Source organism: Cimex lectularius, unplaced genomic scaffold (genome assembly GCF_000648675.2).
Source record: "Cimex lectularius strain Harlan isolate CLEC.00 unplaced genomic scaffold, Clec_2.1 scaffold66, whole genome shotgun sequence".
Taxonomy (NCBI): Eukaryota; Metazoa; Arthropoda; class Insecta; order Hemiptera; family Cimicidae; genus Cimex; species Cimex lectularius.
In genome coordinates, this window is record NW_019392701.1 from 123,363 (window position 1) to 195,451 (window position 72,089).

The window sequence follows — 72,089 nt, forward strand, 5'->3', positions numbered from 1 at the left end:
GTCTCGGCAAAGGAATAATTGGATTCATGGGTAAATGTACAGGTGGTCTAATTCGGTGGGGGCCAATTTCGCTCAGCCGGACTGAGCCTGGGGAGAGGGGCTCGGATTTAATAGGAACCGACGCAAATTCTTCCGGACAGATTTCGATTAAACTGGCCTCCTGCCTTTTATACTTAAACCCCCGGCGAGTTATTTTCCCCGGGCACTTTTTCTTTTCTCGCCGCTTTCCAAAAAGTTATATAAAAATGGGGGACGGCGATGATAATCTTCTAAATTACCTATTTCCGGTTTATTCCTAATTTGGCACATTCGGATTGTTTTCCATGTTATTTTAAATATTAAGTTCCCTATGGGGGTTGCACCATCTTGCCTTAATATGACTATGAAGATCTTTTTCGCACCTGGCCTTATCAGTCGTTTGTTTATAACAAGGTGGAGACGACGCACTTCTGCATACCAGAAAATGGTGTTCATTTATGAAGTTCACATTGTAGAAATATGTCCCAAGCTTATGGATCAGGATTCTTCCCCACTTGCTACTTCCGACGGGCTGATAAGCATCGATACGCCTGACCAACGCCGGACGGCGAGAAAAGTGATGAACCCACACCTTCGACTTAGAATGTCCCGACGATAGAATTGGGCGTTCCATCACGCCCGAGTGGAAGGGACTGGATTTCGATTCAAGTGGAAGCTAACCACCCTCAGGGAATTCCAATAGTACGGTAAAGGTTTCTGATGAATATACCCACCTGAACGACAGCATCAAATCCTAGGTAGCTTCTAGGAGTCTCACCACCGGACAACTACGAATCGAAACGTAATAGCAACTTATAGGCTTGGATATTGCTTGCGCCCGTAGTTCAGTCTGTAATCCACTGTCTTTTCAGTGACGATCTGGTTTATTGACGTACCCGTGAGAATGACCGGTGTTCGTTCACCGACGATATCTTCCGCCTAGCTGTGCTTATGGTTCGCCAAGCTCTCTAGGGTGCAACGATATTTTGCGCATGGAATCCCCCCTTGTAGCCAAGGGTTGGGAGTGGATGGTCAGAACTAATGAATGGCGCAAAATTGAGAAAGAGTTCCTCCTTTTGAGCACCGAGTTTCCCTAAGGAACAAAGGGAAGTATGTCTGTGAATCTCACTTTTCAAGTTGCCCCGCATATCTCCTGTTTGTTACCCTTATTCATCGAACTTATTCAGGGAAGAGGCATTTATCTGTTTATCTCTATTCTGAGATGGGGTTCTGTGTTGTGTTTGTCATCCCGAGTATAGATTCAGGGCCTATAAATGTTCTTGCAGATCCTTTTCTGGCCAGTTTTTTCGTTACTCAAAATTCTTTTGCGTTCTTGCACTCTAGATATCATCAGTTTGTTTGATTAGATTACAGAAGGAGCCGGCCTCATTACGACCTGCGCACCGAGACCAATATTGGTGATTGTGCAACTCCATGGATGTCTAGAGCTCCTCATTAAGCTTAAGATTTCTTACCAGATCCCAATCTCTTTCAAGGACTACCGTGTGTATTATGAGTATTGTTCAGACCCGGACTTTTCCTCTCGACCTACATAAGCCTTCGCACCAACATAGGACATGTACTGCTGTCTCTTTTCCTTCTGGGTCTGAACAGGCTTTTTTCCGCCAGTCCGAGTTTATATATATATATGCCATCGGAGTGTGCTGTCCAACTATAATTCTAGTTCTAACATATCTTAGATTTAATAGTCTGCCGTTAGTTTCTGCGATGGTCTTTGACTAACTTTTTGCCTCTGTCCTGGGTTTCATTCCCATTGAATGAAGGACTTATTTTAATTCATTGTCTGATGGATCCACCTTTGTGGCAGTTTGGTATGACAGGTATAGGTCAATAGGTGTCCTCATCGAACTCATTGGCAAATTTATCGGCCTTTATTTCGATCCTCTGTCCTGTACTCAGACAAGGGTAATATTCTTGTTTTCCCCAATGCCTGACAGGGCCCTAATGCAATTCCAAACGACTCTAGGCTCCACTACAGATGAGGTAATGGCCCTCAGTGCCGCCTAGCTGTCCGAGTAGGTGGCTATTCTGTTAAAACAGCCTTTTAATCGCCTTGGCACAGTGCTCAATGGCTGCAGTACAGTACTTGAAAGACAGTGGCATATTTTCCAAGGTTTACACAAATTTTAGTTTTTGGTTTATTCCCATAAATACCTGCTCCAAACCATGCTCGTGTTTGAAGTTATCTGTATGCCAGATATAACGGGCATTTACTGGGATCCCTTTCTGCCAATCTGCTCTAGCAGGTATTTTAATTTGAAATTTCTTGTCAAATCTGAATTTAGGGGTCATGGCATCAACAAGCATCCCCAGAAGCTTCCCCCATCAGGTTGTTTACCTTCCTCTAGGTTTTGGGAATTTTGGATGCGTTCATTTGCTATTTTAGATGTGAACTTTTTAGATCTTAATGAGTTCGATTGCTCATATATACAGAAAATACTTGATCCGGCTCTTTCATTTGTTTTGGTACCATTGAATACCATATCATCGTATCCGATTTCCTCCTGACTTCTTCTTCTCCTTTGTAGTCAGTCGAGACGTTACTGGAGGTTGCAAAGAATATTTCTGATGTTATTTATTGTTGTAGACCCGTATGTTTATTCCTCATCCAATTTATTTAGTTTTGTGTCTGAATAAGCTTTTCCTAGCTTCTTGTATTTCTCGGTTGACGGAGTTGTTTCATTGCTCCTATGATAAACAGATTTTCCAATCTTTAAATGCTGCCTAATGTTTGGGATATTTTGGATCTTTTACTCCTGTATATAGCCAATAGGCCATTTTCAATTTTGGACCACAACATTTACTTAAGATCCTTCTTGTGGTCGTTAGTCATATTTTACTTTTTATGATGTGTTGCAGGTGAAGATTCTAGGTTAATTTCTTATCAAAGATTATTCCTATCTATTTCTCATGTTTTAATTGCAGCACCTAATTTTAGAATCATTGGAATGATTTAGAATCATATGTTTTCTGGTGTTGTTTTTGAGGAGTGCTCGAGTGCTCTTTGGGTGAGCTGTTTTAATCCGTATGTTTTTTAGTTGATCCTAATTAACCAAAGTAATGATTCCAACTGATTTATAATTTTTATGTAAAGTGGTTGAAATGAAAAATCACTTAGGCTATCGTAACCTCGGTTCCCCGGGACACCAATCCATCATCTGGATTATTCAAGTATCCCTCTTGGCATATATTCAAATTTCGTATATTATGGTTCGATTCTTTTTGAATGAGCTATTGAGGGGTATTGCATAAGAGGTCGTCTTACAACCTCATTCGATAATGATTTGCAGAAGGCAGCCACTCCTTCAGAAAAGTGGAGGTTCTCATGCTGTTTGGAGTCAATGCAAACTGCTTTTAGGGCCTTACTAAAGAGTTTCGGTACGTTTAATGTAATTTTTTGTTCGTTACCACTGACGCATTTTCATCATTTTGCCACCATCGCTCCAAGTTTCTGTCTCACGTGTGGGTGATTTTTATGAATTGTGGTGAATCAAATCAGAATCGTGATTAGGTGTTTCTTGTAATAACTGTCAATTCAGGCCAGCCTTAAATCTTTGCCCGTGAAAGTGGTGTATTTGGTTTGAAGTCGGTTCCGGCTGCGTTCGACGTACCATGAGCGCTGCTCTTAAGTTAGAGCTTTAACAATCAAGTCACGTGAGACTTTTGCGCGCCGGCACGCCTGAATCGAAGATCCTCGGGAATAACGTCTGTTAATTTCATAGAAGTCAATTTAAATCTGTATCACGGATTGCGAACCGTTTGCGGATCGTCGCTTGATTATATTTTCTTTGTGATAAGCCTTAAGGTGTTGGGAACTTTGACTTAAGCTTGCGTTCTATCAAGTTAATTTAATTAGTTTAGTTCGACGCTGCGTCAAGCCTTTCAAGACTTGCCGAAGAAATTGTTCGAGCCTCGCTAAAAAGATTGATACTTGAGACGTCTTTGTCATTCGGCTTTCAAAAGGGGTTCGGCGGAGGGCTGATGGAAGTTGGCCAACTTTCCACTCTCGGGGGGGTGTATGTAACACTGGATCAGGTGACTGCACAAGTGATGCCGAAAAGGGTGGTTGACCCTTCCCGGGCTTGCGCACACTAACAAAGTACGGTAGGCTTAGCGGAGAATGTGTCGATCCAAGAAGGGAAATTGACTGACGACTAACCAATTATCTCTTCTACAAATTAACTCCAGCTTCCGAACCGGGGCGGGAATTCAACTCGGATGGGTAACTCGAGCCCGTGTAGCACTACTCGATTTCATTTTATAAACAAACGATTTGACATGGGCTGGAATTATCATCACGGGTTAAAATTTTAAAAATCAAGGTTCAAGTTGAATTCTTGGACTTGAAAATATGGGTTTACCAAGGGGTTAACCCGGATCGTCACCTATAAACACAGATGCTTCTACGGAAACTTTCAACCCCAGAACCTCAAGTTTTCTACGGTGTCACCATTCAAAACCATTTTAATAAAATACATATATAAATCTTACATATACAGGTATACATAAATTGATCAATATTAAATTGTCTCAACTGTATTTAGACAACTTACGTCCCACAGCGCCTTTCGTTTAGCACTTACTTGATTATTCAACGATCGATGTCAAAATGGAATTGAATTTATACGTGGACCTCGACTTAGTTAAGTTGTTTATAACTTGGACAATTTTTTGTGAGTTTGGTAAATAAAAAATTTGTTGTTTTTTTTCCACGGAATTTCCTTCCTCGTAAAGCAGATACGCTAAAGTCTAATTAACATTTGATAGTTTTTTAATAGCGCATCATCTCAAAAATAATTTATGGGCGATAACATTTCTAATCATGTTTCAAGAATTTTCTGCCTGTGAGACTCCGTTTCTCACGACGAGACGGGCTCATCGAAGTTTCTGTCTAGCGACATTTACCTGCAGTTCGTGAAGTTACATGCTTTTCTTTGAAAACTAAGTGGATATCCTAAAATACTAACCCTTCATTTGTACCTCAGGTTGTCTACTACAGTTCAGATATAAAACATATAATACATATACACGTTAATAAAAACATGGAAGTCTAGTCACATTCACTCCGCTAGAGTACTCAACATGCCTCACGGCGGGATAAACAATCCCTCCCTTTCACGCTAATAAATTACATTTACAACAGTAAATTAACATAAATACAGCACCTGATACAAATATAGAAGTCTGGTCACATTTCCTCCCCCAGAGTATTCGATATTCCTCGGTGCAGTGTTGAACCCTTCCATTCTCGTAAATAACTTACTCTCCAGGCGGCACACACTCACCCCAGAGTACTCGTCGATATTCCTCGTGGCGGGGATAACAAAAAACCTTCATAAGAGCTACAGTTGCCTATTTGGGTAGACTGTGCGAATACTAGCCTCGCATTGCTTACAAAAATTACACCACTGATATGAAACATTTATACGCAGGCGCCGAGGCTCAGTAAACCAAGAGTTATGTTCGTAAACATTTATGGTTATACTGGCCCGTCTTAGTATGGTGACAAACAAACAAAAAGTCAAACAATCAAGTTGAGTCAGCCACAACTCTGTGGATGAGTTTATTTACAAGAAGATTTACTCCAAACGATGATCGCCAATGCCAACCAGCTCCCACATCATTCAGCGTCTTCCAGTTTTTTTCTTTCCGCGCCGGGGAAACAGTGTTGTTTTATTATATACATTGTAATGATAGTTTTGTGTCTTTAGGGTGTGTTGAGAGTGAATGTATTTATTAGCGTAAATGTGTAGTGTGAGAGGGTCGATGAGGAATATCTACCTACCACCCTGACTGAGAGAATGGTGTGTAAATAGGAAAGAATGTATTTAAAAGTGAATGAGAGTGTGATGATTTTAGATTTAGGAACTGATTGGTTGGGTGCTGAAATGACCTAGCTGTTGAAAGGAACCCAACCTAGGCTGGACGGATAAAAACGAGGTCTGACCCGTACTGCCAACACACGTGGTCGGTGATTCTTAAGACCCGTCAATAGTTCATTGTAAATTGCAAATGCTATCATTAGAAGTTTTAAATAAATAAAAATACTTTGTACATAGTTATTTATTATTTACAGGACTGATGGACTCATGCTTCATTGAGTCAGTTATTGGGTCCGTCTTCACTCGCGGGTTTGTTGTACTACCGAAACGCGTTTTGGTAGTCCAGCAGAACCGCGAGTGAAGACGGACTCAATGCCGGTTCAGCATGAGTTCAATCGGGCCAACACCCATCATCAAGAAACGGTGCAGTCACGGCAAAGAATGGAAAGTAGGGAACCTAATCGCAGATTTTCCTTTTGATACTAAAGTACATATAATATATATAGTAATAGGCCCAGATGCTTAACTGTATTTGTCCACCTTACTTTTTGGGTTTTCCTAACAATTGCGTCTTTGGTGAAAAAAGCTTCAGTCTTGTTCTCATTAATTTTATTTTCTACTTTTGACAAAATTTTGTGCTTTTTTTTATTAATTTTTGGCGATTGCTCCCCGCCTCGAAGATGTCGAAGCAAGGCCATAGTCATCAGCCAGGGAACACTTGTTTATTTGTGAGATTAATGTAAATAAAAAACAAAGTGAGCCTAGAATAGATCCTTGTGGAGCCCCTTCTGATTGGGGAGGGTGGCGATGTTCTGCGTGTGAGATTGCAGGAAGTGCAAGCAGTCAGGATCATCGGAGCAGATGGAAAAGTAGCCAAAATAAAAATTGGACATGTAAAATGATAGAAGATGCTTTTTTCCCTACTACTCAAAAAATCAATGATTATAAACAAAATAACCAAAATTTAATATAAACCCCGGTAAATGTCAGATAAACTTTAAAGTAAATCAGGTATTCATTCGTTTCTGTTCATTGAAGAAAATAATTGTTAAATAAGTTTTTGGAAGTAATTAATTAAGAAAATTAAAAAAGGAAAAAAGAAATATTTTACTCTATTAGACTTTCACCCCGACTAGGATCAGCACATCAGGGAAGATCACCAACCCGTTATGCAGCTGGGTCGCTAGTATCCCCTGTAAACCACATAAACCGCATGCCCAAGAGAACAATCGCGCAAATAAATACATTCACACTTATGTACATTGCACTCATATGATTAGTCAGTGGAATACTCGATATTCCTCCATGTAGATGTGGTACTACACTGCCGGAGGATTAGTGGTGACGCTATATTTCACCCACACTAATAAATACCATACACAAACAAAACACATAAAACAGATCTATATACAATAAATAACACGTCTTCTAAAAAGCGAAAAAAGAAGACCCAAAGACATTGTTAAATACGGCGGCATTCTTATGCGCTCTCTGTACGGAGCCAAGGCATGACATGAATGGGACACATTATCGTTATTATCTGAATAATTTCTAATAACCAGATTAATTATGATAAATTAATTTTTTATGCAAAGACGTCACTTATCTACAAATTATGTGTAATTTCAGGAAACATCTTGAGTTACGTTTATATCGCTTGTATAAACGTTTATCTCGAATAAAAACAAAATTATATCGCCCCTATCGTCGCTATGGTAAATTCCATGACCTCCATTCGTCGAACAAATAGTTAAAATTTCCATAATCAGAATTGAAATTTGATTTAGCCAGTCATACATTTTTTGGTCAAATTGATATTGTTTATGTTGTTGTTCGAAAGGGTCGTTCCATTATCCATTACTGCTTGATGATAGAAAAATGAACATCGGTAAATAATTGTTTTAAAATACATTTTTGTTTATAGACAGATTGATTTGTTGTTTCTTCAACCGAGCAATCAAAAGATAAAATCGGTTGTGATAACTGGTAAAAGCTGGTGGCGGAGCTTTCGCTGAGGTTAGAGTCACGATCTCGCGGAAACCTGCAGAACTCTACACTCGGTGGAAACATCCACAACTTTTATGAAAGGGCGGTAGATCTAAGCGCCCTTTTCTTAAATTTGTACTCGTTCTGAATCAATTAGACTTCGCGGATTATCGGAATACATTTTTTTCATGATTGAACAGACGATACTGCACGGTCCAAAAGAACCTTTTTGATGATGATGAAACGAGACTAGGAAGTCAGGGTTTATGTTCCCCAAACACTGCAGCTTTCTGGCTTATTTTACTTTCCTAGTTCCTTAGTTCTCCTAGTACCTCTGTAAGGCGTATTAGGTTGCTGCTACAATTCGTATTCCTGGGTTTTCTTTGCAATCCAGGTTATGTCTCCATTGAGCTGTTCGCGTTTGACGATGTGGGTAGCTGTTTCGTCCTCCTCATTGCATATGCTACCCCTCATTGAATATACCCATGTTATGTAGATGCTTGGTAGTCCTTTCAATCCTCCGAGTTCTGCCCTCATGTATTCATCAGTGAGTTTGCCAGCCTTGGTGAGGGAATTTTTTTAATATAAGTTTACTGTAGAATCTCTTGAGTTTATCCACTTCTCATTTGTCTTTTTTCCATCTATTCTGTGATAGAGGATTTTTCTTTGTTTTTGTTATCCCAAGTAAAGGTTCAAGTCCTTGGAAATCCTCCTCTGGCCAGCGAGTCTGCTTTTCGTAACCCGAAATTCCCTTGGGTTCTGGTTCCCATGATATCATCAGGTTGTTGTGTTTTCCCAGATTTGGGGATTTTGGATGCCTTGTTTTACATGCTAAAGCTTTTGTTGTCGCTTCTTTTTCAGTCGGAATTTGTTGGCGTAGGACGATTTCTTGCATCAGTTGGGTCGGGTGCGCCATGATGACATCATAACTGCAGCTGTCCTTGATCAACGTGTTGTACGGAATCTTTGTGTGAACCTTCGTTCCGAACATACCAAGGAGCATTGGTTATTAACCGAAGGATAAGTTTTGAATGGTTTGCACTTTTTTAATTTGCGAAACAGAGAACATGGTATGGAGAGATGGTATGGAGAAAATATTGGAATTAGCCCCCCTCTACAATACGATAATGAGGACAGGACAGAAAATTATTATTAACATCATCAAAGAGAGTCCTCCAACAGGGTTTAAAAAATGATTGGACGTACCTGAAAAAGAAAGTAGGGCTGTTCATAATGTCACACTGAAAAGGCATTCGACAAAGTGTGGCACCGTTTTAATAAAGTTGAAGCCTCGTCTTGGTGACACTGTAAAGCATCGTAAAATCTTACCTTACGAATGGAGAAGCCTCTCATAATATTTCGAAATCAAATCGGACGTACTTCAAGGCAGTGTACTACGTCCGTTTACTCTTGCCATCATGTCAGGTTGCCAAACAGCTATCAAAGCACTAAGTTCAAACATCATTAGCTCAAAGATGGTGCTGAATAGCAAAACAAAGTCAGACCGCTGGATCCCAGGACATGTAGGAGTAGAAGGCAACGGGAAAGCGGACCCTCTTGCAAGAAAAGGAGCTACTGTACCCCGCTATTAGGGTCTGAACCCTTCTGTGGCATTGAGATCCACACTATCAATGAGTACTTTAGACAAAAGGAGCAAATGAAAATAAGGAAGCAGTGGAATCATAGGACATAAACAATTCAACAACCTTCTAGCAAATTTTGGAAGGAAATGAACAACAGAATGCATCAAAGAAAGTAGAAAAAATTATGAATCCTAACAAGATTGTTAACAGGACACTTTAGACTGAATGGTCATTTGCAGAGGATAGGTATAAATACCAACACACCTACTAACAAACTATGGCACCACATTTGTCCGAGGAGAAAGTGTTTTGGGATTTACCAGCTGTAGAAGATATTCAACCACTCAGAACCCATGGGAATAAACATCATCATCTTCCAGCCACCCCTCTTCCCATTGAAACCGGGCCTACTAATCAAGTTCCTTGAGGAACTATGACTCATCGGTGTCCTATAAGCACAGAACGGGGTAAACAATAGCTCTTAAAGGGCGCAGAATACTACACACCTCGAATGATACATGTACATCTATGTCTTCGTGGAGTTGTTGTGGACAGGAGTGTAGAGTTCTGATCTGTGTGCAATTATTGGCTCCAAGTGTAACATAAGCATTAGTAGGAGGAGCAAGTTAAAAATGGCTTTGAATGTTGAATGTTGTCAAGATTTATTTCTTAATTGTTTTACAATCGTCTTAAAAACATTCGTGTCGTTAACTTAATCATTAATAATGCAAAATTAATTGTTTCCTTAACGAGTCGAAATTTGACTTTTGTTATGTGGGTGGTTTCTGATTTTCTTTATTTCTAAAGGACGCTTGTCACACCAATCCAGTCGATCCTTGCAAAAATAACTTAATTGTGAAAAATTGTTTGTTTGAATTCAATTTTCAAACGTTGCTCATTTATCTCCTTAGTACAACGGCCCGGCCCGAATACTATTTTTGTTTACGAAGAAAAGCACATTCTCTAATCGTGTCGTTAAAACGCATTTTATCGCACCGTGTATATCGCTCAGATTCTGACATATCCTCGATTATTTTTCGTCTCATCAATATTTGTTGTAAAATGAAACTTTTATATTCAAATAAATTACATTCTGACTGGGGGGGGGTCATTGAAAGGAAAACCGTCCTGCATTTGTGAAGAAGACCCTTGATTCCCTCTCAAATCGGAAGTTTTGATTGAACTGCATATTTCCCATGTGTGAACCGATAAATACAATCTACAACCTACAAGAACAAATGTCTATCAACGGCAGTGATAAACTGGATCATTACTTTAAGGTTCATGGACTGAGGACAAAACTGGCAGTAAGACCAAAAAACACCGTGGCTGGCTGATTAATCATGGCTGATGAACCACAGCTCAACAAAACAGGCTACCAAAACGTACGCAAAACAAGGCAGCATACAAAGTCTTTGTTGGCCAATAAAAACAAGCACCCTAAAAGAAGATAAAACACTTCTTAAATATCCACACGCAAGCTCTTTTGGACATTAAAAGAGCATTTTATAACACTCCTTTTGAAACAATGATCTCATTACTGGGACAGCGAGGAATTGATAAAACCTGCTTCAGATGGAAAGAAGCAAAGCTAAAGCAGGAAAATGGGAGAGGAGGTCCGCAAGGAGGAATACTCTCACCTCTGTTGTGGACGACTTCATAAACAAATTAAATAAAAGCAGAATCTATCCCAAGAATAAGGAGATGGCATTATTATACTAGTAAGGGGAAAATTACTCTCAACATTACAACAGTTCATCCAAAGAACTCTCATCATGAAAGAGCATTGGTGCTCACAATGAGGCCTTCAAATAAGCCCTTCAAAACCCACACAGAAAAATAAACAACAGAGATAGAAAGCTCATGTTTCTAAAACGAGGTTAAATAAGGGATAATCTCCCATAAGAAATTAACCTGCAGCGCTTAACAAAACAAAAAATATCAGTAATGAGAAGGACTCTAGGCAAATCTTGGCGGCTAAAACGGAAAATGGCCTATTGAATATTTACAACAGTAGTAAGACCACAGTTCAACAAAAAACAAGCAGAGCATGGACGGTCTTTCTTTAACAGTTGTTACCAGCCTGACTCGGCAATTTTACCCTGAATAAGTGCAGCTGTATGAGGCCAGCGTTGCGCCTTTGTTTACCAGAGCTGGACGTTTTATCTTCAATGCTGACCAAAGACGCTCAAGCTATGCACAGTATACTTCCGCCGTAAGGGCTTGGTTGCGTGGTAACAGTTCCCAATAAATTATTCCTCGAATTCGAACCAATCAAGGTGCAACTCTAAACGTCGACGGCGGCGTTTCATTCTTTTTGCAGACGCCCTTCAGTGATTAACATTTTTGTAAATTGCCTACTTCTCATCCCCAGTGAGTCGACGTTGTGCAAGCATTGAATCAAGTCTGGCATGCTGTGTAAATTGAAAGGCATCCTCCCATTACCCGCTACCTAATCCTAAAGTCCTACCTTGGGGGACATGCGTTCTTCCCAACATCCATACTGTCCGAGCAGGAATCCCCTAAGGCACTGTTCTTGTTTTAATCCTTATATAATAAATACTGCTCACACCCAAATACTTCCTTGTTCACATTTGCAGATAACACTGAAATCCTGTCTGCTCACAATTATCCTTGCCGTTCGTTCCATATAGTCTCACCTTTCTTGAGCCTTGGCTGAAGAAGTGGAGGACAAATATAAATGAAAATGCCAGAATATTAACTTCAAATAACGGCGACCAATCCTTCTCCTCAACCGCGTTTCTCTACCCACGACTATTCAAGTCTTTACATCTACAAACGCCTCACGTGGAAACCCCATACAAGACTTAAGCAACAAATAACAATAAAAGACTAATTTGCGACACACTACTTAAACCGACATGGACTTACTATAACCAGAACATCCAACTCCTATCGTACCCAATCGTTCCAGCCCGAAACCCTCCGTTGTATTGCAAATGTTTCTATGTGACCAATCGTACCGTTTACTATGACCTCAACCTCCCTTATGTATCGCACGACAAAAAATCCCTCACTTACTGGTCAACCAGTAAAAACGACCTCTGATCTCATCCTGAGAGAAGCGAGTAACAACAAAAAGCTTTGGTTTACTTTACGTTTATCAGAGTGAAAACGAAAAAGGAATTCCTGACAGATTAATCAAGAATATAAGTAATATGAAATCTATTATGCTGTCTTATCACAGTGTAAATGTTATTCAATAGCCTCTAGATATCTCTAGTTATACGTCAGTTAACAAGAAATAATTTTCACGCTTCACAGGTCGAACAAGATTTCGGATTAGTCGATTTCGTATCCTTGTCCACCATTACCTAAGTACCGATATCGGACTTACAAAGTGTCTACATCGCAAAAATCCGCTTGCAAGTTATATTTCACACAAGGGTATTTTATTTATCGCAATAAATTTGCGAGGAGAAAACCACTATATTTGACTAATTTGTACAAATAATCGATGTTTTTCAAGGAAGCGATTCACAGAATAAGGTCAGGCAAATCACGCCTCGGATAGATATAGGACATTTGACGGGAAATAGGAATTCGATAAATTTGGAAGTGGTGTTATCATTTTCGAAACATAATCTAGCAAAACGTTAAATTCTAAAAAACAAATTAAAACTGTCAAGGGTCGGTTTCGCTCTCTCCCCTTCGACCTCTAAAAAAACACCACTAAAGTACTTCTCGTACGTCGCTTATCTCTCTCTCACTCAGCCACTCACTTATTCTCTCTCTCTCACTCTCTCCCTCTCTCTCTCTCTCGCTCTCGCTCTCGCTCTATCTCCCACCCACTCATTCAATTTCTATTCCTCTGTCGCTCACTTACTCACCCTATCTCACTTACTCAGTCACTCGCGCTTTTTCTCACCCACTCACCCAATTTCTCTTTCTCCCTTTCTTTCTCTATCTCCCTCGCTCTCTCTCATTCATTCACTCACTCATTTTATCTCTTTCTCATTCATTCACTCACTTTCTAACTTATTCATATATACATATAAACTGATGACTATTTGAAATGGAGTCAATAAAGGTTTACAAAATTATTATTTTCATAATCTTATAAAAAAAGTTATTTTTTACTTTTTGCAGTTTTTTTGTTTAGTTAATTATTTTTTTATTGTAGAATACAACAGTGTAGAAATAGTATTTTATAAAGTACCGTCTTCTCCTGATAGAAAATTTATTTTTGTCTTCCAAGAACACCGAAATCGATTCATAAAATTATAAATAAAATCAAATAATATTTATAAATTTTTGTGGTAGTCCTTAATATGTATGTGTACAGAAAATGTACCTATCGTGTTAATAAATAACGGTTGGCGATGATTAGACAGGTTCAATATTTAATGAGATAAAGATACATATCACCCTATTTCGTGCGATTATGTTCTGTAGCGTTAGAAATAAAGCATATTATGTTGAGATAATATGGGTACGCTGATAATGAACTTGCTTTCAGATATCGGGTGCCTGGACATATGGTACCGAGAAGATGGACATGAACCTAACCATAGTCTTGTTAATCTCATAGACGTATATGAGAACTTTTTCGAAGAAAATGACCGTTTTAAATTAAGGAATCTATTTATAGTAATTATTATTTACAACTGATTCCGAATCCTCATTGCGCTTCAAACCTAATGAACAGCCGAAGGTCGAGGGTTCGAATCCCGCTCGTGACACTGACTTTTTCATTTCAACCAATACCTTACATACAAAGAATAATTAATTGAAAGAAGTAATTTGGTCAATCAGGCCACTAAATATAATGGAGCTAATGAACTTATTTTTGAAATGATTTAAATCTTTTTCCCGGTACTTGTAGTAAATATTGCCCAAATTTTTGTTTTCCGGTTTTACCGGGCAGATTACAAGATTAATCCCAATTCGATTTTGCCGTTTAGCCGAAAAGGAGGCAGATATTTTGTATAAATGCCTAATTAATGAACCTTTCCGAATTGCTTACTTGGATTTTTTGAAGGGAGCGACTCCAACTTGGCAAGACTCGTGAACCTACTGAATGGATCTTCACGTACAGGTGTGTGTGGTTTATACCACTTTACCTGAGTGACCGATCTATTGAACGTGTACATATGACTATTTTGTTATTTCATTTGTTATTTGACCTAATTGTAAAACAAGTTCTTGTCTAGTTTTTGTTTTCTTTAGTAGATTTCGTTTTTTCTGATGTTCGGTGTGTGTGTCACTCTCTCTTTCTTTTCTTTTTCTCTTTCACACACTGCCCCTCATTCGCTCTCTCTCCCTCTCACTCGTTCAATTTCTTTCTGTCACTCTCTCGTTCTCACTCGCTACTCACTCACTCCCTCTATCTCTCATTCACTCTCTGTCTCTCTCGCTCACTAACTCACTAACTCATTCACTCAATTTTTCTTTCTCACTTTTTCTCTCCCTCACTCCACGTCACTTGCTCACTCACTCACTTACTCGATCTCTCATTCACTCTTTCTCCTCTCAATCACTCCCCCTCTCTTTCATTCATTCACTTACCCTCTCTATCTCTCACTCACTTTCTCTCTCACTCACTTACTCAATTTCTGTCTCTCACTCACTTTCTCTCTCTCTCACTCACTTACTCAATTTCTGTCTCTCACTCTCTCGCACTCACTCGTTCACTCACTCATCCACTTACTGTATCTCTCATTCACTCTCTCTCTCTCCCCCTCTCCCTGTCCATCATTCACTCCCTCTCACTCACTCACTTTCTCTCTCTTCCTCCATCCCTTCCTCTCTAAATAATGTTTCATTCGTTTCCTTTAATATTATATCCTCGAACAGCAGAAAACTGACAGCAATAAAACATAATTTTTTTAAATCTTTATGTAACATTATATTACTTAACAATGTTTCGCCTACTTAAAAGGCAGAACTATTACTTAAATAATCTTGTTAATATTTTCCATTATATGAAATATTTATATGCATTTTTGTTTTTATTTAATTTTAAATTTTTTTGTTGTAATATGCTTTTTAATTATATTTTCTGTTCCTAGTAACACAAAACTAGTTCCAATAAGCAATATACTCTAAAATTCTTATAATTTCAAACATAGTTTTAAAAAACACGTTTTATGGGTAATAAAATTGAATAAATTTTTACAGTATGTAGCCAGTTGGACTTAATGATTCAAAAATTCGATTCACTACTAAAAAATACATGACAGTTAGCACTGGAAATACGTAATTGATATCGCTGAATTACTTAGGAAGATAAAAGGCCTGAAGGAACATGGTCGTGAGGGTGGTGGTCATGCGGTGGGGGGGGGGGCGCTACTCAGCAGCGGACGGGCCGAAATCTAGCGTGCTTTTCAGTAAGCGACCGTCCCTTGATCGACGTCCACCGTGTCTCGGTTCCGACCGCCTCGTCCTTAGCACTTTCTGAACCGTTATGTCCGTATTCGAAGGGAAGCCGGATCGATAGTTTTTTCCTCCCGTTGAACAGCAACGACTGAGGTACGCGGATCGACTTAGAGAAATCAATGCTCCGCACCGGGCTCAACGGCTCGAACCCTTTGATCAGTTTTCGCCACGGAAAGAGTGCCTCGGGACGCCCGTGTGTGTTGCCGTCGTACGAGAAGGGAAAGGATTTTACGACAAAGAGGACAGTTTTAGAGTCTGTGATACTCATCCGACGAGATGGCCCTCAACGCCGCCGCTCCCAAGGAGAAAAGAAAGTGAGTTTTTTTTATCTCAGTTTTGAATTTTAATTTCTTTGTTTTTCCCCTCTCCTCCCACCCCGTCCTTCGCCTTTCCAATAGTGAATAGAGTCTGGCAGCCGTCCGTTTTCGGAGAATCCGACTCCCCTAACTAGGTCATTGCTCCGCTCCGTATGTTTAACCGATTTAGACTCACAAATCGCAGTTTCGGAACGATTCAGAGGATGCGTCCGTTGACGGAGCGAGGCCGGACGGACCCGCGACGCGAGTCCGAGATGAGGGAGATTCGAAGTCGAAGAAATCCTGCGGCGGAACGGGTTTCTACGTAGAAAGTCTTTTGCCACGAAGCTTTTTTTTAAAAACCGGATGCTCGCCGATTTACGCAGTCGGCCGAGTTCATCGTCGTCCCGTTGCGTCATCCCAGGCCCTTCCGGGGCGCCAAAAGAGCGAGGATGTTTTGGAGAAGTCCCGACCGGGATGGAGGAATGAGGATACTTTGGAGAAGTCCCGACCGGGATGGGTAAAACGAGGATCGCCACGGCCCGTTTCCACTTCATTCCCTCTGTCCTTCCGAGTTATTCGAAAGTTGCTGACACGTCGAGTCCGACCTCAGGATTTCTAAATTCACGACGGACTGGCATCGCCGCTCTGTCTTCATTTCCACGTGCAAAGCTGTTTTCCATTTATATTAAATCTACCGATTTTTTAAACATTTTTCTCTGTGTTCTCTAAAATGTACTGATTAAATAATTATAAAATACAAAATTTTGAGTAAATGTGCCTCAGGCGTGAAAACGCTACTCACATCAGTATAATAATTCGTTGCCATTATTTCCAGAATGCGAAAAAACTGCCCATGTCGTGACCGAAAAGTTTAGAATTTATTTAACTTTATATCTGTAATTAATTTAAATTTATTTGCGTTAGAAATTTTATAGTTAGTTATTTTGAGTTTGATGGCGGTTCGCTTAGATCGGCTCCTTTGCAGTTTAATGAAGCTGGAGAGAGAGTGGGAGAGTGCATTAGCGTGGAGAGTGAGTGAGTGAAACAGAGTGATAGTGAGTGAGTGAGAGTGAAAGTCAGTAAGTAAGTAAATGAGTGCGTGAGAGAGGTAAGTGAGTGAGAGTGAAAGTCAGTAAGAAGTGAATGAATGAGTGAGTGAGAGTGAAAGTCAGTAAGTAAGTAAATGAGTGCGTGAGAGAGGTAAGTGAGTGAGAGTGAAAGTCAGTAAGAAGTGAATGAATGAGTGAGTGAGAGAGATATTGAGTGCGTGAGAGTAAGTGATCGTTCAGACCGATCCAGTCAAACCCCAAGTTATTATTAACCCAAAGTTAGTCAGGTATTATTATTAGTGACGTAAGGTGAAAGAGTGAATAAGTGATTAAATGAGAGAGTGAGTGAGAATAGTAGTAAGTGATTGTATGAGAGTGAGTGATCGGTCAGACCGGTCCTATCAAACCCCAAGATATTAAAAATTCAAAGTTAGTAAGGTATTATTTAGTGAGGTGTGGTGAAACGGTGAATAAGTAATTAAATGAGAAGTTAATGAGTGTGAGTAGTAGTGAGTGAATGAGATATAGTGAGTGATCGGTAAGAAATTATAAACTTATAAATTAGTAAATATGTTACAATTTATGTATCCCTTGACTAAAAAATCTGCTAGATTCGTGGCAAACGATCTTAAACAATTTATTTAGATTAATTTCGAGACTGTTCATATGTAGTAAATATGATCTTGTTCTATAAGAAAAATAGGACAATAAAGGAAACAATTTTCACGGCGAATCCGCCACACTCGGGACTAATTGATTTTTACGACTTTGACTAATAATTGCCAAAATGACGTCGGCAAATCGATTTTATATTCGAGGTTTTGGTCGAATGGGTCGCTTGTTCTTTAAACGGACAATTTGATAAGATCCGATGAAAAGAAAAAATCGTTCGTAAACAGATCCATTTCATCACGGGTTTCCCGTGACCTATGGATAACTTTTGAAACAATCGATCGCAGTTTTGTTCCAGTCCGGCACAAGCCACTTCCTCCTAAGGAAATAAAATTAATTCTTTGCTTTATGATTTAAATGATTTAAATAACGCAACACTCGTGAAATAAGTTTGGAGGAAGATTATTCTTACTTTATTAAAATGGCATATGAAGGTTTGAGCTTGGGCTCAACCGAGGGGTAGTTAACTCATAAATCTCGAGGCGTACAAAAAACCTTAGAATAGCAGGTATCCCTTGAGAACAATTTTAAAATTTTCATAGCAGAAAAAAGCTAGTTTTAAACCATCATATTTTCTAACCCATCCAGTTCCTAGAAATTTTATATTTTATTTCTTCGCTATACTCGTAGTTCTCCATTTGATCGCAACCCACATAAGTCCAATAGCTGCTTCTGTTTTCTTTGTTTCGACTCGAGGCGTAATGAAATTAGTTTGCACTTGTTATAATGTGTTCGTTATGTCATAAAAACCTAAAATCTTTAAAAGGTTTTTGTTCTTTAAAGACGATTGAGGGTGAAAAATTGAAACGCGTGTGGTTATCTCGTCCTCGGTTCTGATTTGGTTTCAACAGCTCTTCTCGTGCTTGACTAGTGTCTACAATCTTCCATTTACGTCAACCCTGGGCGTTGACCTTCAGACGAACTAAAAGGGTCCAGGTACTCTAGAAGACCCGATGTGGACGACGCCTTTTCAAAAGGGTAGTCAACACTTCAAACACGTCAGGTTAACAACTATCAATTAATTATTTATTAATATTTAATTAAGAGACAACAATCATTCGGATATGAACCTAGAATGTATTCCTTTTGCTTCTTAAATTTCTCCAAATCCTGTGTGAAACTGGTAGTGGAGCAGTAAACAAAAATAACGATAATAAATTACGAGTTTTGAATTTAGGGACATTTACCTTATCTACACAAATCTCTCGTGTTCAAAAAATTAGTAATATAAGAAAGTAGTTAAGGACTTGAGATCAGGTTATTTAATAATTCGTAAAGAAACTTAGTTCTTCTTACCTCTAGAATATAAATGTTCAGAACAGAATGTTATGAGATCGCAGTTGCGTGCATTTGACATGGCGCAAACTTTCCATCGAGTCTGGCACCTGGGCCTTCTGTTGACACAAAAAGGTACAGGGGCAGGAAGATTTGTTCCCTAAATTAAAGCCTTGAAGGACAAGAACAGATAAATAAGTAACATTCAAACAGGAGTCCGTCCAGTTAGCATGCTCCCTCTCTTCTCAAAAATATTCGAAAAGATCCTCGTAAATCGACTCGATCCTTGAGCTTAATTCTTTTAACCTACTCCCAAACCACCTTCACAGCCCAGCAGTATCGTCATTCTTAGAGCATAAAGAATACTGTATAGGAGGCCTTCCTTGGACGAGTGTCTCCTACACAAACTAAAGCGCTTCTTTCCAAACAGCTTATACCTAATTCTTCCACGTTCGTCAAGGGCCGGACTGCTCCGATTACAGTCCGGTGGGAGCGGGAGTGCCACAGGGCATTGTGCTCGGACCAATCCTTCTTTTCATCGAGACATCCCAACCAAACCCTCTACCCTCCTTGCATCCTTTGAAGATGACACATTCGTGCTTTTCTCTGATCCCGATTCTGCAAATACCTCGGAATAGCTCTAGGCACACGTCCAAGAATTGCCGAATGGACCAAAGTTTAGAGGTTAACTTTGAAAACAAATACTCCCGTATTACAGTTACCCTCGGAAGCAAAACCCTTCACACAATATTTCTGATTCCTTTCTCTAAAACCGACTGCGTTCGTTGCCTTAGTTTCTACCTTGACTTAGGTTTAACCTGGAACCGACACATACATATAAAAAGGCAGGAATGGCACAGACGCTTCGGGCTACTCTATAAACTAACTGAAAACCGATTTGGACATGTGAACTGGAACTGGGCTGGGCACCACCGCTAGGCCTACTAATCCAAACAATACAGTCCTTCCAATCCAAAATCCGAGGTCAACGCTCACAATGTTTCCAACACTTAAACTTCCAATGACCTCCAAAAAAACCTAATCCCCAACAAATTTTCCACAATCCATGAACAACTATCTTCACATGCTAATGTATTAGCTCTACAACCCAGTAAGGCGACTGAAGAGGAGATGGCCTGGGACCTCTTTACGAATAGATTCAGATACCTGGGAGAGCAACAATGGTTACCACCTTAAATAACTCTTTAAAAACTGGTACTAAAAATGGGGCTATCAGCAAATCTGTCTAGAAGAGGCAGAAACAGAACGGACAAGCAACTGCCTCGTAATAGCTATGAAAAGGCTATGGTACCTGGGAAGCCGTTCTGGAACCACAAAGAATACCATATCCCTGATAATTCTCTTCTTTATAAAAGAAAAAGAAATTTTCCACCAGATAGTCACAATAGACGATTGGTTAAGTGCTAAATGGAGTAATCCCGAGGAGTCCAAATAAGGAAGAGGAAAACCCAATACACGTCAGCATACAGACAAATTTGTGTTTCGAGTTATAGTTATTGATATCGAATTAGTTTTCAGGCGTCTGTGCGTTTTTTCTTGAAAATGTCCTAACGCACCGATTCAAGGATTCATTGTTCATTCGTTTTCCATTCGTTCGAGAAACATGAGGTCTTTCTCAGAAAGGAAAATCCGCCCGAGCTCGGGTCATACTGAAATCTGGAAATACCCATTATTGCTGTCGGAATGTCAAATGGCTTGATAGAAACGATCAGATGTTTTCAATTATTTCGAACCAATAATCCAAAGTCGGTCATAATTAGTTTTGATGCAGTTTTATTGGTGGGTCTGTACCGTAAGTGACCGTCGTCCCAGTTATGTTATGTCTTTTATTTCTACTATTGGTTTGGTAAGAAAACGTTTTTCTGCTTTTATAATTTGCTTTTATGCTTCTAAAACAGATGAGTGTGTTGTAGCATAAACAACCTTTTCCATTGAACAGTCGATTGAACCAGTTACCAATTGAAATATCGACTATTTAAAATCGTTTATTATAATGACGAATGTTTTTTATCATTTACAACTGAGAAAACTGGCGTTTCAGTTCATGTTCAACCTTCCTAGGTCATTAATCATCCAGAATAATAAAAAAAAGCGGAAATGAGGTTCAAATAATAGATTAGTAATTTGATTTAACGCCATGTGAAATATTAAAAACCGTTCTGTAAGCCAATTACGACTAGTGTTTTTGTCTTAAATATTTATAACAATTTCAAATAATTATTCTTTTTAACTATGGTCTTCGTTGAGATGAAAAAGTTAGTATTACGAGCGGGATTCGAACCCAAGACCTTCGGCCCCATACGCCGCTGCTCTAACCATTTGAGCTATTGTGATTTCAGTTCAAGTGGTTAGAGCAGCGGCGTATTGAGCCGTGACACTAATTTTTTCATCTCAACCAAGATCTTAGTAAAAAAAAAAATAACTAATTGAAATAATTAGTATGGTCAATTATGAACTCTAAACATATATGGATTTATAATGCTCGATAGCAGTCTGGCATGGAAAGAAAGGTAGTAGGTCACACGTAATTAAAGTTTGTCCTGCCTTGGCTACATTATCGAGCGAATAGAAACGCCATCCGATATGAGAAATGTGTAGGAGCATGGCAGCTTTGGGATTCCTGTTCCGATTTTTGTTGGAGTTCTGTATTTACATGCCTATGGTGTTAATTTTGCATGTGTCGGGTGAGAGGGCTGATGGCGGAATATTGGCATAAGCAGGATCAGAGACGTGTCTTACCAAGGTGATGACTAGGTGATTCCCATGCCTTTCCCTCTGTTTCATTCTAACTACAATATCCACAGTAATTAATCATAGATATCATACTGTTAAATGTAAGTACAACTTACTTACAAAACAAACTTTTTTTTATTGCTTTCAGTACAAAAATTTATACATTTAACAATTTGTTGGTAGCGATCAATAAAAGATCTGCAAGAACTTGTCATACCACGGGGATGGGGATGGGAGAGTTGCCGGCCAGCGCTGGAACAGTTGAAGATAGGACATGTGGGTTAGTGCAGTGGAGGAGAGCGTGGTTTTGAATTTGTGGAATCGTGCTTGTATCATGTCCGTCACGATGGGATGGATGTCTAGGTCTTGGTGTATGGTTTGATTAGTGACATAGAAGAGAGAGAGCGTTGAGGATAAGACGAAGGACTTTTGATGAAAGGATTGGATTCTTTGGATGCTGGATGGCTTGACTGAACCCCACAGCTCGACTCCGTACGTCCAAATCGGTCTAATTAGTGTCTTGTGTATTGTTAGTTTCTTATGTGTATACATTGTAGATTTTGGTTCACGTATGCGACTGAGTTGTCCTTATCTTCCGTTCAGTTCGCGTCTTTTTTGTTTTATGTGTGTTCCATGTAAGTCTGCTGTCCAAGTAGAACCCAAGGCAGCGGCTTAGGTTGGATGGAAGGATTCCGTTACCGTAAATGTGCACTGGTGGGCAGGTAATTCTTCTAAGTGTGAACGTTACGTAGCGGCTCTTTTCTTAATAATTTACCTTGATGCGACACACCAATCAGTTATGAGGTCTAGATAGTCTTGGGTTCCTTTCGCTGCAAGGATAGGTTCAGAGTGTGAGGAGAGAATTGCGGTGCCGTCCGTGAAGGTCGTGATTGAGTATTAGGGTAGGTCAGTGGTGTGGACTGTGTAGATGATACTATCTTGGGAAACGCCGCCTTGATGTCTGATAATTCGGAGCCATTTCTCACCTGGAACCGGCGATCGTGGAGGAAGATTTCAGGATAGTAGGTGTAAGAAGGATACTTTTTAATTTGAAAAGGAGACACTGTGTCAAATGCCTGTGTAACATCTAGAAAAACTGCGGAACAATAATGCTTATTTTCAAGGGTAGAGGATATTATGTCAACTACACATCTACTACAGCAGAGTGGGGAGGAAGATTTCAGGATAGTAGGTGTAAGAAGGATACTTATTAATTTGAAAAGGAGACACTCTGTCAAATGCCTGTGTAACATCTAGAAAAACTGCGGAACAATAATGCTTATTTTCAAGGGTAGAAGATATTATGTCAACTACACATCTACTACAGCAGAGTGGGGGTCTAAAACCAAATTGACGGACGGAGATGGTGTTATGGGAGTTCAATAAGGGAATTAATCAATTTAGTAGGAGGCGTTCAAAGATTTTAGCAAGGATTGCGAAAAGCTTATAGGTCTCTATGAGGATGGGTCGCTGGGGAATTGGGATTATGAGAGAAAGTTTCTACTGGATGGGGAAGTGTGTTGTGCTTATTGTGGCATTGAAAATGGTTGTGATGTATATGACGCAGTGAACTAAACTGTGACAAAGAGCTCGCCAGGTGGAGTAGAGATGCGACCGTCTAACGGAAAAAGAACGATCATAGCTTCCGTCTATAATACAAAAAGCTATGTAGCAGCGCAAGCCAAGAAGCTGCAAAGAGCCAGATATGGCTTAGGAGCGGCAAAACAAAAAGGCACAGACGGTTGTGATGTATATGTATTGTTTTTTTTAAGTTAGGTTTTAAAGAATTTTGGGAGTTATGAGGTCCTGTCTTGGGAATTTCTTACCTGGAAGGCGTAGAATTTGGTATTTTAACTTCCGAGGGATGGATAGGATTGGGAAAAATAATAAAGATAAGATGGGTAAAAATATATAACAAAAACTGTTGCAAGCACTCGTAAAAGCTACCAAACATGCAAAAATGGCAGCTAAAATCAGATCTCATTTCTCAACAATTGTAATGTTTACCTGGTTTTACCTTTATCAATCGATATGTGCAACAATGGGAAGATATTAGCTTTTTAAAAAAATACATACTTTGATTTTCCTCTGGAGGATGTAGTTGAACCTAGCCTCCGGAAACGAAACTTACCAATAAAAAGGACTCTTATTTGGTTCCCTGCTATAATCAATCCACTGGAATTTAATTTAAGAGATATCGCCTATATTTCTCTCAATCTATCTACGATAATAACAAAGACTCCTTATTGATTATCTCTAACCTGTTATCTTTTGCTGATTGGAAATATTTGTATCTACCATATCTGTTATTAAGTGATTGATAAGCGCATCGTGGATTTTTTTTTAAATTGCATATTTCCGCGGAGAAAGTTTCCGCTCAAAATCGTTGCTAAGGCTAGCGAGATTGTACCGTTAAAAGAAAATGACATTGGCATGACAAAGTGGCCGTTAAAAACTCTATGATTTGATAAAATTAATCGCACGACAGAGTCAATTTCTACATTTTGTTTTATTACAATACATATAAAACGAAAAAAAGTATAATTGTTTATACTTTCCGTCCTGCTCCTTGCCAGGGAGCACGTGATGGTAACGGAGCCATCGTCTTTTTAGCCTTCTAGGAGGGTTATTGGGAGGAAAGTACGTGAGGATTAGAATGGGATTGGTGGTTAGTGGAATTTTTTGTAGCTGGATATTGCAACTTCTTTTATAAAGGGAATATTTAGGTTAGAAACTTAGAACAGAGCGTTGACAATTGATCAAAGGATTCATGATTGCTAGGTCTGGAGTCTGCTGAGATTGGAAAGTTTGAAGGTGTCAGTAATGAGATGTGTATGAGTATTTTGTTGTCGAGGTGGAGATTAGTTCTGTCCTTTTAAGTCGTGTATTGAGATGCCAAAATGCTTTTTGCAAGCTCGTCTAGGTACAGCCAAGGTATAATATGAAGGTGAAGGTTATGTTCTGGACTGGGCTATTGTGGTGTTGTGTTTGATTTGCCATTTTCGTACAATTGTTCAGTGGAATATAGGTTTGGAGGAGAGCTATAGCGGGGACGGAAGGAGGAAATGGTGGTGCATCACCGTATTGTGATGTCGAGATGGGAAGTGATATCAGCAATAATTCCCGATTACAGTATGCCTTGTATAAATGAGAGTCAGAAGGATCCTACTCTAAATGTCAGCCAGGTATGACTTAATGAAGAGGAAGTGTGTAGAGGCAATGGAGCTCCCCGACCAGCATTTCTTATTTTCAAGAGAGGATACGATGATGTCCACAATACGATGGCACTCTTGAATAGTGGAATAATGACGCCTAAAGCTAAATTGTTCGAGAGTATTAGCTTGCATTGGGTTTTTAAGTTTGCTACAAAAACACTTAATAGTGAATACCGGAAAAATCTAAAACCAAAATAATAAAAACAGCTAAAACCTGGGTCCTCCCAGCCGTACTCGTCCGAGACGACCTCGCGGTATTAGCCAGGTCGTGTACACCGCCGCACCTCTACCGAGCTGGGTTCTTAGAACTCAGATCGGAATTCGCTGGTTTTCGCCTCGTCTTTACGGACGGGTCCAAGACCGGCGTAGGTGTGGCGTGCGCCGTGTATAACGGGGGTTCGTCCACTTCATGGGCACTCCCGCGGCACTGCACCGTGTACACGGCTGAACTCTATGCGATCTGGTACGCACTCGGGGTGATTCGAGACGATGAGGGCTCTGCCTTTCTTGTCTGTACGGACTCCGTGAGTGCAGTATCGGCAATCCAGGACAGATTCGCCACGGACCCTCTTGTCGTGCTCCTTCTAGAAAGATGCTGAGCTGGAGCGCCTGGGAAAAACGGTAGTAGTAGTAGTCACGGACCCGGACACGTCGGGCTGGAGGGCAACGAACGTGCAGACGAGGCAGCGAAAGCTGGGACGTCTCGTCCTCCAGACCAAGCTACCGCGATCCGGCCCGGTGACGCTGTGCGAGCAGTAAAGAACGCTGTGGGAAAGCGTTGGCAGCGTCAGTGGGCCGGGTCGTCCGAGAAGCTCCTGCGAGTTAAGGGCACGACTGAACGATGGCCTCATGAGAATCTGAAACGAAATGAAAGGATCGTGTTAACTCGGTTGAGGATTGGCCATACCCGTCTGACACACGGGTCATCTGCTTCTGGGTCAAAACCCGCGCAGGTGTCCAGCTTGTAGAGAAAGGTTGCTCAATGTGTCTCATCTTGTCGAGGAGTGCCGTGCCTTGGCCCCCTACAGGGAGCGAGTAGGCATGAACCCTGACATAAAAACGGTACTCGGGCGAGCAAGTCAAATGTTGGATTCCCTATTCCGCTTTTTAAGAGAAACGGGGGTGTTTCCTCACTTGTAAATAGTGTATAAAACGTGAATATCTGTGTTGTGTTTTATTGTGTCGTGTATTTATTTATAAGTAATTTATTTATTTGTTTGTTGTAAGTGGGTGATCTTTTAGACTGTAGGGCCGATGGCGGAATATTGAGTACCCCATCGGCCACAACAGTGCAGTGAGAGGGGGCTGAAATGACTTTATTGTTGGAAGCCCCGGAAAAAATAAAAACAGCTGGATCGACCGCAAAGGTTGAAATTGACATGGCCATACGCCAGTTGAAATCTTTTTATATTATTTTAGTTTGTACATTCTTGATGTATCGAAAGATCGAAAATTGCTAAGCCAGTATGTTCAGATACATCACATTTTTACCTATGCCATCTTCTCAACCCCGTTTTGGTCAGAACTAGTACATTCTTTTCATCTTTGCATCGATTAATGTACAAATGCGAATTACCAACAACTTTAAAGTATAGTTTTTCCATTCTTTGCGCGACGAGGTTATTTGTAAAATCCCTTACGATTTTATCGAACATGGCCATGGGGTTTGAGTTTGGATTCTTCCCGTCTGAATTAACGAATTTGTGTTTTAACGAGCCGAATGTTTTTAATTAGTGTAATTAAGACATGGCCCTGGCCGGCCTATTAAATAATAGCATAAAAAAGGAAGGGGTCAAGAAACAATAATAGTTATACTGCCATCTAGACAAATTTATCTAAGGCCAATCCGGTCTTTACTATTGAAAGTTGGATAAGGTTTTTTTTCTGTATGCTTAACTTCGTTGATAACCAACTAGTTCACCGTGGTGATAACTTTTGTTACACGTTTAAGGCAAGAATGGTACCATTTTGTTCGTAAGTGTTCCGTTTTGTGGAATGGACGTGTTTTTTCCTGTTCGCCTGTTCTCGTTAATCCGACCGTACAACCTCCATTTCCTTTATACCGCGTTGTGCTAAATAAACCTACCACTCACGATGGCATAAGATTACTATCCTCTGTCCTCTGTCTGTCCCATCGGACGATCTGGAGAGAAATAACTCGTTTATTGGAGAATGATGTAGAGAATTGAAAATGAAGATAAATGAAAGCAAGTTCGTCTAGGTCACATTTACACCCCGAAGATCTCCCACAATCTACTTCACCAATGTTCCTATCCCCAACTGGATTCGTTACGTTAGTCTCAACCCATGGAATCAGCATACACGACTAAAACTATTGGGGTCTCATGTACAAATTAATGCGTGTTGTACCAACTTCTACTCAATCACCACTGTTATCTAACAGAACGGTTCTTTGAGTTCCCCTCAGAATACTCCAACTCTCTGGCCGCCTGCCCGTGGGAATGGCAGTGTGCTAGGACCACTCCTTCACATCCTATATACCGGAGATGTCCCGACTACACCACGATGGCACAGCTGTACTACCTGTGATCCTACAGTTCGTAGAATCTGCACAGATGTATATTAAACTGATGTGCAAAATGAAGATCAATGAAAGCACTTCGTCCGTGTCACTCTCACAATCTATTAAAACATGTTACTACGTTAGTTACCTTGGGTTCCGCCTAGTCTCACGTACATGGAATTAGTAGTGTATACCCGACTAAAACGACAAAATCCGATAGGTCTATTCTACAATCAGTGTTACTGGCGAAAAACAAACTTAGAATGTAAGAAACGCTACTAGAACCGTTGTACGTACGGTATAGTACTGTAGGGAGCCACTATACCTTCCAATATACAAAATTTTCAATCCAAAATCTTAAGATCAATATTATAAATGCTCGTATTGTGATTCCACAACGACCTTAAAACATCATTTATCCAAAAATTAATTACTGAAACGTTCCAGCAAACTCTCACATTACCCCAATGTCAAATTATATCATGTTAGGAGTTGCCTTATTCCTGGAATTCCTCAACAACCCCCTCACTCCCTATAAGCCCTGTTCAGAAGTCATCCCTACATCGCTAAGGCGATTTAAATAGTTGTAAATATATGAATATCCGTTTCAAAACTGAACAATATTTGTTCTATATTCTGCCCTCGTTCAAGGTTCTCAAAGTGAAACTACGAAGGTGATTAAATACCAAGTCTTGAGTTAACTGTAGTAGTCAGGAGTTGCGGTTTTTGTCCTTTACTTCAAAGTAATTTTACGTGTTTCGAAGTTTAGAACTGAATTTTGTAATGTTCCCAGGAAGGTGACAGGTTTTTGTGCTTTTAATTTCATTCACTGCTAACATTTTATGTCTACCGTAAGCCAGAAAGAGGTTGACATTTGCAATATTTATCTTTATTGCAGTTTAATCAAACAATTTGTTTATCAAGCCTGTCAAAAGAGATGAATTCAATTTCAAAATAAGCGCAGTGTATAATTTAGAATAATATTCTTTTTATAATCGATGTGATAACAGTCTGAATAATGGCTTTTGTGTTTCAGTAGATCGATCGTCGCTTTAAAAAATGACTTATTGTTTCATTTTAATGGCATTACGCCGTCTTTTATTTCCTTCAACATATTTAAATTAACGGATATTTAAATTAACTCAAGTGTCCAAATTTACATGCGTTGTTTAAATTTTTTTTGTTATCTTTGATATTTTATTTTAACTCAGATTCGTCAAACGGAAAAAAAACTAGTATGATGCAATTTTAATTGATATGCAATTTATGACGGTTTCATTTGATACGTCCAGCTGATTGTTACCTCCAATCAATTTCACTACTTCCTACCTGGCTCGAAATATATTCCTGCCAACATTGCGACTTTAATGAAACTTAAATTCAGTCTAGTGTCAACTACTTGTGGGTTTTGTGTACGATGAAAATTCGGGCAGGAACATAATTCTGAACACTGCGTGAATGGCTAATATTGCAAATGTCAGAAAGCTTCCCATTATCCAGAAATGTTGGCCTTCTGTGCGAGGTCATTTATGGGCCTGGTTGGTATTCAGCTAGTCAGATAAAGCTAGAATTTGGTCGTTACCGATCATGGCACATTTCGCCATCTTCAGTGTTGCGTATGGTAGATTGGTCTGTTTATGAATTGTTTGATGTGTGTAAAGCCCAGCTCTGAAGATTTTGAGAAGACCTGCCTCTGCCAGATAAAACTAATTGGTCTCGATCAAGCTACCAGTATTCCTTATTTTGGATACATATTTTTCACACTACCTTGAAAAAAAATGTTGATGGGGAATTAAAGTCAAATTATTTTCATTTCTTCTAGTTTTACACTGATGAGGGAAAAGTTCAGAAACAAGCACAAAGTAAGAAACTAAAAGCATAAGCCATATATGTATTTAGTAGTCATAATTGACCGTTTAATTATTTTATTTAATTATACTTTCTATCTAAGGTCTTGGTTGTGATGAAAAAGCTAGTGTCACACACTCAACCATGACTTTAGATAGAAAGAAAGTATAAATAATTGAAAATCATAAGGTTTTTTCTCCAGGGCCTTTGATTACTCACTTTTCATTATTTGCGATGACCCTCCAAAATCGTTCAATCGACTGAGAGACGATGTTCGACATTGTTCAAATTTGCAAAGTAGACTAAAAATATCTATAGTTTGATCGTTTCGTATCATTTTAGTCTGATTATTCTCGTTGGCTCGATCTGACAGGCCAACACAGCGGTATTAACCAGCCCAAAATGGTCCTTACGACCAATTTACAGGTAAATAACCCTATACTTACGTTTTCAATGTTTTCTGTAAGAGGTCCGGTGGATTACTATCGCCCTGACATGTCAACTAGTCAGATGGTCTGGGTATTGCCCTGTTTGAATTTGTATTGTGATATTTCTTCATGGGACGTGCAGGGTGATGAATCTGCAGTTTTGGTCTTTTTCGATCATTTTGGTCAATTTATCCTGGCTGTTTTGGTCTGTCGCTTTTTTTAACATTGACTAACTTCACACCAACACAATTTTCATCTCTTATAAACATATTAAAGGGAATCGACAAGAAAAAAAAGTGAAATTTCTTCGTGGATCTGCAGAGTAATGAACCTGTGGTTTTGGTCTTTTTCGATCAATTTGGTCTGCCTATGCTTGCTTTTTGGCCACTCAGACGCGATTTGACTTGTCGCTTCACATCGCAAAACCTCTTCTATAATGTTACAAACGATAAAATATCGAAAAATCGTGATATTTCTTCGTGGGATCTGCAGGGTGATGAACCTGCAGTTTTGGTCTTTTTCGGTCAGCCTATTATCACTGTTTTAATCTGTCAGACGCAATTTAACATTCACCTGCTCCACTCTAAAAAACCTGTATACATCAATCTTACAATTTTTTCAACGTTATTTGTAAGAAGTTCTTTGGAGACTATCGAATGACATCAACTAGTCAAATAGTCTATGTATGTTGTTATACTTGGGTGGAGTAGTATAGATTTAGGTTAAAAACCAAATGGGTTGATTGGTTTAAAGCTCCCAGACTACCAAGACCAAAATGATTCTAGCAGCAAGCCAAATTCCTCCTTGTAATTTATGATTATAGTATTTTCTTGTAGTCCGGTCGTCTTGGATTATCGTAGACCCCTTTATAGTCGCTGGTTTAGTTGTCAGACACGTTTCGCCATATTCAGTATTGTGTGAAGTGTGAAGACGGTGCGAGGATTGGCAGATGAAAATGATCGGTACGACCAAATTACGGGTTCATAACTAGCAGGCCACAAAGAGAAATAATACACAGTCAGATAAACTTGATCTGCTAAGATTTGAATTCGTTTTGTTCTTAGACTTACATTCCTTAGACTTACTTCCTGTGGGAATGCAGCCGAAACAACTTACATAAGTTAATTTTCGAAGTATGTATTGATTCTTCCTACTTTCATTGCCGTTCGAAAAAAAAGGTACGAATTTTAGACCAAATTGGATCAAATTAGTTTTTATCCATATGAAAATTTGGGGGGGGGGAATTTATCGTGATCAGTAGAGATTCAATGTCACTTTTCAATCAAGTGACCAAAACAGTTCGACTGAGTAAATTAATGGCCAAAAGAAACAGAGATAAAGTGACACTAATTCCATTTCCCGACATGGGCCGAGGTCATTCCGCCTTTCCCTTTTTATGAAAGCACTAATAATGCGTTCTATTTATGCGAAATTGGCACATCCTTCCCCCCCCTTTTTTTCAACCAAAAATATAATGGGCCGTTATTTTTGAAAGTGGTTTAGACCAATTTTTCATTGAAGTGATTAAGGGTTTACGTTTGAATCAGCTAAAAAAAATTGGACAAAATTCAACCAATTCGGATTACGCTGGTTTCAAAAATGCAAGAATCAAGCCAAACTAACTACCTTGTTAATTACGTGTAAATGTTTCTGAGGTATGCATTTAGCCGACATCGAATTGGAATTTTAGCGTTATTCTCTATTCAGTAATACTTATTATTTCATTATTATTATTATTATTATTAGATAGGGAATAATGTCACAATGTACCGAAGCCTAGATGAAGACAGATATGCTTAAAAACACCGGTTGCCATTTATAGTACATTACATTCCAGATATTCTTTTTTACATGACAACTTTTAGCAATTAATAATAGTAATAAAGTGTTTATTTAAATATATACAAAGTTACAGTTTCAAAATTCCATTCAGGGACGCTAATACGTGGGCAGAGTCCATCTGTATAAGTTGGCTTGTAGCCATTGAGTTAAATACATTTTACACATATATATTACAAGTGATGAGATCAATAATTAAACTGTTCATCTAACAAGTCTCTATATCTGCCAGATTGGACGTGATAGTTGTATAGACAATTCCAATCAGAACCGTATAAAAGTTCAACCAATTACTTTTTTTCTAAAGTATTTTTGCCAAACCATCTGACCCTGAAGTCTCGAGAGATGGGACACACCGCCACATTATGCTACAAGTCCTCTATTTCCCTTCTATTACACATAGGACCATTCTTCAGATCGGTTGACATTATAATTCAAATCCAATAATACACTCATAAAATTTAGAAAAAGCATTAGATTAAAGAGCATTAGAAATAAATCATTGTCTACTAGTTCCGAATTCAGATCCCAGGACGAACTATGGAAAAGAGATTGTTGTGCTATCATTTTTCAATTCTTGTTCAACATTTTCCAATAACAAATTTACTTTTTTCAAGAGCTCCAAGCTGCAGACGATCACAAGTACTTATGAGCTCTTTGTATCACAGTTTATTTTTTCGAATTATTGGCTAAAATGTTTGGCAATCCAAAATCCGGTAATGATAAAACTTTTCCATTGTACTTACAGTGCAAACGGAGAGCATAAATAAAAATCGGAGCTAAGCCTGTTTCTAAATATATAATAATTTTGGGGGCGTCGGTAGCCGCAACGGTTTAGGCTCATCACTGTCATGTAAAAGTCCCGGGTTCGAATGCAGCGGCACTTTCGAATACTTCCACTTACATAAACAGGCAAAATATGAAATATTTTGTTATTTATTTCAACTTTAATCAAAATGTAATTATCAATTTTAACAAAATCAAATATGTTCGTTAAACATAATTTAATTCCAAATAACAAACCTTGTTTATCTCTACCAAACTTTTTTTCTTGCTCTAGCCCATTCTAATTTGCAATCATTGAAATAACTAAAATCTTTTTCCTCTACAAAGGTTTCGTATAATCAAAATAAATCAAACATTTTTATGAAACTGAAAAAATATTATCACTTTATAATTTTTTTATAAGACCAGCAATATTATAACTTAAAATATTATATTCCTCAAAATTACCATTTGTAATTTTTTTGTCATTTCAGCCCCGAACGCATGCGAAATATAACAACAAACATTCAATAGGCATTCACACAAATAATACATTCACACCTATATCACCTGTAAACATTGCATTCATTCTATTTGGTAGATGGAGTACTCAATATTCCTCTAACGACCTGCATACAATAACAAACTAATCTAATTGGAGTAAATGGGGTCTTTTATAAATATTCCGCCATCCAGCCAAGTCACCTACACAGCTCGAGGGGCGATGGGGATGCTATTTCACCTCAGCCCCTCCCCATTCAATCTAATAAATACATTCACTCATACAAAACATATTTTTACGTCTAAATACAATAAAAAATTCCCAATTCTACTAAAAAGCGGAACAGGGGACCCTGAAACTCCGAGAACCATTCTTAAATCCGGCGGCATGTGTACACGCTCTCTGTATGGAGCCAAGGCGTGACACGCCTCTATATGTGGGACACATCGAGCAATCTTTCTCTGCATAACGGTCACCTGCGCGGGCTTCGGTCCAAGAGAGGAAATTTATTACTTATGCATTTCCTTTTTTTGATGTCAGTCTTCTTTCCTCCTCTTTACATTTCTCCAGAAGTTTTAGATCCTCTTAAATCATTGTTATATGGCCGCCATTCACGTCGATGTAGAACTTTTTGTCTTGATTCAGTAAATAATCATTTCTAATTAACACTGTTCCTTGCCCATCAGTTTCCAGTATACATTGAACCTTGCAATCCGTCTGTGCCTTCAGTGCCGCTCCTAAGCCATATCTGGCTCCTTGCAGCTTCTTGGCTTGCGCTGCTAATAGCTTTTTCGTTTATAGACGGAAGCTATGTTTTATTCTTTCCTCTCTTTATTCTATTCTATTTCACAGACGGTCGCATCTCTACTCCACTTAACGAGCTCTTCGTCACAGTAAAAACTGCGTCCGGGATGGGCCTCGCGGAGGCGGCTCGCTTGGGATTTAAGTGGAGGAGGAAAATGACTCGTATCGTCTTTGCTCTTTGGTCTATTTAGGTTTCCAACCTTTTCTCTTCATTATACGCTTCCAAAACTGTTGAGACGTCTTTAGCCCAGCCGGCGTACTTATTGCTTGTCTCAGCACCTCCATATTAGCTGTTTGTGCGTTGTTTTCGAAGAGCCATTGAACACGCTCTACAATGTACTGCGGACAGCACAAAGCCACGTGGCCCACCGTCTCCGGCTCTCCACAATCGCATAGGGGGCTCGCCTTTAGATTGAAGGAATGGAGCTTAGCGGCAAAGTCTCCATGACCTGTCAATAGCTGGGACATATAATGATCCGTTTGGAAGTGTTTTAGTCTTAATCTGTCTCGGTCTACGAGTCGGTGAACTCATGTTGAACCAGCACAGGTCACCTCACTGAAGATGGCGCAATGCCGAAAGGTGTTTGAATACAAAAAACACGCGAGTAGAAACAGTAACCCTGTGCCGGTTCAAAATGAGTATTACGCCGTTGATTCTGAAAAACTGCAGCTTTCAATTTTTTTCCAGATTTTAACCCCCTCCTTGGGGCGGAATAGTAGAATATCTGACTTAGTTGGCAGGGTTTGTAGAACGTCGAGTTACATCGATTGTCATAGCCCCACCTCGCCTTGGCCCATTGTTAGTAGTGAGGGGGTTAAAACATCCCCTTAGGGCAACGGAAGTGTGCACAGAAATCTCTTGAGTTACCGTCACTTCATTCTCTCTAAACCAACACATATATTGATTATTCATTACACAACACACAAGAATAAATTGTCCTCTATAAAATTTGCTTTTTTCAACTCGTCGTATTTGCGAGATATAATTGTGAAAGCGTTTGTTTTTATCTTTATTTTTTGTCCTTGAAGGCTTGATTTTTCTTCAACTTCAAAAAGTGATTAAAGAACCATTCATGGGTGTCGGTCAGGACAAAACAGATAAAGGATAGTTATCATGCTTTAAACTCGGTAAACAAAAATAACGTAGAACAAGTTATCGATTGTCTTTTACATTAGGCCATAGCCGGAGCCTTTAGCAACAATAGAAGCCTTTGGAAGCCAAGCTATATCAATTTCAAAAATAGAAAAACATCTTTAAGAACAATCAACAGATGAACAACAGTTTAGGAGTTTAGAATGAGTGATTCGTTTTACTGTTGTTTGCGTAAACAACAATTATGAGTTGTTGTTACCTTTCAGATTGGTCGGATTGCACATCCGATTAATTGATTGAGATCTGATTACATAATCGCAAATCTCTCTCTGACACCCCTGACAAATATGACACGTGACGTACACTTACTTTTCCGCCAAAAGTACGGACGCGTATGCGACCGACATGCAGAGAAAGGTTGCTTCATGTGTCCCACGTAATTGAAGGATAGCATTCCTTGGCTCCCACAGGGAGCGAGTAGGAATGTCGCCCAATATTAGAATTGTGCTCTAGTAAGTCAGCGAATCTTTGGGCCCCCGTTCCGATTTTTAGAGGAAGCAAGGTTGTTTTATTATATATAGTACTGATAGTTTTGTGTACGTAATGTGTGTTGAGAGTTATGTTTTTATTAGTGTGTACGGGTAGTGTGAGATCGTCGATGGCGGAGTAATGAGTACCAACCCCATCCACCCTCAATTAGAGTAGTTATAGGTGCAAAGGTTGAAGGAGGAATATCGATCCACCACTCTAATTGAGTGAAAGGTCTTAAGGTTAGATAAAAAGCTAACTAATTTCTCAGCGCAATTTGCCCCACGCCTGTCAGACAAATCGGAAAATTGCAGGTCTTCTTTCCTTTGTTGGGTCCTAGCTCGTGCATGAACTAATGCATTTAAGAATGAGTGAAAGTGTGACTGGGTATGGATATAGGAACCCGACTTCGATGGCTGGATGGATAAGACCGAGGTCTAACCCCGGACTGCCAACACCCGAGATGGGTGTTTCTCGAGGCTTGCCGGTAATTTATTGTAAATTACAAAAAATGGAATAGCCGGAGGACTGTAAGAAGTTGAGGCTACTGTTTTAATAGGCTCAATACTGCACATGTGTGTTTATATGTATGTGCAGAGTTTTTAAAAATTTCCCACTTATTTTACGTTCAACGTCGAAAATTGGTGTTAAAATCGAATCAGAAACGGCGAATATTCCATTACCAATATGAGTTACGCCTGAATTCGAGTTCCTCACTGAAGATGGCGTGTAGCCGAAAGGTGTTCGAGCGACATCGTAATGCACGAGCTAGGACCCAACAAAGGAAAGAAGACCTGCAATTTTCCGATTTGTCTGACAGGCGTGGGGCAAATTGCGCTGAGAAATTAGTTAGCTTTTTATCTAACCTTAAGTGTCCCAGTGCCCGTTTATCGTGATACTAGGAAGCGGGGATTTGGTATTCCCTCGTTGACTATTTCCCAAGCACTGCAGCCTTTTGGTTTATTGTACTTTTCCTAGTTACTTAGTTAAGTAGAATTGACTAAATCCTTCTTTCAAGAATTAGAACTCCAGTGTAGCAATTTTTGTCCAGGGTCTTTTTGGTATTCTAAGTTTTCTCCATTGCGGTTGCTTCTCATTCGAAGGGTAGTAGATTCTTCCCTCTTCATTGCATAACCTACAAATGGGGTCATTCCTGAATGTACCCATGTTGTGTAGATGTCTTCTCAACTAGTGACCAGTAATCCTATCACTCCTCGGAGTTCAGCTCTCTCTGTGAGTTTGCCAGTCATGGTGAGGGTGCTTTAACTTAAGTTTACTGAATCTAGAATCTCTAGAGTTTTTCCACTTCTCCTTTGGTATTTTTGTATCCTTTCTGTGATGGAGGATTCTATGTTTGTTTTGTTATCCCAAGAATAGGTCCAGGGCCTTTTTATGATCTTGCAAATACTCCTCTGACCAGTGTGTCGGTTTTTTCGTTAGCCGAAATTCCCTTGTGCCCTGGTAGGAGATTTTTGTTCCCCAAGCACTGCAGCCTTCTGGCTTATTGTACTTTTTTTTGTTCCTTATAGTTCATTTTGTCGACTCGATCGTTGCTACAATTCCTTTCATCGTGTTTTCTTTGCATCCCATGTTATATCTCCATTGGGCGGTTTGCCAACATTCGAAGATGATATTTGCTGCTTATTCCTCCTTATTACATAATCTGCAAATGGTGTCATCGTTGAATTTTGGTTCTCAGAATGCCAGTGACGGGTATATAGCGCTATCACTCCCCTGAGTTACTCTGCCTAACTGTAGATTTGTGTTTGCAAGTTTGTGTGAGGGTTCTCCATGTGTTTACTGTGTGTGGCGCCTCTGGAGTTGCTCCACTTTTTTTTATTTTTGTGGACTGGTTCTGAGATGAAGGAGTAGGCTTGATTTATGCCGATTATTGGTTCTGGTCTTATGGTCTTGCAGGTCCTCTTCTGGCCAGTTTACTTGTTCATCACCGAAAATTCCTTCCAAACCGGATACTGTCTGGTTGATGTTTTCCCAGGTTTTGGACATTTGGATCTGACCGTTTTATGTTCTAGTGCTTTTAGGACTTGGTTGCCTGATGTTATGAGAATTTTTTGTCAGTGAAACCTCTTAATTTCTAAGAACAATTTCATTGGTTTTGGGCCATCTGCAGACCATATAATTATGTTTGATCTTTTGATGTTTTTTATGTTTGTTTTGTTTGTTTCTTTTGTTTGATTTTTATCCTTTAGTCTGTTAAAATTTCATGGGGTGTTGCAAAGGTTGTTTTCAGTATCATATAAGTCACCATTTCTAGGAAAGGGTGTCTGATTTTATTTGACATTGTATACCCGGCATGTTTACTTCACATTCATTTCAAGTTTAGCGATTTATTGCATTTTTGTATAAACTCCAGAGAATTGTAGAAGCCTTGTAAAAATATCGACCAACTTAAATAATTTACCCTCCCCACCATCTCTTGCACGGTACGAAAGCAGGTATCCAAAGAAGGAAGGATTTGTCTTTTTGGGTCAGCCTCAGGTTGGTAGTCTTTTTGGGATTTTGTTCGTCTTCCTCGGGTTTTATTACACAACAGGCAAGAGAAAGACAATTTTGAGTTAAACTTGCAGAACGGTAAACCTTTTTCACAGGAGAACTTAGAAGAAAAAATCTTAACATTTCATTTTGGATTTGATTAGTTCTTCTGTTAAACTCCCTTATCCGACCTTTCATCCACTTTTGTTTTCTTTTTTCACTTTGTATGAGATATATAAAAGGAGGTGAAGACGATTTTCTGGATAAAAATATGTTGACTTGATGTCAACAAGGCTGTATGTCTCTGAACATACTGGTGTGACCAGCATCTCGCTGCCTAAAAAAATTGAAACATCAAGACATCACAGTAGTGTGTATCACAATCCTAAAATTTTTCCAAAATCCTAGAGTATCACAACAGTGATTGTGATATTTCCTTGGGATGATAAATCTGTTATTTGATAGTTGCATATCATCCTGGTCTGTCTATCCTCATTTTTTGTCGGTTGAGACGTATTTCAGCATAGAAGAGAGCGAAATGCCAAAATGCGTCTGAACTGACCAAAATCAATGAGGGCAGGCAGACCAGGATATCAGGTAACTGAAACAATAATGTCACCAGTATGCATTACAAATAAGTGTAATTAACATGCTTTACCAAGAATGTACAAACTAAATTATTATAAAAAATTTAATTTTTATTCTTTATGTAGTGATCCTGTTGGGCCAGACAAAGTTATTTTTATAGATTGTTGTCGGCTTAGTTCAATTCGCCTACAAAATAGATCCCAAACCACAGAGTTAATTTATTCCTGCATTTGTTCTGCTTTTTCTTGGCAGGTTCCCTTGAATAGGGCATTGACATGACATCCAATCATTTTGATATTAGGAAATAAGGAGAAATCAGGTGTGTAATGTATCATTACCGCTGAAAGTTCAGTCATTTTGGATTCTCTGGCTCACATAACTGAAAAAAATTATATATACATAATTCGGACAGAAGTCTCAGCGGGCTGACTGCGGTGAAAGACAAACGACACACACAAAACCCTTTGGTGATAACTGTTAGGCAAAAGATGAACCCGGATGTAACCGGGCTTACATGATTTGCGTGAAAGGCCTTAGTGTAAATAATCACAATGATAGGGTTGATTGACTGGCTTAGGTGGCACACTCTGGTACCATGAATAATATAATCACTCCTAATGACATTGTGGCCCATTTTAAAAAGTTTGGAATATCTACATGGCAGAAGTAAATTTCATCAAGGACCCAAGGAAACATGTACGCATTCACTCAACTGTCCATACCTATCAGGTTTGGTTCTCAGGGTTAAATGGGGCAAAGAGGTTTTTCACTTCAGTGATTTTGATCTCAGCCGCAGTATAGAATAGGTTTTAGATCAACGCCACATGATCATAAGGGAAAGGCATGGCCTGATGCCCACCATGTACTACCACTCTCTTACCTCAGAGGAAAGAGAGGCATTAATAAAGACCATAGTCAGAAAGAGGATTCATTATATAATTATTTATTTTTTTAACTTATTATTGTAAAATATTGTCCTAACTGATAAATGGGCAATTAATGCACCATTTTATTTTCACCCCTCCTTATTACAATTGGTTAATTTTGAAAGGAGTCGACCTTTACAACCTTGCACACCTTGACTAATATTGGCCTACTGTGCAATCTCAGTTATTATATAGAAATAGGATATATAGAAATAGGTTTGAGGCTTTTTATCAGATCCCAAAGCTTTGTCGAGGGCTTCTGTATCATCATTCAGGCCTTCGCTTTTCCTGTTCCTGAAGTAGGAATCTCAGCCTGCTATAGAAGAAAGTGCAAATTTTGTTCTAGGGCTTAAAGCCCCCTTCAATAACAAAACAACATAATAGAAGGAGCTGTATATAGACTCGTGTCCCACACAAGTACAAAAGGGCCTGTTTACAAAATATATACATTATGAACATAACTGCAATAAAATTAAAATGGTCAATTAAGTGAATAGTACAAATAATTTAGTAATAATTTACTGATTAAGGCAACTGGAGCTAAGTTCTAATGGCAGGAGGTAATCAAACAGACACGACTTAAAGGTGGAAAGGGAAGGGGCTTGGCAGATAGGAAGAAGAAGGGAATTACAGAGTTTGGACGAACAGATGAGGAAGGAATGACAGAAAATGGTAGCTCTGTGTTTAGGGGGATAGGTCAGAAGGGCGGGAACGAGTATGATGGTATTGCACCAAAGCCCCTAAAAGTTAGGAGATAATACGTAGAAAGGAAAGGAATGGAAAAATACCGTTTGGTAAAGGAAGGAGACAAGGAAGTATAGCCTGCGGTAGGAACTACTTCAAGCTGGAGTACATATCAGTCACATTGGACTTCCTTGGGGAGCCATAGGTAAAATGTACAAAATAATTTATTGAGCGCTTAAGTCTTTCACCCAGCTCCTCCAGTGAGTCCCCGTACAATATCTTTGATCAAAGTGGGGGAGAATATGAGAGGAGACAAGTTTACTAGTGGGGACAAGGTGGCTGGAAAACGGAATTGATGGAGGGTGGAAAATAATCGGCAGGAGATGAGGGATCTTTCCATGACAAGGTCTAATCAAGGACAGTCCTAAAGTTCTTGACAGCGGGACAGAAAGAAATAGGGCGATTGTTGATGGTTAACGGAGGGATACAATTTAAGGAATGAAGGAGAGAAAGGGACCCACAATAGCTTGGGATTTTCTACATTAAGGTTCAGCCCATTTTCAGTGGCCCAGGAGCTAATTGAATTTAACTCCTGAATTATTACAATTACAGCTTGTAAGTCAGTAAGAGGAAAGGAAGAAGGATTTTGGGAATTTCCATTAAGATGATGGGAGCAAGATTTTATGGATTTATACCAGTTGTTAATGTAGCGACCAAAAAGAGAAGCACATAAGCTGTTCTGCTGATCCGAGTCGATATGCCTCTGGAGTCTGCAGTGTCCAAACAGCATTTTTTCTATCACTCTACTCCTAACATGTCCTAGGTATAGTTTTGGCCCTTTAATAAATTTATGGGGTGTTGGTGGCCTTAATAATTAAGATGTTGACACAGTGACTCATCACTGTAAGGTAAAGGTCCCAGCATACTTACAAATGAGCTTTTTTCCACCACCCACTCCAGGGTTCATATAACCTCATACATTGTATAAAAAAACTTGTTGCATACATACAATACCATAGAACTAAGGTATTATTCTTAATGTTGTCTGATAGATCTATGTTTTTGGCAATTTTTTCATCGTTCAAAAGGGTTCACTGAAGGTATCCAAACTTTCTTTGGCTAATTGTCAGGCTCCTAGTTGAACCACTGCCCTGTGTATTGTAGTTGTCACTAATGCCTGACAGGGCTATGATTAACAAATGGTTATCACTACATTTCTCTGAGTAATGAGTAATAAGATAAATAAGTAATATACAAAGAAACATTATTAATATAAATGAAATGGCATTGTCATACGTCAAAGAAAACTATTGATTCAGCATTTTGAAATTTACTTGTGAAACTACAATATTTTTCTATAACTCAGCAGGTATATGACCTATTTGTTCACAACATGATTATAATTAAGTATAAAATTCTTCAAATTATGATATACATAAAATAGAATATAATATATTTAGTTTTGTAGACATAACATACTTATACTACAAAACATACAAATTATTTATTATATTAAATACAGAATAATAAAAATGTACCAGGGCTGAAATGAGGGCAAGCTGCCGGATGCCCCATTAAAAAATGTACCTGATGATTTTTTTCAAACTCATTTTAATCTATGATCGGAATGTATTTTATAATATTTGAACATTCCATAAAAAAGTTTACACATACAGTCAGTTTATAAAATTATATGTCCTGGTTTTAAGTTAAGGGGGCAATGAATAAACAGAATTGGCCATACCATAATCAGTGCGACCAATCTGCTAAAAATTGTTTTCAGGCTACTTCAGAATCGCTAGTTAATCTGTGTAAAATGGTTCATGTATAAAACAAATCCCCCCCCCAAAAAAAAATTAATATTTTATTCGGAAAGATGAAGATTCGTCGAATTATAAACTAGTATGTAAATTCGCAGAAAGTAATTTAGTTTTATTTTGACCTGACATAATTGTCATGATGGTGAAAATGCCTGCAATTTATTCTCTCAAACCTATAATTTTGTGATGACCTCGTCTGAAAGCAATTACATCATGGCAGAAAAAGCTCCTTCTCGTTTCTTGAAATATTCATTCAGATTAGAAGTGAATATAAATTTTTATTTTGCACAAAATCAATTTCTTTATATGAAAAGTATTAACGAGCATAAAATTTACAGTTTACCATTAAAAATATATTTATATTAAAAAAAATAATACAGCCAAATGTATAACTATATAATCAATAATAGATTTATAATCATAAGATTTCCATCCTGTATTAACAATGTTTTTATTTCTAAAAATAAATTATTAATAAACATTCATTCTGCCTGATACGCGTATTTCCTTATGCATGAATTTACAAATTTGTATTCAGTTTTGTTTGCACTAGTTGCTGTGTCTTTTTAAGGTAAATTATTAAAATATCACACTAAATCCGTAGTGCTGAAAGCTTAGAGAGAAAATGTGTCCCTCGTTTTACTATTAAAACATCATTACAGTAGACTTGTTATCTGTGGGGGGATACGTACCAAACATAACCATGAATAAACAAATGAGAAAAAATTATTTGAGTTTAAAAAAGATAAATTAAACTTCACAGTTAGAAGTAGATGGTGATGAATCAGTGAAATTTGCTCTTCCAGCTTTCTCAAAGAAGGTTGTTATAAGAGGCTGCTTTGACTGGTTTTTCAACTGCTGGAAATTTTATCGGAGAGGGTCCATTGATTGAGTTAGCAGTGATGATATCATGCTTCTTTCCTTTATTGGAAGATCATATTCTATGATTTTGTTTTTCATCTTTTGAGCTAAACGAAAGATTTATCCAGCTGTTTCTATTGCTCATTCCCGTTTTTCTTCTATTTTATCCTCTTCTGTGGTCAATTTGATGAGTTTTGCCAATTATTCATTAGTGAATTTTCAACCACAGATGGGTGAAAGCGCAGATAACAAGAGTGTACTGTACCTTTTTATTTTCATTATTATGCCTTTTTTAATTTTTAATTTGTGATTACCTATTAAATTTTGAATTGTATCAGAGGTCATACAACCTTTTTTACTGGATTTAACTTTTTTAACCACTGGATTTAACCTGATACATTTTATCTTATAGTGATGAGCGCCTATTCAATGATTTAACTGTTGCGGCCAGGGAGCCTGCAATGTACAGTTAACAGTTCCATTATTCTAGTCCTAACTTGTCCTTAGATTGTTAGATTGTTCTATGGTCGTTTGATAACTTGAAAATTTTCTCATTTCCAGTTCTGTTTTCTTTATTTTTATGTGTGCTCTCTATTTTGCTTTACAATCTAGCATCGGGGTACTATTTTTATATTGATTGTACTGTCTGTGATTTTTCTGTTTGTATAATTAATATTTACAGACTTATGCTCTTTAATATAATAATTTTCCAATATTTTGTCCATCAGTTCGGTTGTTCATATTTTTCAGTTTTCTTGTCGATGCTTCAATACCATTTTCCACTGACATAGCCAGTGACACACTAGCCTTCGTTTCTAAAAGTTTAGAGTATTTGTACTCTTGCCTAGAAGTAGGAGGAGAGATGTTGTATGTACTTAGTTGGGAGGATTTTTTTTAGTTTACATACCTTCAAGCCAGACTTTATCAAAGGATTAAGATATGTTTCTCTTCTAATGCTCTTTCTATTATATCAGTAATTCTGTGAACTTGATCTATTGTTGAGTGTTTTATTCTAAACCCAAATAATGTATGATGTGTTGTGTATTGCATTGTGGTATCCCACATCATAATTGATTGTCTTTATATACCTCTGCCAGAACCCTCCACCAAATCCCCAAAGACCTCTCAAAGATCCATATTAAGCAATAATTCAACATCAATAAAACAAAATTTAACTTCTTAACAGACATTCAACTATTAGATAAAATGTAAATTTCATATTCACTCAATTCTTGTTTCCTCTGATGGTGCCCTATGTTGGCGGTGTGGCCTCGGGTGTTGGTCGCCCTTGGGCTGGATTCAGGAGTACCTTCCCAGACTCTGAGGTCAAAGAATCTCCAGTGAGCTTAGGAGGGAGTGTCAAAGGTGACAAGTCACTGGCCCCTCTTCGATAAAGCTCTGCACACAATGTAAGATTAAAAGTATTAGTCCCATGAGATTCCGTTCTTTCCCTGCCTTTGGATGCCACTGCGCCGTGGTTTGTTGGGACTTTGCTCTGATGGAGCTGAGCTGATGCCTATTCTCAGTGTGATGTATTTATTACTAAACGTTCTTACTGCACAGTATTATGATGTAAATCCTCTTATTCTTCTGAGCTAAAAGATTACATTTAATTTATTAGCAGGTTGGCCATCTACAATACTGATCTGTTCTCTCCCCTGCTGTATCCATCAGCCGTGTGCTGTGACATTGATAGACAATTTTATTTTTTATGAGCTATAACAAAAAAAAAATACAAATAACTCTTTAGAATGTTGTTAATCTTGTTTAAATTGTTTCAGGCCGAGTGAGAAGAGAAAAGAGAAATCACGAGATGCTGCCAGGTGCAGAAGAAGTCGAGAAAGTGAGATATTCACGGATTTGGCTGCGGCGCTTCCCCTGCCTACAAGTGTCGTTTCACACCTTGATAAAGCATCTATTATGAGATTAATCATCACTCACTTAAGGATCATGAAAATTTTTAAAAAAAGTAGTCACCTGCCTAACAAAATTTTTTCTGTTAATTTTTAATACTTTACTCAATTTTTATACGACATAAATTTTCAGTTGAGACGAAAAAAGAAATTAAAAAAGACTCTCATGATGACTTGTTTTTGAAAGCAGTAGGAGGGTTTGTTCTGGTCTTAGCACTTGATGGGGACATCATATTTATATCAAACAATGTTTCCACTTATTTGGGAATATCACAGGCAAGTTGAAAATCATAATTACATTATTTAGTTTTTTACTTAAACATTTGACTTTAAGTCCGATCAGTTACCACAAAAGGAGTCGGCCACTTTACAACCTGTGCACTATGATCAATATAGTGCATCTCCATTCTAGACCTCCTCATCGGCTTTTCCTCTTTCAGGTATACGAATCTTAGCCAGCGTAAACATGTATCAACCGAGGACTTTTTCCATTGTTTCTTCTTTTTACTGGCAATATCTGCATAAGCTTTCTGCTGATCGAAGTCTATACTTGGATATATAGCCTTTGGAGTGTGCAGTATCCAGTCAGTAACTAATTAGTTATTCTAGTAACAGGTTTTAGTTTTAGTAATTGTGCAGTTCTCCTTTGATACACAGTTACATTGGACTGAGGATTTAGTCATAATCCATTGTATGATTGATCTGTTTGTTTTTGGCAGTTTAGAGGCGGCAGAAGCATTCTTGGCTTTACAACCAGTTGCCTCTCTGCCCTGCATGCTTGTTGTTGTTATCCATAATAGCTCTGATGCAGTCCCAAACTGATCTGGACTTACTATTAATAGGTAGTTGCTTTTAGTGCCACCTGGCTGTCCAAGTAGTTATTCCTTCGTTAATGATACCTAGTCTTTATTCTTCTTGGTGTTTGTTCAGTACCCACAATCCTCATTTGAAAGATGGTGGCATATATTTTATTATTAGTTTATTCCTATGGAAACCAGCTCCCGGACCATACTCAGCCTTAGGGCCATTTGCGTACGATTAACTGGAATTTTCTTCCAGTATCCTCTACCATTATTTGAAATTTTTTATCAAATCTGAATTTTGGAGTTATGACATCAACGAGCATCCCCAGAATCTTGCCTGCCTGAAGCTTTAATTGCTCCTTGTTGAAGGTATGTAGTGGTGGTAGATTCTGAAAGATTTCCAGGGTTGGAGTCGTTCTCATCACCACAGTTATGCTCAGGAATGCTAGACTCTGAGCACTACTGCAAACTCTGACTGCCCTTAGCTCTAATGTCTTTGTTCAAGGCTAGAATGGCTCTAACAATCAACCGTAGGGACTTTTTTTTTGTTTAGTCCCCAAATTTTCCCACAAAGGAGTTTACATTTACCAACTGCAGTTTTCGCCATTTGTGTAATTTTACTTAATTGTTGATTCCATGAAAATATTCTAACAACAATGACTCCTAGATATTTTACTTCTTTAGAAAAAGGATTTACAACTCATTTAGCACATTTTATAGCATATTATTTATTATATAATGTTTGCTACATAACTTATTACTTTACTTATGTTTTTAATAAATAGTAAAGTGTCATGTTATTTCTGACAATCATTTGGGAATCACAGGTAGACCTCCTGGGACAAAGCATTTATGAAGTCACCCATCCATGTGATCATAGTGATATTAAGGAAGTACTCTCGGTGAAAAATGATCCTAGTGAGCAGTCATCATTCTTTTTACGAATGAAGAGCACTTTGTCAAGTAAAGGCCGAAGTATTAATATCAAATCTGCTTCATACAAGGTAAATTTCTATAACATAATTTCAAGTTGGGTGTGTGTATGTGTAAGTTTTTTGGGTTTTCAGAGAAAAAAGTCAAACTTTCAAAATATAAAGAGTATATGCGGTCTGGTGTGACTTAGGTTTTAGAAAAACGTGTGTGGTGATTAGTGACCGTTAGTCGACGATTATTCAGAAACCGTGAGATGCGGTCTGGTGTGATGTAGGTTTCACAAAAACACCAATAACAAATAAATCCGACGTAATCTACAAGATCAACTGTTTAAACTGTCCGGCAACTTACATCGGTCTTACATCTCAATATTTGGACACGAGAGTAAAGCAACATATCTTTGATTGCAAAAAACCCAAGCAAAATCCTACAGCACTCGCTACCCACCATTTTGAACACAAACACAATTTCGACTACAAAAATCCAAAAATATTACATACAGAACAAAACAAATATAAACGTAATTTCTTAGAAATGGTTTATATCAACCGAGATAAACACAGCATCAATTACAGAACAGACACATGTAAACTCAGTCGCAGCTACGCCAATATCAATAATATATATATAAATTCAATACAGATAACATACCTATATCATCACATTACATTCCACACATCAAATATTTTTCACATAGTCTAATTTCCCAACAATTCAGCTTTCCTTTTCCTATTTATCCCTTTCTATATAATCCTGAAAGGATAATCTGGCCGAACCATTACCAACACATTTTTTCCCTTCGTCGGCTCTTTTCACTTCAAGGAAGTCGATGCCTTATACAAAAATGTCTTTTCTATACCAACATCCTTCCCCACCCCTTCAAAATCCAACGTATATAAACACAAAATAGCAAAATCTCACTGGCACTCTCGACACGACACGCAAGAATGACACAAATACACAGATGACAAACAATTTGAATGAGTAGAAATACTTTGATTGAATATATAAAATATATTTTGTATTGTATAAATTCACTTTTCCACATCCAAAATGTAATTGTTATATGTAAACAATGTTTGTAAATCCTAGGCCCTGAAGATGATCTCAATAAAGATCGAAACGTTGGCACAATAAAGAAAATGTTTTTCTGAAACCTACATCACACCAGACCGCATCTCACGATTTCTAAATAAATATTTTAGAAAAACATTTTCTTTATTGTGCCAATGTTTCGATCTTTATTGAGATCATTTTCAGGGCCTGGGATTTACAAACATTGTTTAAATTTAACAAATACATGTAGGATGTGGACAAAAAGTGAATTTATACAATTAAAAAAAAAAAAAATTATATTCAATCAAATCACCACACATAAATTTATTTTATTTTTAATCCAAAAGATAATTTCCTTCATTTTCTATAATATACGGCCAGAATGTTTCTGGTAGCAGAAATTGTCTCCTTTTTTGTGTAACTATGATTTTCAGTGTTTTCACTCAAAAATTCCCTACCTTTTAAGTAGTTTAGGTAACGGAATAAATAAAAATCAGAAGGTGCTAAGTGTTCCCAAGAGAACAGAGGGTGGGGCAACTGTTGCCTTAACTCGGTGATTTACTCTGAGTGAGCGAAGCTTTATGAGGCCTGGTGTTGTCATGGTAAAACTCATCATTGCAACTATTCACTAAGACTGGACGTTTCCGTTCTACGCTGACCCAAGACACTCTATCTGGGCACTGTATAACTTGGTTAGGTTGCATGGTTACAGCAATCAATAAATCATTCCTCGAACATCCCACCAAACAGACCCTTATTATGAGGGTGCAACTGTTGCTGTCGATACGTTGTTTCATTCTTTTTGCAGTCTTTCAGCGTGTAACATTTTTGTAAAGGACCCACTTCTCATCTTTGGTGACCAAAATAGGAAATAAACCCTTCTAATTTATTCCTATTCAGGTGTGAAATGCAATAACCTTGGTTTTGGTTTTCCTTGTTCCCATGAGTAAAGAATATAAGATATTTCTTTTTATTCTGTGATAAACCCTGACAGCTCTACTACTGTTAATTTGTCCTCATCGTCCAATGCCACTTATCAGTTGTTAGTTTTAAGTTTGTTAGGCTGATCTTTGATGCGTCTCTCCATCTGAACCACTGACTCGCCAGTTCATTTACAACATTATCACCGTAAAATCCGCATAAATTTCAACAGGCATCAGTCACTCTGCCATCATCAAAGTCAGCAAGCAGTGCCTCAAATGAAGTATATCTTTATCTATGTAGTACAGGTCGCAATTTATTCTAGACTAGATTTTAGGATCAACTGCCTCTTTCTTAACAATCTATTTCAATTAGGTTTTTCCCACCCTAGAGCTAACGGGGTAGTCGGTAATAACGGATTGCCTTTATAAGGGTAAAAGTCAAAATTAAAAAAAAACTTACACACCTACACCCAATATAAACATATTTTTTCCACACTTATATTGTATATAATACAAAGGTCCTTCGTATCAATGGTCGGTTCATGGAACTCGATGGTGCTCTAAATGACAAATTTAGTTTTGTAACTATCGCCACTCCGATCCCACATCCGAGTGACATCGATGCACCGCTCGGGGCCTATATTTTCTTGAGCAAACATTCCTTGGATATGAAGTTCACTTATGCAGATGAAAGGTACAATATATTATTTTTACCGATTTACACCAAATTGATTGTTTTTAATTTACAGAATGACTTACTTTTTGGGTTACGAGCCGAAAAATTTAATTGGCAAATCCATGTATCAGTATCACCACATTCAAGATAACAGCTGCATTGAAAAAACATACAAAGCTTGTAAGAAAATTTTTCAAATTTGATTTTTTTTTTTTTTTTTTTCAATTGTAAAAATCTGATAAATGTTAATTTTTAGTGTTTGCAAGGGGACAGTCTGAAACAGGGATGTACAGGTTTTTAGCTCAAGGTGGGGGCTACGTGTGGGTATCGACACAAGCAACAATTATCTACTGTGACAAAGGGACCAAGCCCCAGAGCATCGTTTGCGTCAATTATGTTATTAGGTACAAATAATTTTATAGAATATTATTTGTCCAATTTTTTTAAAAATGTTTAATCCAAGTAACTAGGCAGTGTAGCCTACAGCTGAATCACCACTGTATGAAAGATAATTTTCTCACCTTACAATTTTCATTGTTGTTAAATAATAAGCGTATTTTTAAAGTGAAAAATTGCATGAAGACGAAGTCTACACCACAGATCAACTCGAGTGGGTCATGGAACATGAGAAGGAAAGGATACTCCCGACAGAGATGAAAACAGTGGCATCACCACCGAAACTTACTTCAGCAGTCAAATCTGAACAACCGTCTCCTCGTCCTCAACCGGCGACTATAAAGATATTCGCTCCTAAGACAGCAGAAATGAATCAAGGATTCCTTTCATTCTCGGATGAAAACGGATCTCCAAGTATATTTCTTATAAACTAATCTGTAAAATATTAAATTAACATTTGTTATTTTGATTTTTAGCATTGTGTAAAGACGAACCTGATGATTTAACATATCTGGCTCCTGTTGATGGTGGTGTATGCGTATCGCTTGATATCCCGTTGCACGATGTGTTCAACAATGTGACATTCAACCCCGACGATCAATATTGTCCGTTGATCAATGCAGATGCGGTGACTCCGTTGTTCTCGTCTTATCGCGATGACGGCTCGACTAATTCCTTGTCTCCAGATGAGACCGATGTAAGTTATGCAAATTTACACAAATTAGGGCAAATTGAAAGAGTGATTTTTTTTTAAATCAGAGGACAGGATGCAATCTCCCGTCACTCATCGTTGAACCTTCTAGTTTTGAAGAAGCAAACATGAAGACAATCCTTGGACTGGATCTGATCGATGCGGACACAGACGATTTGAATAAAGCACAGTACATTTGCGATGAGATGGAAGATATACCTTCATTAATGCCGTTTGATCTAGCCTGGAATGTCAATTTCCAAGCTAACAGCAATAATTCCAGTTCAAGATGGTAATTGTGATAATGCAAAGCATTTTAATATCAAAAATCTTGATTATAAACAATTTTAGTTCTCCAGTACCTCATGAGATGAATACTGATAGTCTACCAGAACTAAAGCAGTACCTTCAGAATGATGAAAACACCAGTGTGAGCACCATACAATCAGAATTCTTTATTGCTAAATCATTGGACAAAAGTAAGTCAGCTTTTAACTAAACAGTTTTACCATACTTATTGGGTATGTGCGTAAGTTTTTTTGTTTTTCGTTTTTTCAAATTTCGGCTTTCACCCTTATAAAGGCAATTTATTACCTGTTAGTCCAAGGGGGAAAAAACTATTGAACGATATTGTTAAAAAAGGGGTAGGCTATCTCAAAATTCTGTCTAGAATGAACTGTGGCGCGTACAACATGGAAGTATATAAAATTAATTTTTGCTTGCCGAGTTTGACTTGGGAAAAAGAGCATGCCTATCAAAATTTATGGGGATTTTACAGTGTTGTAACTGAATGTGTGAGTCAACAGTGGTTCAGACGCTTTCTTATGAGAGACAAATCAAAGACCAGCCTAATGAGCTTAAAAGGGATGACTTAATTAATGGCAAATTTAGACTGAAGTTCAAAGGAGCAGTGTTGCTTAAAACGGTAAATGGCATCCTTATCCACATGCATGCCCCACCTTTCTTATTGAGCATCACAACAGTAGGGGCTTAGCAGTTACGCTGAAATGATTTGACGCACGGTAACATAAAATTTCATATCTTTACTTGATAATGCAATAGTAACATGAAGTGTATGTCTGTCATTCCTTTGATCATATGGAACATGTCTAAAAAATTTTTTTGAGATTACCTCTTACATACAAACAAACTTTTTCTCTTTATTATATTAGTATAGATTTAGTTACTGGGGATGAGAAGTGGGTCTCTTACAAAAATGCTAAAGTAGGACAATTTGCTAGAAGACTGGAATGATGTTGTCGTCATCAAGAGTTGGACCCACGTAAGATACTATTTTCTGTTCAGTGGGATATCCGAGGATTAATTTATCGGAAACTGTTACCACGAAATCAAACCTTGAAACTTCTTGATTCAGCGTTGAAGGAAAAACGTCCAGCCCTGGTGAATAGATGCAACATCGTGTTTTACCACGGCACCAGGCCTCTTTCAGCCGCACTCGGAGTAAAATTGCCGAGTCAGGCTGGCAACAGATGTCCCACCGTCTATACTCTCCAGTCCTTGCCCCTTCGATTTTGCTTGTTCTGCTCCCAACAACCTCTTAAAAGGTTGGGAATTTTTGAATGAAAGTAAAAATCGAACTTAAGATGTATTCTCTAAGTAATCAGACTTAAACAAAAATGAGGTTTCTGCTACCAGAAAGTTGGCACTGTCTTATGGAAAACTAATTACATTTTTGATTAAAAATAAAATAAATTTATATTTTAAAAATTTGACTTTTTTCTGAAAAACCAAAAAAATTTAAGCACATACCAGATTAATTTTTATGCTTAATGTTATTCATTAATGCTTTCTCTGCCATATTTAATATTTGATTTACTTTTAATGTTGTTCATACTGAATTTCTGAAAAATGTGTTTACAGATGAAAGTCAAACATTGAAGAGAGTATTCCCCTCTGAGCAAGATACTGCCAAGAAAAGGAAGCACCAGACGCTGCCAGTCTCCAACTTTGGCAGTAACGAATCTATGTTGCAGAATCTATTTTCTGGCCATGATCTTGTCAACAGCTTTATGCTTCAAGCTCAGAAAAATCCAGTGATCCACAATTTTCAAAATAAGATTTAATAACGGTTTGGAGCTAATTTTTTTCCAAATTTGCCTTTTTATACGCCATTTGTAATAAAATTGAAGATGTTTTTGACAAAAATATTCATATAAAATGAAATTTAAAATTATAAATAGAATAATGGTATTGTGTTAAAATACGTTTTCATTATTTATAACTGTGTTCAAAAAGAAGCCACTAATCAAATTTGAAATATGAATGTGTAATGCAGTTAGTTTTTTTAAGGGTGTACCTGCAAAAATAAGCAGTTCGGTGGTGAAGGTCCGAGTTTCCCAACAAAAGACAAAATGGGATTTTTGTAAAGAGATTTTATTGTAGTTTTTTATAACATGTTATCTTGTAATTAAGGTGTTGTGTCCCCAGCCAATTGATTATTTAAGGGGTTTTGTCTTTCATATTCATCTTTTTTTTTTGTTTTTAATTTTAAATTCAATTTTAATATTGATTCGAGGAGGACAATTAGTTCTATGATTTTTTGCTCTTTTCGAACCTCATTTGGAGGAATGGAACTCCTCAGTTATCACAGTAAATCCTCAATGAAAAGTTAGTTGCAAATTTTAAGTACAAAAACTACTTAATTAATTTTTGTTTTATATGATGTGCTTTTCCATATTGAGTAACGTGTCAAAACATTTCATTTCTACTTTTATATGCTTAATACAGTGAAAACTTCCCTATAAAGGACACGCTCGGGGAATGAAACAAATTGTTCGCTTTTGGGAGAAGAGTGAAAAAGTGTTTAGTATTACAAGATGGGCCATAATCAATCAATAAAATTTGTATTTACTTGTAAAATATGATTTATTAAACACAAAAGAACATTTAAAAAAATGTGACTGAAAAACTTTGTTATTGATCTGCTTTATAGAAGATTTTAGAGGGAAGTTGCCAGGTAATCAGGATTTGTTCATTCAAGGAAGGCGTCTTCTTTTGAAAGGTGTCCGTTAAGGGAAGTTTCACTTTAAAATAATAAAGTGTTAATTTATCAAGGACGAAAACACACAATGAGTGCCAAAAGTTTTGATACACCTCATCTTCAAATTTATCCTCAATGAAATAGTCACCAATAACAGCAACGCTTATATGCCCCCAAATAAGTTTGCTGCCCCCCCCCCAATGCTTTACTGTGAGGATAAGATTCAGAATTCAGCTCTGTATTTTTTCTGACCAGATCCAAAAATACTAATACTTACACTCCTGAGGTTGAACGTTTTTAGTACAGTCGGTTTTCCGATAAATCTTATTTATATATCTTATCTTATTTATACATAGTTTAAATATTTTTTCTAGTTCTTTCTTGAGCCTCCTAAGCACTCTCGCTTGTTGATACACTTTTCAATTTCTTCCTTATTCTGTAGCCAATTTAAGAATTTTTCTGCATTTTCTGAAGCACTTAATTTAGACCTTCTGCTTCTTATAAATGAAAAACACTTAGTTGGGCCATGCTATTTTTTGAACTGTTGCATGACTCCTATCTCGCATCGGATTATGCAGACAAATCATTTTTCTTTCAACAACAGTGGTTTTTTGTCCCATTGCTCTTTAAAATGTATCGATTTTAAGCAAAAAAAAAAAATTGTAATGTTTAAGTACTGACCACAAGTGAAATGTTACGAAAGACATGCAATGAGGAGCATCTTTTGCCCCTGTTTTGCCTTCAGAACACTTGAAGGGAGATAATTATGTACCTGTTTTGTGGTGTTTCATCATGAAAAAAATGTAAAAAGATAATTTTTTCGTGTGTATCAAAACTTAAGACACCGTAAATTGTAAAATATTACAGCCAAATCAAAATGAGATTATTGTTGAGGATTTTCTGTTTTATTTTAATAAAAAATTATTGTATACCATTATGTAAAAATATAGAATAGGATTCATTTAAACAAATAAATATATATATTATTATACATACCAAAATATATATTAGTTTTTAAAATATGTTTCTTTTTTTTTTACCTTAAACCGTCTTCTGGTGATCCAAAGGTTGCAAATACACTGAGAGGTAAAAAAGTGGCAGCCCTCGGTTTTTTTTATTAAATGCAATCGTTATAATTTTTATTTTTTGTTGTTTACTGGATTCTTTTAAAGAAAAATATGATATATATATAATAAATAAACCGAGTAAAACATTTTTATCAAAAATGTTGCTGTGGAAACAATGAAGAAAATATTCAGTTCAGTACGAAGTACTTCCTACTCTTGCATTGATCATCACTTGCATTCCATGTGGCATCGATTTTACAAGGTTTTGAATGTAGTCTGGAGAATATTTTCATCTAACAATGCCATTCTTAACACTATGTTGGTCGTTATGGATCTCAGAGATCCACTTAGTTTTTTCTAAACAACTAGATATTTCTGGTCGGTGGTGGGCTCTCCTGACTAGGGAATTTACATAATTCAGTGTGACAATAACCGTGCACTCAACTTCGTCATTGAACTGGGATGCATTTGGATCCGCAAGATCCAGCATGACCAAATTTGTTAATATTCTCATTTTATTTATTTTTTATTTTATACAATCTTTCCATTTTTTGTTTCGTATTACCCATAATAAGTATTTTTTTAAACATTGTGTTTTAGCATTTTATAGGTGCTGAATCTAATAAATCCAATGCGATGGTTCCTTTTTTATTCTAATGTGTTTTTAATTTTTTTTTCTTCTATTTTAATGAATAATTTTCATAATTTTTCCAGAGACACAATAGCATCAAAAAATATTTTCTTTTCACAATCCAGAAGACTGTGAAAATCCATATTTTTTTAGGCAAACGAGGTTATGGATAGACCCGTACATGACAATTCGTGATTCTATTGAAAGATGCTTCGTCTAGATGTTTATGAAGCTTCCGATATAGAAGAAGCTGAAGAAATAGAGGTGCAAGACTCAAATTCTGAACAGAGTGATATCCAAAGTATGACACAGAAGAGGATGATGGTTAATTTATACCTGCAACAGAAAATTGGAAAGAAAGTAGTTGACATCATAAGTTGACTGGTGACAGCAGAAGAATACACTAGTCAACAAGAGAATGTGTGTGTGTGTGTGTGTGTGTGTGTGTGTGTGTGTGTGTGTATTATATATATTTAATAATTTTTATTTACAGTACTAACTGGGATCAATCAAAAGCTGTCAGAAAAAATATGTTCCTTAATTATATTTATGTATAAATTACTTTTGTTCCCTTTGTTTTGCTTTATTTAGTTTTATTACAAAATTTTGAAAATACGCATATTATTTTGGCCAAAGTTAAAAAAAGGCAGGTTTTCCCATAATTATCGAAATTTGATAAACGGATTTCACAGATCCAGTGCGACCACCCGTGAGATTCCAAAGGGTGCGACCAATGGAGTATTGATTCCTGTGAATTCTCTGGCATCGCTGGGTTACTTTTTCCCTCTGACAATGTGTCCCAAAAGTGTTAGATATGGTTTCAAATAGGGACTGGCCACTCCTAACATTGAATTGAAGCCCGTACCAAGTAGTCACCGACAATACTTGCTGTGTGGGGCCTGAATTGTCATGTATAAAAATAAAACCATCGCCAATTAGTGGCATGTAAGGAACGACTCTTGTAATAACATTTTCAATGTATTGCGCAGCTGTTAGGGAACCCTTGATGAAGATCAAGTTTGTGTGACCTTCCATAGAAAGGTCAAACCTGCCCAAACCATAACACTACCAACTCCGTAGCTTTTCTTGAATAAGAATATATCGCTCTCCTGTTTTTCTTCAAATCCTCTCTTGGCCATCAGAACACCTCAAACAAAACCATGACTCATCCGAAAACAATCGGACTCCTGCTCAGACCAGCTGATGTGACTTCTTGCGATACTTAACCGAGCTGTGCTGTAACTTGTCAGTAGTAAAGAATCTTCTCCTTTTTGCTTTTATCTCACAAATTATGAGGTTTTTGAGCTTAATTCTTGTGCTGATGAATTCAGGGAGAGAGAGAGGGAGAGTGCAATAGTGAGAGAGATGGAATGAGAGATTGGCAGAATGCAAGAGAGGTATTTGGTTGTATGCGTTTATCTCATAAACTAGATAATGTAATGCTATGACTCTAAAACAGACTATAATCGCCATGAGATCTTAGAAAGGATTAAAAGGTATTTCTTAAAAAAATTATTTTCTCTACCTACGAACACCTATACTTGCATGGTTAATATTGATCTTTGTTTAACCAATTTTCTTATCTACATTACCTCTGCATTTTAAATTTTGTTTGAGGGTGTTGTCACTGCCAGGTAATCGAGGAAAATTCTGTAGCCAGGGTAAGGCTTAGGGCTCTCTGGTTCACAATTACTGTTGTGAGTGATCTTTCATAGATAATATGGCCTCTTTCAGACGAGGCGGTTTGGTTGATCAACTAAGTTGCCCGGTTGACTCTCAACTAGTTCACTGCCGTGTGAAGACTTTTCTTTGCTGGTATCACACCAAGCAGCTTGTGGAATCAACCTCTCTTCCCAACTGGAGGTCACTACGATATTAGAACCCGAAGAAACAGGAGCACTTCTTGTGCTTGCTCTTCTGCAAAAATACATAATGAATTCATGCTTCTTTTAATTTTGTCGCTATACTCCTCACACCTCATGTCCCTTATCATGGAACTAATACGAATATCTTTGATGAACTGCTCCACATTGAAACTTGCAATTGCTTTCCATGGTGAACTCAGTTGACTTAATTAGGCGACTGGTGTGAAGGACGATTGATGAGCAGTGTCGTTTGAGTTCAGTCAACCAGTGGGGATGAGAAAGTGAGTGGCACTTGTGCCTGCTGGCCACCCGCCTGTGTGAAGGGGTTGGTGCGATTCCCAAACATTTTACTACCACGTTACACTCATTGACACCCGTCCGTTCAACTAGTCGTCTCGTCTGAGAGGCCTATGTCTCAGTGTAAGTCCTTTCCTTTCTTTTACAGAAGATAGGAATAGTTCATCAGGAGGAGTATGTGAGGTCGGCTAACAGCCTGAACACATTCCTGTTCAGAACCCTTTTGGAGTCAAATATGGACTTCTGTGTTTTTGGCTGCTATGACTCTGAATTGAATATTTGTCAATTGAGGCGGTTGTTCAAATTGATGGGGGAATAATTTAATAATCATTTATCAATTATTTGCCCTGGGTGAGGAAGAATCCTCTCAAGGAAAGATGTTCTATGTGCAATTTGAATACCAAACTTCAAAATTTATGAATGCCCTGTGCTGGCCAAATTTCGCCAGCTCTATTTGGGAAATAGCTACCTACTGGTCCAGCAATTATCAGAGATTTGACAAGCCCTCGGCTCTGCAAACCTTTAATTGCTTTTGCAAGAAAGTTCTGCACTATCACACCCTGGCCAGCGCAGACCTCCCAGTCCTCTCTGAAGGTCTCCAGCAGAGCGAGCCCCAGTTTCTTCCGGGTCATCTGCACCAGTCCAAGTGAGGTACAACTTAATAAGGGAGTTTATTTATTTATTTTTACAAGGGTTCGCAACAGTAAAGGTCATATCAATTCTCAGGGTGTCAGTGTTTTTAAAAAAAAAGTGCATTTGTAAGTATGTCGGGTTTGAACGCAGGGACACTGTATTTGAATTTGAGACCTTTATCTTATAGTAATAAGCACTGAGCAATAATAAAGGAGTTTAATTATAATTTTGTGTCTCGTTGGTAAATTAGTATATTAGTTTTTTTATTCCTATTCTAAGATTAATTGTATTACTAGGTGGGAAAATAATACTATTTTTAGTTTAGATTATTATTGTGACTTATGTATTTTTTATGTTAAATAAAATATCTTTAATATTACCACTGTAAAATAAATTAAATTATGATATAATCCAAACTCAGGCAGACAGCTTTTTGCCATGCTTCTAATTTATTGTAAATATATTGTAAATTTTTCCTTAGTTTAATAAATGTATTCGTCGTCTTCTATTAGCCTAATAAAATTGGCAAAAAAAAAGTCAGTTTGGTTTGCAGATTCATCTCGAAGATTCGTTGCTGTATATTTTAATATTTTGAGTGCAAATTATCTGACATATTTGAGGGTTTTTATTGCATATAAATTCGGGCTTTAGTCATAATGGACACTTGGAACACTTTTTATTGCACCTAAGGGAAAACTTGTTTTGAAGAGCTAAGTTGTCAGCAGGAGTTTATTAGCACATGGAGTTTTAACATAAATTTTAGTTAAATTTTAAGTCATTGGCAAAAAATAGGAAAGAACAACAACATTTATAAAAAAGTCTTCTTCTTTTTCAAGACTACACAACCTAAGCATCAACAGGTTGCCACAATATACCAAGATTTTGCCAAGGTTTTTGATAAAATTGATCATTGCCTCCTTATCCAAAAACTCATCATCCTTTTCATGGTTCTCTCCTCAAATGGTTTAGCTCCTATTTGCAAAATAGAAATCAATTTGTGAAACTTAATTTAGTAACTTCTAAAAAAGTAGTAGTATCTAGTAATTCTAGAAAAAATAGGTGTACATCAGGGATCATTTCTCGGCTCATTCCTTTTTAATGTATTTATTAACAATATTTATCCTTACTAAATTAATTATACACAATTTTTCATTTCGAAAAAAATTGTGTATAATTAATTGGAGTATTTATATATTTAAATAGAAGTTATAGTACAAACTTATAATGAAATGCGCAGAACATAAGACGACAAAATAATGACCTGATAATTTCTTACAGACTCAAATAATATGATCCACTGTCCATACTTAATTTGATAAATTTCCGTTCCACAACACCAGGCAAAAAATATTATTTTCAAAATCTAATTTTAATACAAATTATTTAAAATTTAGTCCAATTCCTCGACTCATGGGAAGGAATAATGAACTTCCTTTAAATTTTGACACTTTTTACCTTTCCTTAAGTCAATTTGAACATTTTTTTTGAAAATGTTGATCATGGCAATTATTGTTTGATTTGGTTATACATTTTTGCTGTTTTCATTAAATTTTTATCATTCTTTGACACCTCCTTTATATTTGTTAACTTATTTCTGTTGTTTAATTGTTTAATTAATTTTTATTGTCCCTTCTCGTTTCCTTTATATTTGTTTATATATTTCTGTTTTTTAATTCAATTTTTATCATTCGTTCTCTATATTTTTATACACGTGTATTATGACATAGTACTTACAATATTTTATTTGTATTGTTTGTTGAGTATGTCCATGTTTTTAATTCTTGTTATATGTATATTATTATTTATGTTTAAATTATTCATTAATACTTATTTTTCTAACTTATTATTACTTTTTCATCTCAACCAAGACCTTACATTAATTGAAAGAAGTAATTTGATCCTTTTTTCAACAAAAAATAAACAACCTAATAGACTGTTCATTTTTGGAAACTCAATGTATACGATATTTTGATGCATTTGGTCGGGAACATTAGAGGATCTCAAAGAATTCCTCCAAATAATTAATTCTCTACACCGTAATATAAATTTTACATTGGAAATTAACAAAGATGGTTGTTTGAACTTTTTATACCTAAAATTGTCCATAATAAACAAACTAATAGATTAAAAAAGGATTCAACACTGCACTCACTTTATCATTCACCATTTCAATTAATTTGCTAGTCAAAGAAGTAATTTGGTCAATTAGACCACTAAACATAATGGATTATTACTTTACCCGGGTATATTTATGCGTGTAAATAAATGAAAAAATAAACAATAGGAAAAAGAAGGGCCCAAGGTGAGCTCCTTGAGGAATTTTTAGAGTTGATACAAAACGTCGATCCGTTTAGTTTCGCTGTGTTGATAATATTAAATTTGAAGCGTGCGGCGAGGCGGATTTTGAAATTTGGCCGGCTTAGCCGAAATTCCGTCGTCTGTGAGCGGCGTTTCTCGTCTCACAGCTAAGTATTGTTATTCGTTCTAGACTTGTTTGTCTGTTGTCAGTTGTTTGTTGATACAACAAGCTGCGGATAGCGGAGGCCGGTAACGTTCACTCTCCAGGCCTAAATCGCTGTTAAGTGTTAACTGTTCGAGTCGAGTCGTACTTGCCAAGTGTGAGTCAGCTTTTCGACATTTATCAAGGATTTAAGCTTGGATTTTCAACGTTTCCGCTCCTGTTAAATTGTTCTGTCGAAATGCCGAAGAAACGGGGCAACAACTGGACGAACAGGGAGAAGCCGGACGTCGCCCGGGCCAGGTGGCAGCGGAGGTTGGACCACATTCTAGGTGTGAGGAGGCCCATTCGGCGGAGGAGGGTCGCGCCGTCCCCGGTCGTCGCCCCGGCTCCCGCCATCGACCTCCACCGCCGCCACAGGAGGAGCGCCCGCCTCCGCCCTAACTACTTGACTCAGCTGTTCCGCGTCGAGGCCTCCATGGGTGGGAGGGTGCCTATGGTGAAGCTGACGAGGCTTTCGCCCGAGGTGCTGGCACGCTTCGTCGAGGAAGGAGCCGGACCAGTGCCAACGGTCGATGAGGTCGAACTGCCGGATCCAAGGATGAAAGCTTTCATGCGAAGCCTTTCGCTCTCTCCCAGGTCTTCGGCATCCCCTCACAACGAAAGGACCGGCTCGAGGGCGGACGCCTCCGGGTCGAGTTCACCTTCGCCGGATGATTCGCCAGTTGTGCTCGACCCGGTCGAGCCCCAGGAGTCGGCTCCTCAGGAAGGGTCTTCAGTCGGAGTCGCAGACGCGCCCCGTGAGGGTGCAGACATTGTCAGAGTATCAGCCGCTCGACTTCACGGACGCAGCCTCGCCGATTCTTTGAAGATGATAGAGAGCTTTACGAGTGAATACGACCGCTTGATCGAGGCGCAAATCCATTCTCATAGTAACGGAGGTTCTGGTCAGTCAAGCGACTCTGCGGGTGATCTGGCAAACTTGGTACTATTTTAAAAAATTCCAATATAAGTTATTTTATACTTATAATAACCCTTTAAGGGGTGATGAGCCTTTAATTTCATCCTTGATCATCTTGGTCTGTCAGGCACATTTCAACATATAGCCATTTGTCTCAGTTAGGCAGACCAAGATGAACAGATGAATTGTTTGTTTTTCAGATATGTTTTAATCTGTGCTTGAGATAAATCGGGCTTAGTTGAAGCTTCAACTGAATACCTATCTTTTCTAAAGCTTTTGACATCGTAAACTATTCTTTTAATCTTTCTAAACAAAATTCCCTTTTCTTCTCAAGCAGTGTTTTTCGATGGTTTCATTCCTTTCTCTCAGCCCGTTTACAAATAGCCCTCATCCCAGACAACCCTCCTTCCTTTCCCCTGCCCATCATTACTGGTCTTCCTCAAAGCCCCAATTTATCTGCCTCCCTCTTTTATTGTTATACTAATGTTCTTCTTACTATCCTTAAATACTGCACTTATCACCTCTCCCTGACTTTTAAATCTATCTCGCCTTTCACCTCATGACCTTCAAATCTCAATCACGTGAATCCACTAAGTACCATCAACTCCTGGGCCGTTGAAAATGGATTCTCTTTCAATATCAATAAGTCCCAGTCTTACAGCGTTTGGATCCCATCTCCTCCCACCTTCCTAATCCTTCGCTCTACATTAAAAACCAACTGATATCTTTTTATCCTTCTGTCAAAAATCTTGGGATCATCCTTGATCAAACCCTATCCTGGAAACCAAACATTTCTCAAATCTCCCGCCGCTGTTTCTCCACCCTCCACCAATTCTGTCATGTAAACCAGCCCTTCCCAATCAATACCGACAAACTCCTGGTCTTCTCCCTTGTGCTTATCCATTTCGATTATGGCTGTTAGGCGGAATCATCAGCAAGCGTGTTAACGGACTCAAGAGAATCACAAACTGCTTTCTTCGGTTCATATTTACCTCCCAAAGGGATATCATTTGTCTAATATGTATCCATGATTTGAATTGGGTGTACCCCCTTCTAATCCACCACTTTTAGTTGATCCTTCCTTATCCGTTCCTACAACCTCTGCAAATCTTTTCCTAATTTCACTTTCTGTGCCTCAACCCTTTCCACCTTTAAGTACTTTTTCAGTACCTCCTGTCCCTCCATTTTTTTTTGCCTTATGATCTTTGCATATTAGCCATGACGAATTCTTATATATGTTGTTAAAATTTGGGGTTATCGGGAAAAAAGGGCCAGAGGCGACGGTGGGAATCGAACCCACGACCGCGGCGTGAGAGTCTGTCATGCTAACCACTCGGCTACCGCGGTCCCCGTCCCTCCATTTAACACCGATGATGGTTAATTTTCTGTTAATTTTTCCCCTTCTTATTTATTAGGTTTATTTTATATATTTACATGAATTTTACTAAATAATTAATATTACATTTATATTACATTAATATTACATTTTACTAAATAAATTAAATTACATTTATTTCTTTTTTATATATTAATTTTTACTTGAATTGTGCCAAATTTTGAACTTTTTTATTCAAGGGAGCCCAAAGCCCCAGAATTAAATTTATTTTCTTCATTTTCTTAGTCAAATATTGCCTAAGGCAATGAAGATTTTTACAGCATTAAAAAACCTTAGGGGATGGTATGAAATATAAGCATGCAACATAAAATACCTTTATATTTTCTCTCCTTTTCAAATATTTGAAAAGAAATATTATTTTATTTGTACCCATACATATTTGTACATATTACAAATATGATTTAAAAAAGTTTTTTTTTCACACTAACACTAGTGCCAGCACTGCACCTGGGTGACACTGCCATGAGAAACCAGCCAATGTTGACACTCAGTGAAGAGTCAAAGGGCAAGGAGGTCCCAAGGCAATTGTCGATTAAGGCTCGGTGGCGGGCTCTCGGGATGGGACTGTGTGGAGAGTTAGGATGGATCAAGAGGTTGGTGGGAAACTTTTGTAATCAGGAACTGATAGTCGAAGAGGGAGGAATGTTGAGGTTGTTGTGGATAGTGATGTTAGCGACAGAGAAAGGAACATGGGTAGTATTTAGTGACCGCATCTCATGATCTCTAAAGAATAATTAATAGAAAGGAGTATTGACTTTTGATTAGAAGTATTGGATGGTCTGGATGTTGGATGGCTTGGCAGAACCCCACAGTTCCACTATATATGCCCAAAGTGGTCACAGTAAAGTCTTGTATATGGTTAGTTTAGTTTTGACGGTCAAGGCAGATTTTGGTCTTAGAAGTCTTTGTAGTTATCCAGGTCTTCTGTTGACCTGTTCTTTTAAAATATAAGATAGTTCTCTCCAACTTTCCATGATTTTCCCTAACACCTCTCATATTGGCCAACTGATACGAACCGCATCCCTGACCTCATAGATTTCAACCTAAAAAACATCAGTTCAATATCCATAAAATCCGAACCTCTGCTCCCACTCGTTTTAAACCTACTGTCCTTAAAATGCCAAACCAGAGCATTATGGGTTAGGTCTAGTCAGCCTTCAATAGATTATCCATATTGTCAAAACAAATTTATATTCCACCACAAACATTCATCTCTTACCTATTAAACCTAACGATATGCGATAGATAGAAAAATCCTATATATCTCCCCTTTGTCGACAGGTATGGGTCATGTCCGATCTCGACAAAGCCAACAATTTTGCTCAATACCTCCACGACATACACCTCCAATCATGACCCCAATAATACTTCTAAAATGAAATCCATGACTACCTCACATCCCCCATTTTCCTTCCACCCTCAACAGTTAGTGCTTCAGAGTTTTATCACGAATCAGATGCTGAATCACATGACCCCTGGCTTTGACCTATCCCGTCCTGAATCCTCCGGGAACTCCCCCAAAAGCCATCATCCTACTCACATATCTCTACAATAGTATATTCCGCACCATTCAATTCCCTTTGTTCTGTAAATACTTCAATACCGTCAATTTCCCAACCCGACAATTGCCATCCGTAAAGCTTCTTCCTACCGAACAATCAGATGACCAGTTTGACTTTTGTCCTCAACATTACATAACCAGCAGGTGCTTCGACCACATATCCTCATTCCTCGTGCAAAGGGGACTTTCTTGACATGACACAAGTGTGTGGTATGAGGGTCTCCTATACAAATTAAAACGTCCTGCCTAACAGATTTTTCTGAGTTTGCCAAGGATTGTGTTACTCCGAATATTGCCCTCTGAGAGGGGAAGTGCTGCAAGGCAGTCTGCTCACCAATCTTGCACCTCATCTTTACCTCAGATATCCTGGCTATACCCACCACTCTCCTAGCTTCCTTTGCTGTTGACACAGCTGTGTGATGCTCTGATTCTGATCCCACAATTGCTTTGGAGGAGTTCCAGGCACACCTTCAACGAGTTGAGTAGAGCAAATTCTGGCACCTTAAGATAAATGGAAGCAAATGCAAATGCATTCTTTTACCCTTTGAAACAAAACCCATCATACAATATTCTTTGTTACAAACTGAAAAATGAGAATTAAACAAATGCGTCGGACTTCTATACAAAATTATTTTCAACATTACATAACCAGCAGGTGCTTCGACCACATATCCTCATTCCTCGTGCAAAGGGGACTTTCTTGACATGACATTTTATCTCATTCCATAATGTTGATAATTTGAACAATGATAATTAAATTAATTTAAAAAATAAGTTAATTAGGATCTTAGGTTAATTTGTAGTTTTTGAAGTTTAAAAAGGATTAATTTGATGGAAAAAAGCTAAAGTACATGATTGTATTTTGATTTAAGTGCATTCACTTGAATGAACGATTCAAGGATACATCCTTTGTACATTACATTATCCATTTTACATACCTACGTTACATAATAATAACAATTAGTAATTTATTTGCAGGGTGGTGCATATTTAGCATAGGAAATGCAATTTTGTTGATGTTAAAGTGTTAATAATTTTTAGTTCCATCAAATAAGAAATTATTTATATCGATAAGAAAATATACAAAATTCATTGATAAGAAATGAAAATGTATGAGGTACATTTCTAAATTAAACAAAAATTGTGTGAATTGTAAAAAAAGTCGTGGGTTGAAGATTGATATTATTATAATGAAGGAAGTTAAATGAGGTGTTTGAAGATATACTCTACAAATATATTTTATTCAAAGTATGCAAAAAAAAAAAAACATTATTTTTATGGGAAAAAAACATTCATTTTATACACTCTTACAAATTTTTATGCCAAACAAAAATAATCTGTTTGCTTTTCTTTACTCCCTTCATTTTTATTATGTTCACAGCTGATGACTCATAGTGTTTACATGCCTTTATCAACATAAAAATGCATTCATTATAAATCTATTTTTAACTTTTTTCAGAATAACTTGCAAAGGTTGTTGACAATGCCTTCAACACAAAATGAGTCGATATCGGAACCTGACTCATGCGATGATACAATGGACCATTCAATACCTTCAACATCAAATGCCGAGTACAATACACTCCACGTATTGCAAAATAAAGTACACTGTATGAGTGGGAAAACATTGAAAGACGAGGATGATTCCCCTGTAGAAACTGTAAAAACCCCTTTGACCACGGATGCTACTGAGAACGATGAAACTGTGGTAAATGAGGAAACTCCCCCACAGCCAACTCATAAAAAGGCTATTGATAGACTTGACAACATTTATGGGTTATTGAACCTTTTTGTGACGGAACTCGTCGGAATGGGCAGACCTCCTCCTCCAATAAACGTTGAAATAAATCGTTTAATTTCTTTTGACCGAGGCTTGTCCAATTCGACATCTATAGAATTTTATGAAGACATCGTGTTCACCAACAGCACTTTTTTTAGAACTTGTGAACGAAACCCCTACAATTTCACCAGGGTAAATTTGTTTTTAATTTTTGTTGTTTTATTTACACAAACATATCTGTTGATAATCAAAGCACAGTGAAACCCTTCTCTAATAAGTCAAGGCGAAAGAGAGACTGATATGAAAGGAAAAATGAAATAATCACTATTTCCAATTTTTTCTAATTGTTTACTGAATTCATTTCACTTTTTTTTGTCAAAATGTTTTGTGCTATTGGTATTATTTTAATTCTTTTCTACATCAAATCAACTCAGTATTCTTTGGAAATTTGATTTTAAAAAATTGATCCAAGAAAGAAATCTGTTTAATTTTTGGCGACAAATTTACAGCACAACTTATTCAGAAGTGCCTGATGGTGCAAGATTCAGGGCAACAAACTTAGTATTCAGTGAACTCGGCCTTTTGCTGCCTTTCATGGTCTCTCCTTGGCTCTGATTTCTAAACTCTCCTCGTTAGTTGACTCTACTTGACTCTCTCCTGCTTTTTACTCAGGTCTTGAATCTACTATTAAATTAGCTTTCAAATCCTCCCTTGTTATATTGGTCCTCCAAACATGGTGGAGGAAGGAAAAACAAATTCCTTAGATCAGAAAGTGGGTCCCGATACCCGGCCATTCAGCAAATACTCATGTAGTTCCCTGCAGTTCCTCTGGTGGGCAACCCTTGAAGAGCCCTGTACCCTTGTTAAAATAATACACACAAGAGTACTCTTTTGGGCTGTATGCACACTTTTTGCATTACCGGGGTGTGCACAAGCGTTGGGTTAGGATTAGGGACAAGTTAGTTTAGGAAGAGTTAGTGTTAGAGATGAGTTAGGTCAAGATAGGAAGAATTAGGGGTGTGTTAGATTAATTTAGGAACATTTAGTGCTAGAGATGAGTCAAGTTAGGTTAGGATGGGTTTGGGTTAGGGGTGAGTAAAGTTAGGTTAGTACAGGTTAGAGTTAGGGACATCATTTTTATACTTTAGATACAACAAATTTAACATGCATTATTATTATTATTAAAGTAGTTCTGCTTTGCTCCCAAGAAATATTGAGAAATAGAAAAACGCATTTGATGGAACAGACTGGGTGGCGGATGTTGAACATATAATTTTAGGAAAACACATTAGATGGCACAGAGCAGATTGGTGTTTGTTGAACATATAATTTTAGACATCAGGAGTTGAAAATTTTGATGAAACGCATAACAAAAAATTTGAATTTACATTGATTTATAATGGGTTCGAATCCCGCTTGTGACACTGACTTTTTTTTATCTCAAAACCTTAATTAATTGAAAAGAATTTATTTGGTCAAGCGGACCACGAAACCTAATAAAATTGATTTATAATTTTTATGTAAGTTGTGGTTGAGTTGAAAAAGCTCACAAGAAGTTAGTGTAGAGAAGTACTTACTTTGCTAACAGTGCTCCACGGCCACTTCATGTGTTGCCAAAAATTGAATAAGGTTACAGGAAATTTGAACATATGACAAAAAGAGGGAAATTTGAACAAGTTGTACATTGAGAAGATGAGTTGGTATTCCAGGGGACTGAAGTCACGATAGCTCAAGTGGTTAGATCACCGGTGTTTTAAACCCGCTCGTGACACTAATTCTTCATCTCAACCACACTTTACAAAAAAATTATAAATCAATTTAAATAAACACTTTGGTTAATTAGAACCAAGTAAAATACATATAGATTAATAGAATTTACACTCAGTTCATTTACTCAATGTTACTTCAATTTCATTTACTAATGTTCATCCATTACAATGATATATTAACATATTGTTTTCACACATAAAAAATAATAACCATAAAAAATTGAAAAATATGCAATTTTGTGCAAAATAAGAATAGAGTCAAAAGAAAGTCCTTTCCATAATTCAAATTTCTGACTTGCTTTCATCGCAGTCACAGTTAGCATTGAAAAGATGCAATTGAAAGAGAATCTGTGCTTTAATTATTATGTTATAATTCCAAAATAATCAATTTGTTTAAATAAATATATTTAATGTACAGGTGTTGTTTTTTTTCCAGGAAATTATGGACATCATTAAATTAGGTAACCCGAATGCCGAATATAAGCATTTGCTTGCTGCTCTTTTTTTTGCATGCACTACTGATTCAACGTGGGAAGACTGCGTTCAATTGTTTCATTTTACAACTCTAGCAGAATGCATACTGGCCTTCCACAACATGACACTTGATATATGCATCATTGCGCATCATGCAAAATTAGCCATCCCATCATTGGAAGAAACAGATACCCTCGCTGAAGCATTTTATATTAGACACGGAGTAAAGAGTAAGTTAAAAAATAAATACGCTACATAATTCTGAATTGTGATTTTAGAGCTCAAATTTCTCTACACTTTCTACACTTTACATAATTTTCAAATAATATTTGTGTATAAATGATACTTATATATAGTTTTAAAATCAATTTCAGATGTAATGGGAGTAATTGGTGATATGAAAATCCAGTGTACCACTGGAACAAATATAATTATTCAACTCTTCTGTGATAGTGATTTTATCGTTCGAGACGTTTTTTGTTGTTCAGAAGATTTGAGGCCTAAAAAAGTATTTTTAAAAAGTCCTCTCTATACCACCTTGTATGATAGGCCTAAATCCGAGTAAGTTATCACAATTGTTATTTAAATATTTTCTTAACCTTCATACCTTACACAATCGTCGCCGTATTAGTTTTACTAACTCATCCTACCTAGTCCTTTTTGAGGTATTGAGGTCTTTTTATTTATTGGGTTTATTGTCCAAATGGTTTTATAGATTTAATAGTGGCATATGTTAAATTAATTAAATAAAGATTCAGCTTCACATCAAATGTCAACAATATATTTACGCCAAGTAACAATAATTGTTTAACAATGTAACAAACTTACAAACTAAATTATTTGATAAATACTCTATTTAAAAAGGGCATTGGGTGAGGATTAAAGAGATTAAGGAGAGAATGATTGAAGAAATTAATAAGGGAAAGAGTCTCATCTCATCACAATCTCGTTGCAACTCATGATGTTAGCATAAGACTATTGTTCCTATTAGTGTCTTTTGAAATGCCGACAAAATGAACAAAGAATCCATGATTTAATGATTTATTAATTTTTAGGAAGCCTAAATAATTTTCATAAATTCCAATGTTTGTCGATTTCCAGAAATTTGATACTTGCGGGACGTTACCTTAAGGGTTTACCATTTCTGAAGACTGTCACCTACTTAAACCCAGAAGGAAATGAGGAACTCATTCAAGTGCTTCAACAGATGCAATGCACATTTAATAAAATTGATGAACGGTTTCCTCGACTCGGTAATATGCCGTATCCCAGTTTCGGTCATATTGTGGCCATGCTCGTGCTCTATAATATAACTGAAACAGGCAAGCACAATGTTTAGCTGGTTAATTAAGACTGTGTAGTTTTAAATTTAAATGTTTAATTATAGTTATAAAAAGCAAAGCTGTGCATAAAAAACTAGATTAAAAAAACTTGATCTCGTGTTATCAAAGATATTGCATTTATATACAATTGTTTTTATTTCATATTTTATATTTTGTACTTGTACCTTTTCAAAGTAAATGAAATATTTTTTATATTGTAAAAATTTGTATGTCGTTATTATATAAGTCAACTGCGTGTTAATAATTCATAATTATAAACATGTTAATTATTAAAGTTACTATTTTTATTGCCAAGCATTGTTCCATGTAGTGATAATTGAAAATTTATCATATTTTTAGTCCTTAAGGGCTGACAAAATTTATATCCTTTAATAACTGAATATATTTAAGAATAGTCAAAAATATTTTATTGTAATTTTATACCAGTATTTCAGTTATTGTTACCATTTAATGTTGTGTTTTTCAGTTCAACTAGTTAATATTTTATGTATATTTACTATTAAAAATGTTGTTTTCATTTTATGAAATAAATTTATACTACACATCCATTTTTTTTCTTGACTAAAAAAACCTTTTGGAAATATGTTGCCATCTCAATGCTCTAACTGTTGAACTGTGCTACATTTGAACAGTGATTTTTATTTTCTGTTTGGAAATCATCCACAAGGTGGGCTACATACACGTTTGGTGAAAAAAATTCCCATTCTATAAAAGTAGGAGTTAAAAAACATGCGCCGTTAGAAATTTAGTGAGGTAGTAGACAACTAAGTTGTATTTCCGTTATGCCCATATTTTAATATCAGAGGATATAAGGAGCTGGCTATTTGGAGGGCTTCTCTTTGGACTTATTTGGAACATTCCATTCTTGTTTTTTTGAACACCGCAATCCTCTCCTTACATCCTGACACTATCCTTGCAGCAAAAGCAACCCAAAACCACCTAGAGCTCATTACCGACCGGTGCACTTGGTGGCGCATCAAACTAAATGAACAAAAAAGCCAGCATGTGATGTTCACACTTTAAGTCCTCCCCCATCCAACCAAATCCGCTACCTTGGGTCCTACTTGGTCAGAAGACTTACATGGATCACACACATAAAACAAAAAAGACAATAACTGAACCGAAGATACAGACAACTTAAACATTTACTTGTATCCAAATCTACAATGAGTACACATATTGGGTTGTCCGGAAAATAATGCAGGATTTTGGTATTAAACAAAAAAAAAGAAACTAGTTACTTTAAAGCAATGTTCTTTAATCAAAATAATTTCCCATACTCTCAATACATTTCTCCCAACGTGTTGGTAACTTATTAATTCCGTCTGAGTAGAATTCAGAATTTTTAGAATTGATAAAGTCAATAAATGCATTTTCCAGTTCCGTTTGATTTTTGAATATTATGTGTTGTAAGTAGTGGTCCAGGTGTCTAAAAAAATGGTAGTCAGTAGGCGAGAGGTCCGGAGAGTAGGGTGGGTGAGGCAAAGTTTCATAGCCAAGCTCCAATAATTTTTGTGACGTTACACGTGACACATGTGGTCGAGCGTTGTCATGCAACAAAATGGGCCCTTTCCGATTGACCAAAGAGGGCTTCATTACTGCCAATTTCTGATGCATGGTATTAATTTGGTTACAGTATGATTCAGCATTGATGGTTTCGCCAGGATTTAAGAAGCTGTAGTGTATTAAACCAAATGAAGCCCACCATACCGTAACCATTACCTTTTTTTGATGAGTTGGGGGCTTTGGAAAATGTATTGGAGCTTCTCCTTTGTCGAGCCACTGTCCAGAATCCACTTTTCGTCACATGTAACAATTCTGGCCAGAAATGGGTCATTTTTGTTTCGACAAAGAAGTGATGCACAAACATCAAAGCGCTGATTTTTTTGGCGATCGTTTAATGAGTGTGGAACCCAATTTTCGAGTTTTTTCACTTTTCCAATCGCCTTGAGGTGGTCAGCGACGGTCGTTTTACTGACTTTGAGTTGCTCTGCAAGTTCTCGAACAGTTGTTTTGGGGTTTTCTTCCACCACTGATCGCAGAACATCATCATTAAGAGAGGAAGGCCTTCCACGACCTTCTTCATCTTCAAGGCTGAAATCTCCCTCCCGAAATTTTTTAAACCACCTTTGCACAGTGCACTCATTAACACAACCCTCGCCCCAGACTTGGTTAATGTTTCTAGCCGTTTGGGCTCCGCTTCGGCCGAGTTTAAACTCGTAAAAGAAAATCGTACGAAATTCTCGCTTTGACATTATAAGGATGACTGAATTATTTCCAAGTAGCGGAATGCTACAGAGGTAAACAAACAATATCATTTGGAAGAGGATTAATAAGTGTTGACATTCATACAAATGAGTAATCCTGTAAACGTAAACAGAATATTTTATATAGATTTTTTTTAATGAAAACTTAAAATCCTGCATTATTTTCCGGACAACCCAATAATAAACTAACAATATACAACACACTAATTAGACCGATTTGGACATATGTTGTTGAGCTGTGGGGTTCACCCAAGCCATCCAAAATCCAAGGAATTAAATCCTTTCAATCAAAAGTCCTCCATTGCACCCTTCTATGTCACTAACCAAACTATCCACAAAAACATGTACATCCTGTTCATGACGGACATGATCTAAATGTGATTCCACAACTTACACTCC

At 37.4% G+C, this 72,089-nt stretch overlaps 2 protein-coding genes across 2 annotated transcripts; both read left to right on the forward strand.

Annotated features, from left to right (window-relative positions):
• Positions 1-15,772: 15,772 nt before the first annotated feature.
• On the forward strand, positions 15,773-54,158 carry LOC106668923 (hypoxia-inducible factor 1-alpha-like). Its single transcript, XM_014398118.2, has 12 exons — positions 15,773-16,143; positions 44,578-44,765; positions 44,843-44,985; positions 46,340-46,516; positions 48,943-49,118; positions 49,174-49,280; positions 49,357-49,504; positions 49,666-49,910; positions 49,973-50,193; positions 50,256-50,479; positions 50,539-50,666; positions 52,069-54,158. Exons 1-12 carry the CDS (start codon positions 16,106-16,108, stop codon positions 52,269-52,271), a joined length of 1,998 nt encoding a protein of 665 aa, XP_014253604.1. The 5' UTR covers positions 15,773-16,105; the 3' UTR covers positions 52,272-54,158.
• A 5,954-nt stretch (positions 54,159-60,112) lies between these two features.
• Positions 60,113-69,943, forward strand: LOC106668948. Its single transcript, XM_014398165.2, has 5 exons — positions 60,113-61,124; positions 65,517-66,029; positions 68,043-68,310; positions 68,455-68,641; positions 69,182-69,943. The coding sequence occupies exons 1-5, from the start codon at positions 60,381-60,383 to the stop codon at positions 69,417-69,419; spliced, it is 1,950 nt and encodes a 649-aa protein (XP_014253651.1). The 5' UTR covers positions 60,113-60,380; the 3' UTR covers positions 69,420-69,943.
• The last annotated feature ends 2,146 nt before the right edge of the window (positions 69,944-72,089 follow it).

What these genes read in the sequence shown, in the direction of transcription:
- LOC106668923 (XM_014398118.2), top strand. Translation starts at nt 16,106, where the DNA reads ATGGCCCTCAACGCCGCCGCTCCCAAGGAGAAAAGAAA. An exon ending in TTCACTTATGCAGATGAAAG is followed by an intron (nt 49,119 to 49,173) that starts GTACAATATATT and finishes TTTAATTTACAG; the next exon opens with AATGACTTACTTTTTGGGTT. An exon ending in GGATGAAAACGGATCTCCAA is followed by an intron (nt 49,911 to 49,972) that starts GTATATTTCTTA and finishes TTTGATTTTTAG; the next exon opens with CATTGTGTAAAGACGAACCT.
- LOC106668948 (XM_014398165.2), top strand. Translation starts at nt 60,381, where the DNA reads ATGCCGAAGAAACGGGGCAACAACTGGACGAACAGGGAGAAGCCGGAC. An exon ending in CGGGTGATCTGGCAAACTTG is followed by an intron (nt 61,125 to 65,516) that starts GTACTATTTTAA and finishes AACTTTTTTCAG; the next exon opens with AATAACTTGCAAAGGTTGTT. An exon ending in ACCCCTACAATTTCACCAGG is followed by an intron (nt 66,030 to 68,042) that starts GTAAATTTGTTT and finishes TTTTTTTTCCAG; the next exon opens with GAAATTATGGACATCATTAA.